The sequence below is a fragment of the Capsella rubella genome, unplaced genomic scaffold (assembly GCF_000375325.1).
Source record: "Capsella rubella cultivar Monte Gargano unplaced genomic scaffold, Caprub1_0 scaffold_8, whole genome shotgun sequence".
In the NCBI taxonomy this organism is placed as follows: domain Eukaryota; kingdom Viridiplantae; phylum Streptophyta; class Magnoliopsida; order Brassicales; family Brassicaceae; genus Capsella; species Capsella rubella.
The window spans coordinates 4,426,163-4,483,088 of NW_006238916.1; the positions used below are offsets into that span (position 1 = coordinate 4,426,163).

Below are 56,926 nucleotides of genomic sequence, written 5' to 3' on the forward strand. Positions count from 1 at the left end.
TTCTCTCTTGATATTTTTCATACCTAGCCAAATGATTTTGTATTCACTTCACATCCAAATTCATGGTTACTACTTAAAGAATGTTAAAAAGAATGGTTGATTTGAATGCTTGCCTAGGTTCTATAACTGATGACATTTTGTGTTGAGATAAGCGAGGCTAAAGTCTTCAGAGTATGGCTTATATGATTTGCATTCTAGAACTATAGACAAGGACATTGATTTTAACTACTTTAGCAACAAGTATTGGTTATGAATCCCTACCTTCAAACCTCTCTTCCTACTTTGAATTTGCTTGAGGCCAAACAGAGAATAAGTTTGGGGGAGTTGATATGTCTGGATTTACTCATTTTAGCACTAGTTTTATGCATTGTTTTTGTCATTCTAGGTCTCATTACTTGATCATTTATACATATTTGCCTTGTAGAATCTAGGCTTTGCATTGCATGCATTGTATTTTTTGTGCATAAACATGTGTTTAATTATGACAAATCGACCAAGTGTAGATGTTGAATGCATACATGGGTGACCATTATTTGAAATTACAGTGATATTTAAAATTCTGGATTATGATTCTGAACCATTCCCTTAAGAGATCTGAAATGTATTTTCTGAAATTTCCGTCCATATAGGATAAAACCAAATCTATAAGCATCTTTTAGATCATATTTTTAAATAACTAAAAGAGATGAAGGTGGAAAAAGATTAGAATCTGAATGTTTCATAACTGTCGAAGTGATATTGAATCGATTATGTGAAGTAGATGAACCACAAAGAGACGAGAGCTTAAAAACAAAACATACCCTTAATTCTTGTATTTTTTTACATCATTTATTGCTTTGGTTTGTTGTTGACAAAGTTTTCAGATTTGTTGACCCAAATAGACAATTAACCTGTTTGGTTTTATAGAATTAGATTCTTTACATTTAAGATGGAAAAGAATTACGTATACAACATATATTCACAACCAAAAACTAAAACATTATACTTTGTAATAAGAAAAAATATATTATGTTATACAATACAAAGGTTTTAATATTTTCCTTTTAATGGCCAAATAAAAACAGAAATTTTCAGGCATAATAAAAATTTCAAAGTATAATGATAATAAGTTATAGAATACCCAAAACTACTATTATCTAACAAATTCTAATTACACTAATAATCTTTTGGATGGAGAAGTATTTTTTGGACAAAGAGTATGGTACAAAAGGGGGCACGTTGGTCTATAGGGTTAGGATTTGACATTTCGGTGTGGAAAGATCCTTGGATACCTGATATTAATCCACGACCAGCTTCTGGACGAGGAAGTTTGCTTCACCCAAATCTAAAGGTTAATCACTTTATTACCCATCCTGAATGAATTTTGCATCCGGAGGATATTCGTATCATTAAAGGTATATCTATAGGTAAAACATATAAGCCAGATAGATTGATTTGGCAGTATACAAAATCAGGAAAATATACGGTTAAATCTGGGTACTGGTTAGCACAAAATTTGAGTGGAGAGGCTGAAGAGAATCCAAGTTATACTGCCTTAAAAGCGTATGCATGGCATATTCGTGCTCCCCCAAAAATCAAACATTTTATTTGGCAAGTTGCCACTGGTTCACTTCCGGTCATGGATTGCTTAGCTTCTCGGAATCGAGACAATTAAACATGCGCTTTTTGAATGTACGCATTTGAGGCGAATTTGGGATTTGTCTACAATTTCAATGCTCCAAGGAGGTTTTCCTTATAACTCGAGATTTGTGCATCTATACTTCATTTTTTGGAGTGTGATTCCTTGGTTGAGGGAGAAGGAGAAAAAATATTTATTTCCATGGATTTTGTGGTTTCTATGGAAGGATATAAATAAAAAGGTTTTCCAAGGAATTCAGTCAGAACCGGTTGACATTATAAATCAGGGGTTAAGTGAACAATTATTATGGGAAGAGCCACAAACTATTCCGACTGAAGCAATTCCACCATTAGAACCTATACCTACTCCTTCGCTAATCCTTCGATGTCGAACTGATGGTTCGTGGAAGTCAGGGAATACGTTTACAGGCTTGGGGTGGTGGTGTTTCAGAGGAGAGGAGCAAACATATCTACTAGGCGCTAATATGGGAATATCCTTCACAACTTCATTCAGAATTGGAAGCGATAATATGGGCTATGGAGAGTATTCTTATAAGAAGTATTGACTGTCATACTTTTGAATCAGATTGTGCTGAGCTTATCGCAATGGTACAAGACCCGCAAGAGTGGCCAGCATTTTCCAACCTCTTAGCCGATTTCCTTCTGTTACGTGCATTATTTCCATCGTTTTCTTTAACAAAGATTTCTCGTGACTGTAATTCAAAAGCAGATTGTCTTGCTCGTTTTTCAAGATCTCTTGATTCGAAAGTTACTTTTGTAAACAATTTTCCTCGTAGCTGAGGAGAAGCAGCTCGGAGAAGAGGATAATGAACTAGGAGAGGAGGATAAGTTTGTAGTCGAGGATGCTCTTGTCACACCAACTGGTTCAATGACTCGTTCAAGAGCTAAATTTTCTTGTTATCAAAAACCTTTTCTGTAAGGAGATCTTTTAGTTGGTGTGTATATCCAGATTTGCTTTTCTTGGTGTGTATATCCAGCAAAACTTTTAGCCTCTTTAGTGCATATATACAAAGGACCTAAGTTCGGTATCGTGAAGCTATTCCGCAAGCTTCTTGATATCCATCGACCATTCAACTTCTATTCTGCACCACAGCTTCCTAGCCAAATATATCCTTGCTCAACTTAAAAGTGCCGAATCCTAGGGAGATTCTTATCAAGTGGTATCAGAGCACGCTCTAAAGTTGAGTACTCTATCCCTTTTATCTTTGTTCATCTTTGTCTGTTCATTTTTTCTGTCGCCTAGTCATATTGTTTTAATTTTCATATATTTATGCAACAACTCAAGATTACAAAGGTGTAGCAGTAGCTTCCACATCTAGAACTGGTGATGTGAGGTGTTACAAATGTTAATAAGTGGCTTCCACATTATTTATTATGCGAATGAATGCCCCAACAAGAGAATCATGATTCTTCTAGATAATGGAGATATAGAATCTGAGGAAGAGAATCTAGATTCACCTTTGGAAGAAAATGTAGAGCTGCCGCCTAAAGAAGATTTATTGGTCGCTAGGAGATCTTTGAGCATTCAGTCTAAGACTGAAGAGCAAGAGCAAAGAGAAAATTTGTTTCACATGCGTTGTCATGTTCAAGGAAAAATTTGCAGCCTCATCATTGATGGAGGAAGCTGTACCAATGTGGTGAGTGATACTATGGTCAAGAATCTAGGATTGAATGTAAAGAAGCATCCAAAGCTTAACGATAGTGGAGAAATGAAGGTTAAAAATCAAGTGGTTGTCCCCATCGTCATCGGCAAATATGAGGATGAGATATTGTGTGATGTGTTACCAATGGAAGCTATGCATATCCTTCTAGGCAGACCATGGAAATCTGATCGCAGGGTGATGCATAATGGTTTCACCAATTGCTATTCCTTTGAGCACAAAGGTAGAAAAACTGTTTGGTCCCAATGACTCCACATGAGGTTTATCTCGACCAGATGCATCTAAAACAAAAAGAAGAACAAACTACCAAACAACCAAGTTTCTTTGCAAAGGCTAGTGAGGCTAAGCAAGCTTTGAGTTCTGATCAACCAATGCTATTATTTATATTTAAAGAAGCTCTTACGAATTTAGCTAACCTTGCACTGTTGCTGGCAGCAACTTGCTGCCGAGTGAGATGACTAACCTCTTGCAGGAATTTGAGGATGTATTTCCATAGGATAATCCGAAAGTTCTACCACCAATCCGTAGAATTAAGCACCAAATCGATTTTGTATCTGTAACTTCACTTCCAAACCAACCAGCCTATAGAACCAATCCGATGGAAACAAAAGAGCTACAAAGACAAGTGGACGAGCTCATGGAGAAAGAACATATTAGAGAGAGCATAAGTCCCTGTGCTGTTCGGGTCTTGCTTGTGCCTAAGAAAGATGGTAGTTGCCGCATGTGTGTTGATTACCGAGCCATCAACAACATAACAGTGAAGTATCGACACCCTATCCCTAGAGTAGATGATATGCTTGATGAATTGCATGGTTCTAGTATATTTTCTAAAACTGATCTTAAAAGTGGATATCATCAAATTAGGATGAAAGAAGGGGATGAATGGATGACTGCATTTAAAACTAAGCATGGGTTGTATGAGTGGTTAGTTATGCCATTTGGGTTGACAAATGCACCTAGTACATTCATGAGGTTAATGAATCATATTCTAAGAGTTTAAATTGGAATATTTGTTGTAGTTTACTTTGATGACATCTTACTTTACAGCAAAAGCTTTATTGAGCATCTAGAATCTGTTTTGAATGTCCTTAGAAAGGAATATCTTTATGCCAACCATAGAAGTGCACCTTTTGCACCGATAATCTTGTGTTTCTAGGATTTGTTGTAAGTGCAGATGGAGTTAAGGTTGACGAGGAGAAAGGTAAGACTATTAAAGATTGGCCAAGTCCTAAGCCTATGGGAGAAGTTAGAAGTTTTCATGGCCTTGCTGGATTTTATTGAAGATTTGTTAAGGAATTCAGTACTATTGGTGCACCATGCACGAAGGTTATCAAGAAGGATGTTGGATTCAAATGGGAGCAAGCTCAAGAAAACAATTTTCAGTCCCTTAGAGAAAAGCTCACTAACGCACCTGTTTTGATATTGCCTGATTTTTTTAAAAGAAATTGAGTGTGATGCCTCAGGTATAGGTATTGGAGCTGTCCTAATGCAAGATAAAAAGCCTATTGCCTATTTCAGTGAGAAACTTGGAGAAGCGACGCTGAACTATCCAACTTATGATAGTCCGAGCTCTCCAAACATGGCAACACTACTTGTGGCCTAGAATTCGTCATTCATACTGATCATGAGTCGCTTAAGCACTTGAAAGGCCAACATAAACTTAACAAAGACATGCTAGGTGGGTCGAGTTCATTGAGACATTTCCATATGTCATCAAGTACAAAAAGGTAAAGATAATATAGTTGCTCATGCATTATCTCGAAGGTACACCCTACTCTTTACTCTTGATGTTAAGCTTCTTTGATTTGAACAAATAAAAGAAATTTATGCGACTGACCTTGATTTTTAAGAAATTTATAAAGCTTGTGAGAAGTTTTCCTCAGGTTATTAGTATAGACAAGACGGATTTCTCTTTTATGAGAACCGTTTGTGTGTTTCCTTAATGCTCTCTTCGAGACTTGTTTGTCAGGGAAGCTCATGGGGGTAAACTAATAGGACATTTTGGTATCGCTAAGACTTTGGAAGTCATGAAAGACCACTTCCACTGGCCACACATGAAACATGATGTTGAAAGAATCTGTGGAAGATTTCTTACTTGTAAGAAAGCCAAATCTAAGGTTCAACCCAATGGTTTGTATACTCCTTTGCCTATTCCTATTTACCCTTGGACTGATATTTCAATTGATTTTGTGATGGGATTGCCTAGGATTAGAACTAGAAAAGATTCAATATTTGTTGTGGTTAATAAGTTTTCGATAATGGCTCATTTCATTGCTTGTCATAAAACTGATGATGCATTGCATGTAGCTGATTTGTTCTTTAAGGAGATAGTTCGTTTGCATGGGATGTCTAGATCCATAGTTTCGGATAGAGACACTAAGTCCCTTAGTTATTTTTGGAAAACTTTGTGGTCTAAATTAGGAACTAAGTTATTTTTTCTACAACATGTCATCGGCAAACTGATGGTCAAACTGAAGTTGTTAATAGAGGATTGGGTACTCTCTTGAGAACTTGGGAAGAATGCTTGCCTTATATTGAATTTGAATATAATCATGCTGTGCATTCTGCTTCTAAGTATTCTCTTTTTCAAATTGTTTATGGGTTCAACCCCATCTCACCTTTCGATCTAATCCCTTTGCCTTTGAGTGAAAGAGTCAATAATGATGGGAAAAAGAAGGACGAGCTTGTGTAACAGATTCATGAAAGTGCTAAGAATAACATAGAAGAAAAGACAAAACTCTATGCTAAGCAAGCTAACAAAAGGAGACGTGAACTGATTTTTAAAGTCGGAGACTAAGTTTGGGTTCACTTAAGAAAGGAGCGGTTTCCCAATGAAAGGAAATCCAAACTAATGCCCAGAATCGATGGTCCATTCAAGATAGTCAAACGGATAAGTGACTCGCCGACAAGGTAAGTACAATGTGAGTTACAACTTTAATATTTCAGACTTAGTACCATTTATTGCAGATGAAACAGATTTGGGGTCAAATCCTTTTCAAGAGGGAAGGGATGATATGATAATGGATAGCACTAAGGAAATGGAGCATGAACCGGAGCTGGAACTTGAAGAAGCTGAGCTCGTAGCTGAGGAGAAGCAGCTCAGAGAGGAGGATAAGGAACTAGGAAAGGAGGATAAGCTTGTAGTCGAGGATGCTCTTGACACACCAACTGGTCCAATGACTCATTCAAGAGCTAAACTGTTTAACGAAGCTGTTGTAGGATTACTTAATCAGATTCGGAGCCAACACGATCAAGACATCAAGTATGAAGGAAAACCTTGTCAAACCACATTGGTTTCAATCCAAGCTAAGTGATTCAACAATGGGAAAAGTGTCATGCTTGTACTCTTTTTCCCTTGTCAAGTTTTGTCCCATTAGGTTTTCTTGACAAGGTTTTTAATGAGGCAGCTGTTTCACTTCAGCATTGCCCATGTGTTGAATAAAAAGCCCAAGGGCTTTTATGCACTTAAGAAGCCACGACCAAGAAGAGAAAGAGGGTCCATCTATCTTTTAAATTTCAAGTTTTTAATTTATTGCTTTGTATTTTTGAGAGTTCCAAGGCTTGTTCTTTCTCTTCTTTATAAACTCCCTTGTAATCTCTTGGAGAACTTACCTTTCTTTTTATCAAAAACATTTTCTCTAAGGAGATCTTTTAGTTGGTGTGTATATCCATCTTTTCTCTTGTTGGTGTGTATATCCATCAAAACTCTTAGCCTCTTTGGTGCGTCTATCCAAAGGATATAAGTTCGTTATCATGAAGCTATTCCGCAAGCTTCTTGTGATATCCATCAACCATTCAACTTCTATTCCGTACCACGGCTTTCAAGCCAAATATATCCTTGCTCAACTTAAGAGTGTCGAATCCTAGGGAGATTCTTATCACACACTGATAAATATGCAAAACTACAAATATCAAATAAAGTTTAACTATACTGATAATAAACCAACCCGTTATATTCATACTAAAACTCTGGAATCTAACACACACTTATAAATATGCAAAACTACAAATATTAAACAAATTTTAACTATACTAATAATAAGCAAACCTGTTATCATCATACAAAAACTCCAGAGTCTAACACACTTATAAATATGCTTTACATATAAATTAAAATAAGAGATAATCATAAATATGGAAAAAAAATTTGAGGATCAACGACCTATTTCTTCCGGAAAATTAACACATCGTATTAGAATTACACAGAACTTTGACTTTGTCTTCAAACTACCCGAATCAATAGTTCTATTCCGATTTTACCCGAAATCAAAAGTTTACATCTAATTTTCTAATTTTTTGGGTTTGAACGGTTTTTACCAACCAAACTGATAACTCTATATTTTTACATTTAAAAGCATATGTTTAGAATCTTATTTCTTAGGAGTTTTAGCTTCTTTTCCTTCATATTTCACATTTAGGATTTTTAGAATAAGCATTTGCATATCTTTTGCATTTTAGAATTAAAACAAGTACACTCGGACATTTCTGCGCATTCGAAGACATGGACCCGATCGAGTGTACCGGCCCGACCAAGGTGGACACGACCGAGCGATTGGGCCCAGGGAAAGAAGCTGGACACGGACAAGCTTGAAGAGGACCCAAACGAGTCCAACATGAACCCGATCGAGCTCACCTCAAATCGACTTTGAAATTTGCCTTTTTTATTTTAGGGCTTCCACTACTTAGTATAAATAGAGACCTTGGGTCATTCAGAGAAAAAATCGAGTTTCGTTCGGGTTTTTCTCTGTAGCCACCAAACATTTCCAGAAACTTGTAATCTTAATATCTTTTGATCTATTAAGTTTTTAGTGCTGCTTCTTTATATTATCTTGCTCCTTAGTTCATTATCTATCTAGCTATGCATGATTTAGCAATTTTTGGGTTTGTGTTCTTGATGATGAATTCCAGATCTGAGTAGTTTTCTAGGGTTTTGAGGATGGGTTAGGTGATGAGGAATCTTAATCTATAGGGATGCTTAAGTATAGATTTCAATAGATCCTTTCTGGATTAGGAGAATTAATAGCTAGTTTTTGAATTAACCATATGGGACTAGATCTTAGACATTCTAGCACCCAAAAAGTGTTCAATGGAATGTCTGATCCTCTAATGCTAGAGATCTGCTTACTTACCTAAGAGATTAGATGTTAAGGAGTAGATTGACATTAATGAGCTTGATCTTTATGCCTATCTATTGTATGTTTCATCAATGAAAGGTTAGATTAGGAAGTGCCTTATATTTGATAATTTTTGCCAAGAGATTGGACTGTTTAGGTTAAGTGGTTCATTGTCTAGGATTAGATCTATTTGAGCATGTTAAGCATCCCTAAGAGATTAAGAAGATTCATTACCCCATTAGCCCATCCTTGAGACCGTTATTCATCTGATTGTTTACTTGCTTTCATTTCTGCTTTTAATATTGCTTTTGTAGTTCTTGCATGCTTAGCATATCTTTAGTAGTGTTCTTAGATCTTTAGCTTATCATTTTGTTATTTACTTCCTTGCATTAGAGTTGATGATCCAAAATTGTTATTCACTTGCTTGACTTGATTAGTTCTGTTGCATCCTGTTTGATTGCATCACACCCATTTGGATCGATTAAACCCTTTGTACTACATTGCACTGAGGTAATTGAACTCTTTCAAAAGGATAAACGATTTGGGAATGGAATAGTACCTAAAGTACTTGTCCATGTTAATTTCCCATTGTAGATAATCTCTTTCATGTCCTGTAGAAACTTTCAGGTCCAAAATACTCATAGCCATTGTTTAGAGATAACCTGTAATTTGTCTTGTGGGTTCCGTTGGGATTGGATAGCAACGGGTCTCTTTGAGCACCATGTTTTAGCTCTCCTGCTCTTAGCTTACTAGTCCTTGCATCTCTCTCAGCTAGGGGATGACGTGTACCACTCTGATGTTGTTCACAACGAATTGATGACCCTTGAATCACTTCCTGTACCACTCGTGGATTTGTACAGAAATACTTGTCTCTCTGGTTTGCTTGATGTGAGGATGTAGGCACTCGGTGTGACAAGAGGTGATGGTCGGTCTTCTCTTCATTCCTTGGAAGACGTCGATAATGGTAGTTCTTCGTTGTTGCTCTTTTATTCCCCATGTCTTCTGTCCGCTTAAGATAATCATCGTTTCCTAAAAACGACATAATTTGGGTCAATGGAGATTTTGAACCATGGCTGGAAAAATCATTACTAAATTTAATCCATGGTTTAGAATAGCCTTTATTGCTGTTGTATGAGTCAGGCGGTTTTGGTTCTGGTGCTTCATGTCCTGGTTCATCTCTTGAATCAGAAGCAAAACTATCATCTCTTTGCCACAAGACCGTTCCATAGTTGTCTTCCTCATCCGACATGACTTGATAAGGCTCTTCTCCTTGAAGTTCATCATCTGAGTAAAACTTAATAAACTCCATATTTGCTCTGGTCTTCGTGATAGAAGAATCTTGCACAAGCAAAAGAAAGATGTATCAAAAGTAAATCAACAAATAAGGAAAATACTTTAAAATAGAAATGATTTTTTTAATAAATCCGAAAAATTCAAATAACAAAAGAAAAAATTCAGTTTTTCTTTTAATAAATCCGATAGAAATAAGAAAATTAAATAAGTCAAACTTTTTTTCCGATAAAATATTGAAGAAAATAACAAGAATAAATCAAGAATTTTTTGTTTATTTGGTGTTTTTATTTACATAAAAATATAAATAATAAGAAAATAGAAAAAAAAAATTATAGGTTAAAAAGATACAACCTTGGATAGGAGCTTTTGAAGCTCTGATACTAGATGATACGAGACTGGAATCACTCCAACTTTAGATCACTTGATGATCAAGAGATTCCAAGCTTAGCTTGCGGAAGGTGGAATTCACAACCTGGACTGAAGCATTCTCTCGTGAATCAAGGGGTGGTACAAAGGATAGATCAGGTGATTGACTCGCTCAATCAGTGGGATAATCGACTCACTCGATCAATAGTAGAATGAAGGATGTTGAATACTCAACAAACTTAATCCGCAGGTGTCTAAAGCACTAAGTAAATCACTCAGAAAGTACAAAAGAACAAAATTGACAAAGACTCAAACTTTGACAAGAAGAAACTTTCTATTACTTAAAATTGATCAAGGGTAATTACAATGAACAATCTAATAAGCTTATATAGGCTCAGCTACACGTCCTAATAATGTAAAACAAGAAACAAATCGCACAAAATTGAATACATTAGCCGTTGGGCATTTATGAACCAAATCGGCAAAATAAGGCAACTAGAGAGATGCCTTGAGTCTTGAAAGCTTGGGTGCGAATCCATGACTCCTTGGAGTGTCTATGTTCATTTTAGGAAGCCTCAAGACATGCATAAGTGAATAAGCAAGGAGTTTTTGCACCTTGATCTCCTTTGGCTCCATGGATGGTAAGTAGTGACTCATCGGGTTCTTGTGTGCAAAGGTGTACTAAATGTCGTGTTGCACAAGTCTTGTGTGGTCTAGATATTCACCTGGTTTCCATATATGAATTTGGGGCACGTCAAAATCAAAACATAGGATGATTTCCTTATCTCGCTCCAAGTAGATCAACGACCTTGATTCAAAGGGTGGTTTGGACTTGGGTCTTCTCTTGTAATGTTCTCTGTGGGCTGGGACTTTGTAGTAAATCAAACGACTGTGTGGGCTCCCTTCATGGCTGCACCAAGTGTCAAAATACTTAAAGTCGTCACATCTCGCAATCTGGTGTACTTCAGCCTGTCGGGTCATTGAGCAGTTCAGCATGTTTGTCATGATAAGTCTGAATTTTATCACTTTTTGACCATGTATTCATCATCCTTTCAGCATCATTCACTTGTTGATTCGCATCATATTGATCCCTTTCTGCATGTTTTACATACTTAAGTAGGTTTTATGCATATCATGCATGTCTTGCATACATTCTGCATATTCAGAGTGTTTCAGGTACTTAGGAGACATGCAGAGCGAAGCAGAGGAGCAAACGTTACTCAACATGCGTACGATCGAGTGGGATGATAGAGTAGGCATCAGAGATACATTGCAAATACATTGACAATCGAGGGAGCAGCAGACGTATACGATCGAGTAGCAGATCGAGTGAACAGAAGGGACGCGAAGCAGAACAGCCCGTCACTCGATGCACACACTCGAGTGACATTATCGAGCAAAGTAAAGGAGTAGCAGATGATTTCACAGATCACTCGACACGCTCATTCGAGGTACACGGTCGAGTATGTAATGATGTAGAGAAGAAATTATGTGTTACTCGACACGCTCACTCGACCAACAAGGTCATTACAACTTTTAAACCGCTTTTACGTTGTCGTTTTATGTTTTAAGGTTTTCCCAAACTTTGTTATAAATATGTCTCATGTGGATTGCCCAAGGGATCGAGTTTTTATTCTTAGGTCTTTATTGTTAGCCACCAAACAATCGAGAGAATTGTAATTCAGATTTCTTTTAAGTTATTAAAATTTTGCACTTAGTTCTTGAATCATTATTGTTTATCTTCCTATCATCTTAATTATTATGCTGTTTTGAACGATTTTAGATTTATGATGTTTAACATGATTTCTGTGTCTGAGTAGTGTTAGGGTTCTTGAGGATGGGATAGATTAGGTGGAAGATGTTAGTTTGCTAGGGTGTTTATGTTAGATTCGTTTTGTTTCCCTTATGGATTAGAGTTTTATCAGCTAGTTCTTCTCTGATCAATTGGAACTAGGTCATAGACATTTCATGCTCGAAAGGTGTATGATGAAATGTCTGAACCAACTAGTGCTAGAGATTTACATGCTTAGCCCAAGCGATTGGTTGTCTAAGATGTTTATTGACATTAATGAGCTGTTTCTTAATGCATGTTTACTACATGTTTCATCAATGAGAACTGAGATTAGGAAGTGTTGTAAACTTGATAGTTTCTGCCAAGAGATTGGATTGACTAGTATTAGAAGTTCATTGTCTAGGGATTAGTATGTTTGCAGTTTGATAAACACCCAAAGTATATTAGCATACTCGACCTACATCAATAACCTCATCCTCGGGATCTTCTATCCATTTGTGTTTTCTGCTTCATTTCATTTGTCATTTGCAAGTTTGGTATTAATAGCTACTTCGTTTCTGTTTATGCATGATATTCTATGTTTTGCAACCTTACATTTATCGCATGTTTAACATGTTCGCTTAGGATCATTGAAAACCAAAAATCATTTATACTTCGCTTGACTTTATCATTTCTGATACATCTTGATTGCTACCATCTCACCTGATTGGACTGATACCTATTGTACTGCAATGACATGATAGTACTCTAGGGTAATTGATAGAAAAATCCTAGTATCAGTCAGCGAGTAGTTCAACACGTTCGTCATGGAGTAGATTAGAATGTACATCAGCTATCATCTTTGAATCATATGAATGATAAATGATTCCTTAATGACTTGGTGTTGACCCTAGACAAGGGAAAAAGAGTGCAACAGTCATATTCCAACAATAAGGTGATTTGACTTGCTAATTTTTGATCCCTCTTGAACTATTGGACTTCTTAGGGTTAATATCAAAGTGAATAATTAACCATTCACCTTGTACTTGATCAGAACTCCATTTGAGCAAAGATTCTCCAAAATTCTCCATGTATACCGGTATGGTGTGTGGACCGATTGGTTGGGTGTGCTTCCAATTTGGTCTAGTTCTGATGTCCGCATCAATGTGCAACTATGCAATGAAAGAAGAAAGACTCATGAAAGGAGAAACATGGCAAACACTAAACAGCCAGACACGTTCTAGTACACAGGAAAAGTCACACATTTTAGCTTGCTTACCTGTTGTAGATCAACAATACAGGGAAATCGTCCACCTGTAACAAAGCTACGGGATGAATCAATAAATTGAACATTTAAACCGTCTTGTTTATCGTGTCTTATATATAACAAGGCTTCAACCTTTTCCCTAATTTTTTTTTAGCCCGACAGCTTCTTCTCACCTTGACAGCAACTGTCTAATAGCATATATGAAATATGCAATAGGAAATGATCTATCTTCCTAAAGCGCGCCATTAATTGATTCTGCATAGTTACTCGTCATTATACCGAATCTATCTCCTGGAAAATGTGCTAAAGCCCATAACTTAAAATCAGCTTCTTCCAAGTAATTTGCTAAATTAGTGTTATGATTTCGAATCACTTTAAAATGATATTTAAAATCCGTGGGTCGATATGCATATGCAGCCAGTTTTAAACTGACCTATCATTGCGTCTTTCTTGTACCTTACGAGGAGATTATTTTTGAGGTGATAGAAATATACACCCTATTTGGCTGCGGGAAAAACGTTAGCTATGGACTTGGGGATTGATTGATTACGGTCAGAAATTATGGCCAAATTATTATCATCAATAATCACACCCCGCAGCTGAGTAAAGAACCATTCCCAAGAAACATCATTCTCCGATTTAACAATTCAAAAAGTTATCGGAAATACTCTCAATTGCATCCTTTCCTGCTGCTATCAACATAACACCTCTGAAATTTTCAGTTAGATGTGTTCCATCTACCAAAAGAAGATTGTTATAAGCGCTATCAACATAACATCTTCTTATTCCTTAAGTAAACTATTACTATAAGCGCTAATAAAGTGAGCATACACATTGTAAACTCACGTGCATACATATATCAGGATTCTGTAAATCATAAGTTGTCCAGTCAATTTAGGTCGGCACATCATATTGGATAAACGGAGCTAAATGTATGTCGACACGTCATCTTGAAAACCCTTAATCCTTTTGTAAACGATAACTATAAGCGCTAATAAAGAGAGCATACACATTGTAAACTCATGTGCATACAAATATCATGGTTCTGTAAATCATTAGCATATATTGGTTAATCTTATGTAATCTACAACTAAGGTTGTAAAAGTTGGTTAAATAATAATTACAAGTTTGTTAAATAATAATGAACATGAAAAACTCATTGTCTTAAGTTTGATCAACTCAAATTAAAAACAATAGGAAGCATGACAATACATATAACAACAACATCTTCATCAACCAAGTACTTTGCTGCTTCCAATCATGACCATACACACAAACAATATGAAAATCGTCATCTTCTTATTCCATGATTTGGATTTACACAAAGCATCTTCAACCTTCTCGAAGACCTCTTCCTCAATCTTCATTTGCATCTTCTTAAACTCCAACCTTTCTGTACTAAGCTCTTATGATGTTGTTCAAGTCCAATATTCTTTGTAGCCAATGTGTCAATCTCATTAAGGAAGGTTTCATCTACCCGTTTAAGCGTATGATCATCGTTCCAAAGCTGTCAAAAAAAATCTTGATTATTATATTAAAAATCAAGAAACTGGAGGATAAAAGCAAAAAAATTACCTTCAAATTCGCAGCATAAGCACAACGATAGAATCTACGATAAGGATTAGGATCATAGGTGGAAATTAGTGATATGACTACTTCCCCGCACCAACATCTCGTTGGCACACCAAACACTCTTCTTCTTGTACGGGAACTTGATACTTCGCTCGATCTTGTTAAATTGCTCATACTGTAATTCGAATTAGGGAATGCTAACACCAAAATTTGATAAAATGATTCTTCGTCGAATGAGAGCAACACTATTCACAAAATACTCCTCAACTTTAATATATTCTCATGTTATACCTAGACAAAATTATATAATGGAATTTTATCGTAACATACATTTATATTATAAAATTCTTAGTTACTAAACTAATTAATATATTAAAATATAGACAAATCAAAGACAAAGAAGCTCATTTCTCAATTCGGAACGCATTAGTGGATAATTTGTGGGAAAAATATAGTTTTTAATAATGTCATAATTTTAATAGATATTTGTTTAAAATTAACTTAAGTGGGTTAAATTTAAAATTCTTAGAGGAATTAAGAAGAAGGTAAAAGAAAATATTGAATAAAAGATATTTGAATAAATTTATTTAGAACAAGAAATAGAGCTAACCATTGGAGATGGTCACATGCAGTCAAATGAGCGCTCTTGAATAAAAATCACGTGCTATAATGTGACAACTCGACGGTAAGGGCATCATTAATGGTGAGATCTTAGGATAAGATTTTGCAAAGAAATAATCTTATATGATAAGTGATAGTTTAATAAGATCCCACTATTAATGATTGTCTAAACATATTCAAGTAAAAGTATGATGTGGTGTCTAAACGGGTAGCTCCTTTTGCTGCGACGATTTGTCCTATCGTAATGAAAATTTTAAATTTCAATAAAATTATAAAATTTCATTAGAAACAAGCTTTGAATATAAAATACGTGCTATGATGTGACAACTTGACGGTAAACTTAGTTTGGTAGTATGATGTGTTATCTAACGGGTAGCTCCTTTTCATGTGACGATTTGTCTCATCATAATGAAAGTTAAAATTCAATAATTATAAAATCAAATAATAAACGAGGTCTGCGCAACTAGATAAATGGTTTTAACGGATGTCTGCGGCAATTGAAAATTGGTTTGATGGTTATATCACACATGTGCAGGCGGATGTCTGCGGCAATTCAAAATTGGTTTAATGGTAATATCACACATGTGCAGACGTGAATTAATTATCGCAGATGTATGCGCTAATGATAATAAAATACTTGTGTGGCCACATACTTGCGTGGCCGCAACTGTTCTGTCATCTCAACTTTCATGTGTCTTGTATTTATTTCCAGTATGATACATACACATGTCCTCAATGCATAGCACCAAAGAAGAGGTTTTCAAAATATGACGTGAACACAAGAAAGGTCATAGGAGAAGGATTGCCTCCGATTGGTGTCAGTGTTGGCTTATTGGTCGGTCTTGGAGCTGTTGGAGCTTTGCTTGTCTATGGTCTTCAATGATTTTTTTTTGAAATTTTGCAATGTCAATCAAACAAGTCCCTCGTCCTCTTAATTGAGCTTTGTAAACCAAGAAAGAATGTTGATGACATCTACTTGGGAAATCAATCATCAATCATTGTAGCGTTTTCAGTTCCTCTTCTTCTTAAAAAAAACCTCACTTGATTTTAATTACATCAAAACTAATCAAATCATAAATTTATAAAATAAAATAAAAAATAAAAAAGGAAAAACAAAAACAAAAATTATTTTTGTTTTTATTTATTTTGTATATAGATAACTTTCTAACGATTCTCATAATGTTTATAAAACCATTAAAATTTATATATATATTTTCCTAAATATACAACGATCTTTGAAATTCCACCAATAACCCCAAAAATCATCAGAAAGAGTTTTACAAAACCATGACCGACGTAAACAACTTGAGAGAATACAAAAAAACTTTCCGAAGTTATGATCACTATGTAAACGGAAAAATCTCATGGAAGGCATTTGGTTATTCAGGTTTACGCAAACGTTCTACTCGTATTACCAAGTCTGAAATTGACAAGATATTTGTAGAGCTTGGAACTCGTGGTGGAGATAGAGTGTTCAGAGCTTACATGTTTTCGGGTAACCATCCAATCCGTCCATCTATCTTAGTTACACATAAACCTAAAGATGTAGTTAACGTGAAGCTCTTGCAAAAGGAGGTTGTTGTAAATGTTCCGAACGAAAAGAAAATCCATGAGAATCAACCTCAAATTCCAAAGCAGCCTCTTGAAAACATAAAGATCAATGAAGATTCGGTTGTGATAGAATATGCCGATGACAAAGAGTTTGAGTTGTGTTAGTTTTTTGGTTATTGGATTTGTTGGTTTTTGATGTTTGATTCCATTTTATTTAGGACTTTTGTATTTTAATTTTGTTAATTACTTTTGATCATGGAGCTTTGTTGTTCATCTTTTTTGTTATTATTCACTTTGCGGGAAAAAGACAAACCATTACAATCTTTTTTTTTTTGTATGAATGTTAAAATATATTCACCAAAAAAAGACTGTGTTACAAAAAACATCAATGGCCTGAACATTTTTAGCACTAAATCAATAGAAACAATTTAGAAAAAAATTATTAATTATGGGTTTGAAACCAATAACGTATAGCACCTTCATACTCTGCAGCTCTTGGCAACGTGACTAGACGGTTACGAATACTCTTGTCGATGAAACCGATCAGGGTTTGGTGAGGCATTGGTGCGTCTCCGTGACGTCTACCATTGCGTTCCCGCCAAAGATAATAAATTGTGGTTTGAAACACATACCGCAACACGAACAGGTGGAGACGTGGTGTAGAAGCGTCTGTGAGCAATGGGATGATGGTACCCCAGCTGGTGGTGTATCTATTTCCTAGTAGACCTCTCGATAGAGCTGACCAAACTTGAGAGGAGTAGGAGCAGGCAAAGAGTAGATGGTCCCTCGACTCTTGAGCACGACAGAACACACACTCCCCACCAGCTCCGACATTCCAATTGACTAGTCTATCCCCCGTTGCAAGCCTGTTGTGAATAGCAAGCCAAGTAATAAAAGTATACTTTGGAGTAGAGTTAGCGAACCACACCCCCTTATGCCAATGACATGTTGGGTGGACTTGACGAATGAGAGACCATGTATCATGCGAAGTAAATTTACCCTTGAAGGAGCCATTCCCCTGTTTCCAAAGTGGCCGATCATGCCCAGTTTTACCTTGTTGTTGAATAGAGTCCAGTTCAACCTCAATCTGGTTAAGTAGAGGAACCCGATGTCGACGTCTTCTACGAGAGTTGACGGCTTCCGCTACTGAGCTGAATTTAGAGATTCCCAAATCAATGCTTCCTCGAGCTCCTAGTTTATCAAACAGATTACCAAGAGGGCTCCAAACGTCAAACCAAAAAGAAGTGCCCAGACCCGTTGTCATCTCCTTTCGATGCAAAGGTTTTGCCTTCTCTCTATACTTATAAAATTTTCCTCCACATCCATGACCCCAAATTACTTCTCTCGTTAATAGACCAAATGGAACCATTTTTGATGAGATTTTTTCGAACCCAAGAGACCCACAGTGAACTATCAGCTGATACTAAGCGCCAAATAAGCTTTAAAATGGACACCGTATTAGTGTCCTTAAGACGCCTAATCCCCAAACCGCCTTCCTGCAATGGCTTACAAACATCTATCCAAGCTATCTTCGCCTTTTGTGTATTCAGTTCAGGTCCGGACCACAGAAAAGCAGAGAATAAACTATCAATTTCCTTGAAAAACTTACTTGGGAGACAAAAACCCGATAGCCAAAAATTAGTGATACTTGTGAGCACTGATTTAATCAATTGTAATCTTCCTGCGAAAGACAGAAAACGACTAGTCCAAGAAGTGATACACAAGCGAATTTTCTCAAGTGATGGAAGATAGTCAGCTATTGTCATGCTTCGAGTAAGTAGAGGAAGCCCTAAATTACGAACAGGAAGCGAACCAGCCTCAAATGGAAATTGTCGAAGCATGCTTCCTCGATGTTGTTGTGATAAACCAGCCATGAAGATTGTTGATTTTTCAAGACTGATTTTTAAACCAGAGCCTACTGCAAACTTATCAAAAACCGACAAAATACCTGCAATTGAGCGAGAGTTCCCATCTGAAAAAATGAGAACATCATCAACGAAACAGAGATGAGTAAGACTCATTGTTTTACGTGGGTGATAACCGATAAGTCGTTCCCGAGCAGCCTTGTCAAGCATTAAAGACAGGACATTCATACAAATGACAAAAAGGTAAGGAGATAGTGAGCACCTTTGTCTCAGACCCCTTGTACTCTGGAAAAACCCCGCCAACTCCCCATTAACCTGAACCGAGAATGAGGCTGACCCAATGCATAACTCGATCCAATGTATGAAAGCATTCGGGATATTGATTGCCTTCAAAATATTTAGCAAAAAAGGCCATTGCACAGAATCAAAATCTTTGGATATGTCAATCTTCATAGTACAACGACTGCTTATTGACTCTTTATGATAGTCCTTGACTAACTCGGAAGCAAGAAGCCCACCCTAGATGTCTCGGCGTCCGACGACCAAGGGTACCAGTTCGGCCTCATTTCCGGCCGAACGACCACGATTTGTCTTGTTTACTTAGCTTTGGCTTGCAGCATTGCTTGGTAAACCCATGTTGGCAGCGGAATGGTTTTACCTTGACCCATCTCTTGTGCCTTAGCCATACAACCAACCAACCCCATTGGCTTAGTACACAACAGAGACGGGGACTTATAGCCCACCGATTCACGGTGATAATCCATCATTCCCTCCTTCGACTTATCGGACTTGGTATGGAATGATTACATTGATCAATTCAATCCCCAAATCGAACCATCAATCATCTAGTGACCCAATCATCTGTCATTCTTTCCTTAAGGTCGAACCATCGACCATCTGCCCACCAGTCCAATCTATGATCAGACCGTCTATCATTTCCTCACATCATCGATAGAGAGGTAGCGTGCGTATCAGTTCGGTCGAGTCTCTTGTACTCGCCGAGCCGGAAACCCTTTTCTACTTAGGTGTTGATGGAGAAATGATCCCCCCAAATGTGTGGGCGTCCATCCTTTATATAGGACGCCAATGGGTGTTCCATGAAAGGACACGCCCATTCCTTGCACCTTTTTGGAAAGTTGCATCCGTTCAGAGAGTTGGACCCCTTTCGATCACAACCCCACATGCTACCGAGCTACCTCAGTCAACCAGCTCGAGTGTCAGCTGCCCAGTCCATCCAGCTGGGTCAGTACTCAATAAGTTCACCGAGCTCGGTTGAGCTGTCGGCCAGCTCACGCAGCTGAACTAGCTAGTCCTCCAGCTAGTGTAACTCACCTCAGCTGACTTAGCTAGCTTATCGTGCTTCCTAGCTTGTTTAACTTGTCTTCTAGCTGTTTGAGCTAATAGTTTTGCTACTTAAGCTCATCAGGCTATCATTTTCCTTAAAAAAAATTGCCCCCCTTTCATAATTTGGGACGCGGGCGTTACAAAGCCTCCTTGAAAAAATCAGATGTGTAACCATCCGGACCAGGATCTTTACTCCCCGGCATCTTGAAAAGAACTTGACGGATCTCCTCTGCAGACACTTCTCGCAACAGCCCGTCTTGAACTGTGCTAGAACAGCGAAACTCCATCAGCTGCTCGATTTGTGCAACTGTAAATGCATCAAAATCAGCAGGTTTGTGTGTAAGAAACTCTTCAAAAAACCAGACTGCCTCAGTTTTAATATCATCTTGAGTTTTAACCACAGAGCCATCAGGACGCTTTATCTCTCGGATTGCATTGTGAGCCTGCCTTGATTTAATAGCATTGTAAAAATACTTGTTATTTTAATCCCTAACGTGAAGCCAATGTAACTTTGATCTCTGCTTGAGGAACCCCTCCTCGATTGCAGAGACATGATCCCATCGTTGAAATGCTATAGCTTCCTCATCCATTGATGCTACTGTGGGATTTCCAAGATTATTTTGTTGTCGCTCACATAAATTCTTATGAGCTTCCTCCACCCATTCAGATAACTTACTTAGCTTCCTACGGCTCAAAGTACAAAGAATCGGTTTAAGGGCTTTAAGCTTTTTTGCAAAGAGATACATAGCCGATGTAGAATGATACAAAGCACTTGTATTGTCCCAAAAAGCCTGAACCGTCGGCAGGAAATCTGGTAGAGATGCGATGACATTTGAAAATTTGAATGGCCCTCTCGGTTTACTAACTGCAGTATCAACTGTGAAGCGGCACCTTAGATGATCTAAACAACCTCCTGACTCGAAAACACTATAACTATCTGCAAAAGCTTTATTCCACTCCTCATTAACCAACACCCGGTCCAGTTTCTTGCATATTAAACCCTCTTCTCGCTTATTACACCAAGTAAACAAAGGACCACGATAACTCATGTCCTCTAATGTACAGTAACGGACCAGCTCTTGAAAGTCTCTCATCCCTCCTAAGACTGGTGATGACTCATGATTCGAGTGCTCCGATCCATCAAGAGTCTCATTAAAATCACCTACAATTAACCAAGGCTTGTTACGGACCAATGGTGAGTCATAGTGATTTTTAATATCCTCCCACAACTCCTTTCTTTCTTCTGCTAGACTAGCTGCATACACAAAAGAAATTAAAAACTCCTCCACAACCCCAGGTTATAGAATTGAACAAGTGATAATTTGTCCACTCTTAAAAACTGGGGTTACTCGCACATCTTCCTTCCAAACAACCCAAATCCTTCCTAGACGATTAAATTCATAATTATTCATAAATGACCAGCCTCGAAACACCAAAGAAATGATCCGCGTGGCCTTGGCTTCCTGGACACGTGTTTCAAGTAAGCACACAAACTGCAGGGACTCTGCTCTAATCCACTCCCTAACCACATAATGTTTTTTATCCTTGTTGAAACCACGTATATTCCAGGAAAACCCCGACATTATTGTTTTTTGTTTGTTGTCCTTTTACTCGAGTTGCTAGGAGGAACCTCCTTAGCTTGTTGAGAAAAGGACGCTGTAGCAGCCCTACGCGCAGCCTTAGTTTGTCGAGGCAGTGGAACCCGAAGTGCGGAAGATTTCTCCAAGAGAGTAGACTTCTTGGTAACATCAGTGTCATTATCAGCATCCTCTTCAATTTGTTCCAGATCATGACTAGAGGACCGCATGGTCTCATTATCAGCTGATACTTCTGGCTCTGTGTGTGTAAGTTCTGCATCATCTTCCAAAACAGAAAATCGAGAGGCCTGTATTTTGTCTTGCACTGTTGCACGGGGACTTCTGCCTTTCTCATTACTCTTATAGCCCTTCCCAGGAGATACCAAAGACCAACCTTCCTAATCTGCTGGGACCGGATGCGAATTATCACCAATGATCTCCTGACCATCACCGTGAGAAGAAGCTACTGACTGATCTTCATTAAAAGCTCCGTTGAGTGTTTGTTGATCATTAACATTTTCATGAGCTATCTCACCTTCCTCAAGAACTACTTCTGTGACCTTCTTTGGGGAACCTTTTTTGGTTAGGCAGACATCATCAGCATGTCCCCACTTATTACAGCAAGAACAACGCGGAGGCAACCACGGATAAAAAAACTCCACTGTTACATCCTCCTCCTTATTCAATTTGAAACGAAACGTATTTGGCAAGGTTTTGGTTAGATTTACTTCCACAAAAACCTTAGCCTCCTCAAAGTTACTACATAGCTCAGTTTCCGGATGAAGTCGAATGGGAATACCTATCGGACTTGTCAGAAAACCAAGACCTTCCCATGAATACATCGAATTAGGAATATTTTTCAGAGTGACCCATAAAGGCATCGAGGTGACCTCTGGTTGAGCATCTTCAGGAATAGGGGACCACTTTGCTAAAATCATAGGCAAGCCCGCTATGTTCCACATGCCCCATCGTAAAACTCTTAGCCTTGTTGCTGCATCACGGATTCAAAACTTAACTGAGGTAGCAGAATTCTCAAAGACATCTATTCTGACCGATTTGTCACCGAGTGGCCAGATCTTGTTAACAATAACATGTATTTTAGCGACATGAGGAGCAGCTGAGGGAAAACGACCCACCAAAAAATCCTCCCACAATGGAACTAAGTCCTGAAGCACTGCCTCTGGAACTGCAATTGTTGGAACACCATCTATCACACTTACTTCGAAATCGTGTCTCTTAAGCGTTGGGCGCTTATTTACCACTGATGCATATGACTGTTGCTTATTCTGTGTAAGAGAAGTATCTCTCGGTGGGGAGACGGAGGAAGCCGGCTCCGTCATGAAAGCACACCGATGGTGGCCGTCACGACGCCCTAACGTGAAAGAAACTCTTGAAAAACCTAGTATCGCCTTTCCTGTCGCCCTTTCCTTTTTTTCGTAATAGTTTTTTCAAAAGGAGATGAATATTACTTACCAAGGAGAATTCAAAAAAGGAGGTAAAGACGTAAAGTGAACGAGCCAGGGATCCCCCCTCACTGCCAATTGCAACTATTTGATCAATAATGTTTATTTATCATAAAAATTATCAACACAACCGGAAAAATCTCTAGTTAGGAAAATATTTTCGTTAATAAAAAATCAAGTTGAAACTTTTCCCCCGCGCTGTAGTGCGGGTCCGATTCTAGGTTCATACTGAAAGAACACATTAAGTCGAGGTCATTTGGAAAATTAAATCATAGTTCATTTTTTTATAATATAGAACATTAAAATCATGCCAATACTATATCTCTACTAAACAACCAAATATTTGTAAGAAAAAGTTAATGATTATCACATTAACTTTCCAAATTAGAGATACCAAATATCTGTGGGTCGAGTCCAACTCACTGTGTTATATATGATTAGGATGGGTACACATTAAACCAATACATAAACGGGTCTCATGCGTAGGTTTCCCATCAATGGGTTAAAAAATTTAATTTTTGTTTGTCTATTATGAATAGGTTACCTTACCGGTAAAGGTCAAAATATTTTTGACCCATCACAAGACGACTCTAATGAGACAAGTAAACCCGGTTTAGCAGCTCTATTACAAATGCAACGATCAAATAACTATATATACAACTTATAACTATTTTAATTACCAAAAACTATAAATTAGAAATGTAATTTTTAAATGTAAAAAAAACCATATTAATCAGAGTTTATTAAACATAAAATAAAAGATTTTTTATTTTTTGAATGAATGTAAAATTAGATTCAACCAAAAAAGAGACCTTGTTCTTAAAATATATGCAACTTTAGATTGAAATAATTGCTTATAAATCTAGCATTTAGAGAAAACAGAAAGCTTAGTATCTCGAAGCCAACCAAGAGCTGAAGACGTCTCCTTTGAGTGAGCTGCAGCGGTTGCGTATATGTCGATCAATGAGTTAAATGAGCTGGTCCGTAGGCTGAGGATTTTCTTCGTGTCGTCTGCTGTTTCTTTCCAGCCAGAGCGAGTGAATTGTGGTCTGCAAAAGCATACCTTATAACATAGCGAACATTTGGAGTAAGTTGGGTCCCTGAGATGAGAGAGACGACATCCCAGAAAAGTGGAGTGTACTGAGCTTGCAATAGGCGAGATGTGAGATCGTGCCATACTTGTGATGAGTAGGGACATGAGAAGAATAAGTGCTCACGGGTTTCCCACGGGTCATTGTAGAGAGCACAACCGGCTGATATCCCTGAGTTCCAAGCGCCCATTCGATCCCCTATTGTAAGGCGGTTTAGAGTCGCCAGCCAAGAGATAAATGAGTACTTGGGGGTGGAGTTTGAAAACCAAATTCCTTTAGCCCATTGAATTGTTAAACCATTGTTGCGAATCTGAAGCCAAGTATCTTTTGTCGAGAAATGTGGCATGAACTTGTCACATGTACTACGCCATAGAGCCACGTCGGGAACCGCACGTAACCCATGACGGAACTTGTCCAACTCATCTTCAATCTGATTTAAAAGCCCAACACGGTGATGTCGACGACGCTGTCAAAGAGCATCAACAATAGTTGCAGAACAGGTGATTCCAAAGTCTATAAATCCCCTATCCCCTAGCGAGTCATGTAAAATGCCAAGGGAGCACCAATTATCAAACCAGAAAGAGGTAGTAAGTCCGCTGCGCACGTCCATACGACAAAACTCCTTGGCTTGATATCGATATTTAAGCAGTTTCCTCCACATCTAAGAACCCAAAGTTGTAGTATTTGGAACCGACCAAAAAGATTCATTCCGAAGTAACTCACGTTTGACCCAATCAACCCAAAGAGAATTTGCTGAGACAAGACGCCAAATGAGTTTGAAACAACTTACTTTGTTTGCCTCGACAAGAGACTTCAGGCCTAAACCACCCTCGTTTTTGGGTCGACACACATCTCGCCAAGCCACCTTTGCCTTTTCAGAGCTTAACTCAGGCCCAGACCAAAGGAAAGCTGAGCATATAGCTTCTATTTCTTTGATACAAGCACTCGGTAAACGTAATGCAGAGATCCAGAAGTTAGTCAAGCTGAAAATCACTTAGTTTAGGAGTTGCAGCCTACCAGCATAAGAGAGGAAGCGGTTTTTCCAAGAACTGATGAGCAAAGCATAAGTGAGTTAGCTTCAGATTCTTACACTTTGGATGGTAGCCAAATTGGTTATCCACAACCGCTTTATCTAGCATTTGTGACAAAACATTCATACTCATGACAAACAAGTAAGGCGAGAAAGAACAGCCCTGACGTAACCCCCACGTGCTTCTGAAAAACCCGGATAATTTACCATTTACTTGGACTGAAAAAGAAGCAGTAGATATACAGAGGTTGATCCAATGAATGAACTTTTCAGGAAAATTCAAAGCCCTGAAGATGTTGAGAATAAATGGCCATTGTACTGTGTCGAAAGCCTTAGAGATATCAAGCTTCATCGCTCATCGAGGAGAGATGTCGTCTTTGTGGTAATCTTTTACTAGCTCAGTGGCGAGAAGTAAGTTCTCCATAAGCAATCTATCTTGAATAAAAGCCGACTGGTTTGGAGCAACAAAATCAGAGAAAATTCTCTTTAGGCGATTAGCAATAATCTTGGAGATGGCTTTGTACAAGACGTTACAGCAAGAAATTGGCCGATAGTCCTTCATTGCTCTTGCATCTACTTTCTTTGGGATCAGAGCCAAAATAGTGGTGTTGAGACCTTTTGGGAGGAAACCATAGGTGAAAAAATATTTGACTGCTAGTATGAGCTCAGGCCCGAGTATATCCCAAGTTTCCTTGAAAAACTCCGTAGTATAACCATCTGTACCGGGAGCCTTATTCATCGGCATAGAGAAGATGACTTTTTTGATTTCCGCCTCAGAGACCTCAGCAATGAGCCGGTTTTGGTCATGGTCAGAACAGCGGAAAGGGATTAGAGCTCCTAGATATTCAACCGAGGCACTTGAGAAGTCAGATTGGGACGAGGTGAGAAGATCCGAGAAGAAGCGTATAGCCTCTGCCTTGATGTCGTCTGAACGTGTGAGAGTTACCCCCGCCGGATTAAGCACCTCATGAATTGAATTAAGAGCTTGTCTCTCTTTTACACCATTGTGGAAGAACTTATTGATTCGATCACCTACCTTGATCCAATGCAGTTTAGACCTCTGTTTCAGAAACTTCTCTTCTAGGCCTGCAACTTTTTCCCATCTTTCATATGCTTGAGTTTCTGCTCTGAGGTCTGGGGAATTTGAATTCGAGAGAGTGCGCAATTGTAACAGACAAAGATCGTTAGAAGTTTACAAAAGTTTTTATTAAAGGATTTACCACGGTTATGAACGGTTTAAAGAGATTTACAAGTTCTTATAAATGTTATAAAATGATTTACAAAAGTTTTCAAAGGTTTACTAAAGTTTTAAAAGGTTTTGGATGACTTTCAAAAGTTTTACAAGGGTTTTTAAAGGATTTTTTTAAAGATTTTAAAAATATTTCCAAGGTTTTTTAAAATATTTTAAAAGGAATTTCGGAAAATTTTGGGTGAAAAATTTAGGCGGAAATTTTTTAGTTGGAAACTTTTTTGCGGGAAAATTTGGCAAGAAATTTTTCGGAAGGAATATTCCTTTATCATGAGTTATATTAAAAGAGGGTAATTTAGTCATTTTGTACATAGAAAAGGGTATTTTTGAAAATAAACACCAATAGAGGGTATTTGTACAAAAGGGTAACCTAAAAAGGTTATTTGTGCAAATCCTCCATATTTTAAAAAGATTAATATTTTAAAAATTGGAATTTTAAAATAAAATAAAAAATAATAAGTTTTGCTATGCGGTGTAACCCATGGAAGAACCTCAAGAGAGCTCAAGACATAAAAGGTTATTTGTCATTTTTAGAATCGACAATAGCAAAAGCTAACGGATATAGATGATAATCCCCATCTTGAGCTGTAGCTACAAGCAAAGTTCCCTTGAATTTTGCCTTCGGGAAGGTACTATCAACAACAATCACTCTACGCATCAAAGCAAAACCTCTGAGTGACTGGCCATACGCTACAAACACGTACTTGAATTTATTACTCAAAAGATCAACGTCAAGATACAAAACAGATCCGGGATTTTTTTTCCTTGGTCATAAACAGCCACTTTGCAATGTTCTGATAACTGTCTTCATGAGTACCTCTAACCAAAAGTTCAGCTGACTCTTTTACTCTCCAAGCGTTTTTGTAGTTTATGTGAACACCGTAAGGCATTCTAACATTTTCTAAAATCTGTTTTGGCTTCAGTCCAGCCTTCTTCTCACCGTAATGACTACAAAGGAAAGAACCCAACAACTTTGCAGTAGCTTGACGGTGATTTGCATGCCTACATGTTGTATCATAGTTATGTTCATGAATGTAGTGCTTCACCACAAAAAAAAAATCAGAAGATTTCACCTTCGCTGCACGAAGTCTCCAGCTGCAAGTATTATCTAGACACCCCAAAATGTATCTAGTTTTTGTCTGACCATAATGACATGTACTCAAAATTACACTCAATCGCCAACTTTCTCATCCTCATCACTAAAGGCTCTTTATTAATGAAATGTTTTCCCACAAACATCATACCTATAAAATGTAGTTTACATTAATTTCTATTAGAGTTTAGTTTGAAAAGATTTCATGTGTCAAAAATGTATGATGTTTTTGTTTTTTTGGTGTATAGTCACTTGAGTGTAATGAGTATAGACTAAATTGCGTTTTTTTTGAAACAATAAACGATTAATATAAACGAAGGAAAAAAGAAAACGAAGATTTACAGTTTTAAAAAAAAAAAAATAATTATCCTGGATTAAAGCTTAGTTACTCTATAACTAGGTAAAGATTTCCTAATAGCCTTCCAACTTGGATATACAAAGGAAGACATTGTATTGTGTTAGTATATGTTTAAAGAATGGGCAGTTTTTAATAAATGGACGAAGGAGAAAATAATTGGTAACTAGTGTAACACGGAAGTCGATGTTCACTTTTAAACTGCATGTGACTCACTTGTTCATAGAGAAAGAAAAAAAAAAAAAAGTTTCTTTCTCTTTCTGTACATGGAAAGGGGAGAGAATATAAATGGGTATGAAATACTAAAAAGGGAACTTTACTTTGGTTTAAAAGAAAGAGATTTTAAAATAATCGGTAAGGTAAAAAATAAAAATAAAAATAAAAAGATTTGTACGCATGAGATCCGGGAAGTTTACCTAATCTTTTAATACTAGTATTAGGAAAATAGAATATGGGTGCGTTAATTACTCCGTAACCTAATAATCCTACCTACCGCACCCATCTTCTTTATAAACGTCCAAACGTCATTATTCTTCTTCCTCCTCGGTTTTTCTTATCAAACTTATTCTTCTTTTGTTTTGTGTGATGTATATCTTCTCTAGCTCCTAAAACGTTTTCTTTTTGTTTTATCAAGTCGTGTTCCTTATTTCTGTATCTATTTCTTACGTTTGAAGTTGGCTTTCATATCAACTTACTTAGCTTCTATGGCGAATCTCAGATCCGGTGAGCCAGCGGTTGGTTGGTGTAAGCTTATATGGCCAACCCCAGATCTGGTGGTCCGATTGGTTGGCTAGGCCAAGTTTTTTTTAGATTGTTTATATAAACTCCTTTTTGCCTTTAACATTTTGTATTTTCGCTCTTAAATCTTCTTCATATTATCTAGCATACACTAACGTTAGGCTAGTCTGCTTAAATTAGGTTTCGAATTAGATCTTTTTTGTTCGATTGATTGGCTTAAATCAATGGTCAACCCCGGATCTGATGATCCAAGATTGGTTTGTTTTATGCTTTAGCCATCATATATAATCAATCATATATAATCAATAGGTTTTTTTAAACTATGTTTTTTACTAGGTTTCGAATTTGATCTTTTGGTCCGATGTTTTGGTTCTCACTTAAACTAGGTTTCGATTTTGATCTTTTGGTCCGATTGATTGGTTTAACTCCATGGTCAACCCCGGATCTGATGATCCATGATTGGTTGACTTATATGCATTAGCCATCATATATAATCAAAAGGGTTTCCAGCTAAGTTTCTGAGTCCCCTTTTTTTTTTTTTTCTGTTTTTTTTTTTTGTTTGTTAAAAACCAACAATTTAGATTGTGTATACCGTTTGCTAGGTTTGGGAATTTGATCTTTTGGTCCGATTGATTGGTTTACCCATCCACGATTGGTTAAGCCAACCGATGTAACTGTTTGCTTGTTTCTTTTTTTTTTTTTTCTTGAATTGTTTCATAACACAAATCTAAGCGTAACAATTGCGTTTAAACCTTTGCTTAATCTTCTAATTAGTTCATTTTGTCCGGATGATTGGTTTGTCAATCCCATAATCCACGATTTATTAAGCCAACTAATATAATCGAAAGGTTTTTGTTTTTGTTACTATATATAAACCCTTCAAGTTCAGGTTAACTAAACCCTGAAACCCTATTCATCGCTCTCTGCATAAGCCAATGGCCGATTCTGATTCTCCAGATTTCCCCGCTTCTGATCCTCCAAATCAAGATCCCCTCGCATCTATTGGGACTATCGATCTGAAAGATGGTAAGATCTTACTCTCTCTTTTTTGTATTTTGTTTTTGTAGATTGTGAGATCTGAAATTCTTGTATTTCCTCTTACAGTCCAGAGGAATATTTCTCCCGTGATTTTTAAAAAGCTTCAAGACATCCGGATCAAAAATTTCAATGATCTGTCGCTTCTACTAATGTTTGAGGTGAGCTTTTTCTTTGAATCCGGTTGGAAATTTCTTCGAAACCTGTTATTTTTTCTGTTGATTTAGAAATCTGTTGTTTTCTGTTGATTTAGAAAACCTAGGAACTTGATTTTGAAATCTGTTGATTTAGAATTTCTAGAATGAGCTGCTGTTGCTAGTTCCAACCGGTTGTCATCATTTGTTTCTAATTTACAGGGTCTTGGTTCCGTTGTGTTGTCTGGTTTTACTTCAAAGGAGCGCACATCATTGATGGATAAAGTCCTACTCCTTTTTAACACTTATGAAAGTAAAGCGTACACATTTGCTTCTGAGGTCATTAAAAGTGCTCCGGGTGTGCTAAATGAAAATTACCCCCATGCATACAGTTTCAGCTGCAAGGTTGTAGGTAGGTTTTTTTCTTTCTTTGAGGTCGTACGTTTCGCAAGACATGCCTTTAAGGATTCTCCACGTTTTGTTGTTTCCATCGCCGCTTACTCTCATCTTATTAAGAGTTATCAAGAGACCCATTTGAAGCGCTGCTACAAGCTGATAACTCAAATCAGAAAAGTGGAGAGAGACAGAGAATCAATCACGCCATTTCTCACTCGCATTCAGACTTACTTACCTAATGTCACTAATACACTCAATCAGATCAGTAACACCATAATAACAAAGGCTGCGTGAACTACTTGTCAGTCCACTATTGATGGTGTGGAAAGTAGGTTGGGTTCTTTACTTGCGGAGCTTCGACAATCACTTCAAGAAAGAAGTGTACCTACTGTTGTGGTGAGTTCAGATTATCAGCAACAGAAGCTTATGCTTGAAAACATTTTGAACGAGATGGCTAAAGCTAAACAAGTTGGGCAAGTTTCTGATCTACTGATAAAAAGATTTCCAGACGGTGCCATGGCGAATTCTTTCGCTTTGAAAGTTACTCAGTTACTGTCAGCTGAAGGTTCACCTGTCAGTCAACTGAATTCCAGTATTCAGAAGGTATTCATTTTTTGTAATTCTTGTTGTTTCTGTTTATGTTATGTTTATATTCCTGTCTGTTTATTTATGTTTCTTTTGCAGCTTCTTAAGAAGTCCAATTTGATGCCTCCTTCCCTTAAAACAAAAGGTGATGTCACACGTACTGGCCAATCCATAGCAGCTGCAGAAGGTGATGTTAAGCCTACTGGCCAATCCATATCAGCTCCTTTCACATTTGTTGTCACAGAAAATATCAGTGTTGCAATGACACGAAATGGTGTGGTCAAGCTCTTTGACTTAGATGGGAGTCTGTCACTTCAAATTCTTAGCCAAGATGGATCTGTCCATAAAGTCAAGGTACGGTACTCTAATTGTTCTCTCTTAACTTTTACAATATTTTTCAACACATCACTTTCGTCTTTGTATGAACTTATCTATTTTTTACTTTTCTCTTCAGATTGAAACAAGTGGAAATTGCAAAATTCTATTCAAGACTCATCCCAGCATTGACCGAAAAATCTTTAATGATGAGAACCTTCTAGTGCTGAAGAAACCTGGCCAACCATTTCACACTGGTAAGGGTGGAGATGGTGTTTGTCTTCTCAAGTGGAGAATGCAAAGAGCAGAAGGGTCAAAGGCTGTGGAGGTGCCACTAACAAGTAAGGTTTTGGGGTGTCTTGTCTTTAAATATATATGTTTGTCCCATTGATGCAAATTTTTTTGGACTGGTGCAGTCAGCTGCTGGCCTTCTGTCTCTGGAAATAAGATGCATGTCAGCCTCGAGTATGAAGCCTCAGAAATGTTTGATCTGACCAATGTTATCATCTCCGTACCACTTCCTGCTCTGAGAGAGGCACAACCAAGCGTTACACAATGCGATGGGGAGTGGAGGTTTGAAATTTAATTAGTCTTTTTCAAGGTAGTTAACTTTTACATGAAACTCATTTCTTTAATTAAGAACGGTCCATATCTATAATATCAGGTACAGCCCAGAAACATCAGTTATCGAATGGACTATATCTTGTATTAAACCATCTTCCATGGGTTTGATGGATTTGGTGATTCCAAGTATGGAAAATTCAACATCGGATATATTTTATCCCATTGAGGTAAAATTTGCGTCAACCACCTCGTATAGTGGCTTGAAGGTATGAGTCTTGGTCTATTTTTTGGTTTATATCAGAATTAAGGTAGAAATTACAAAAGAGTTGGTTTATGCTTCAGGTGACTCCTCTAAGCAGTGATGGTGGTCTGAGTTCAAGGTTTGTGCAGAGTACGCAGCTAATTGCCCAGAGTTATCAAGTTGTTTGAGACAGCTTTATCAGCCATTTTCTTGCTTACACTTTTATCAACTTGTTCTTTTTATCAGCTTGCTCTTACACTTGCTTTATCAACTCTTTTTATCATCAACTCTTGCTCAGCTTGCTTACAAGTGTAAGCAACTCTTGCTATTATGCATATTTAATATCATCAACTCTTGCTTTGACAATATACATATTTTCTGGGATTTTGCTTGCTTTTATCTTCTTTATTAAACAAATTTAAAAACAGTTTGCGAGTACACGCACACCAAATCAATCTTGCATTTGCAAATTCTTTCAGTAGGAACCATATTCGAAACAACTCCTAATAGCCTCCAATACAATTACAAATAACAATGGGGCAAAGATTAATCCACCAATGACAAAACTATATAATCCAACAAACCAATCTTTGTATTTCTAACTATATTGTTTTCTCACAACTGAACGACCAGAGATCATCACCTTGGTGGTTGTTGTGTTTGGCCATCATCCTCTTCTTCCCAGTATGTCTCCACAACCTTCAAAGCCTTCTCGTAGATTTCCTTGCTTTCGTTGCGTTGCCGGTTCGTAGCCCTTTGGCATCTTCAGTCAGTTGACAATATGAATTGATGTCTCCGGTGTTCTTCTCCACCTCTCCAGCCATCGAAATCTTTTCCAATCCATTTTGACACGCTGATCCTTACATCTGGACATTCCAGGAGATCACGTAAAAGCTTTTCTGCAACTACAACAATAGAAATTGTGACTTGTGATGATCAATAAGCATGTTAAAAGTGAAACTTGAACTTGAAGTCTGAAATACATGACCACCTTGTCCATGAGGTTGTAGTATTTCCACTAACCCTTGTTCTTCATCTTCCTCTTCAAGCCAGTATGTTTCCAGAATCTTCACAGCCTTCTCGTAGATCTCATTGTTGTCATGGTGCTACAGGTTCTCAATCTTTTTTACCCCTTCCTCATCTTCAATCATTTCACAATAAGAATTCACGTCTCCTCCTGTGTTCTTCTTCCCCATCTCTCCAGCCATCAAAATATTTTCCAGTCCATCTAGAAACAAATACACTAGGATCATTGTTATATCTGAACACACCAGGATGTCACACAAAGGCTTTATGCAACCCTGCTTCACCAAGTATCTGAATCATGACACCAATATAGAGTGTTAATTGATGATCAAATAAGCATCTTAAACTGAAAAAAGAGACAAGACAAAGGATGTACTTGATTTGATTAGGAGAACAACATATGATGGAATTTGAAATTGCCCATATAGCTTCGTTCTTTATTTCAAACTCAGCTTTTTGAGCCAGTTTGAACAAGGTTGGAATCAATTTTGCATCAATAACTGACTCATAGGAAAGAAAAGACAAACAGAAATTAGTGATAGCAACAGAAGGGTAAATTTGTATAAGTCTGCAACTACAACAATCAGAAACTGATGGAACTGATAAAGCAACAAAAACTTCTCACCTGAATTTGTTCTTCAAAGCCTGCAGTCATGTTTGAAATCGCCCAAGCTTCCCTCTTAACGCCTATTGTATGGCTTTGAAGAAGCAGGTTGGCAAGAACGGGTACAGCACCACAGTTGATCACACACTGAGGAATAAGTACAAAGATTTATTTCAGAGCTCAAGCAAAGACATCTTCCACTTCGTAGTTTCATTACAAACTTTAATCTCAACATTGTACTCAAGCAACTTATAGTAAAGTGTTCTCCAGGCTCTGCATTCTATTATTGGATAATAAACCAAGCTTTTGATATTCCTATAGTAATATATCATCGAAGATATAGGATAATAAAACAAGTTTTTGATAAAGCCTATTACTTTAAGAAACTATTAATTCACACGGTGGATAACAAAAGTGTTCTTGAAAGTTCCATAAATGGAATATGAATTACAAACCTGGGTCTGCTGTTGATTTCCAGAAACTATATTCCCAATGGTACGAAGGGAAGGAACACGTACAATTAAAGAAAAGGGTCTGCAAAAGAAAAAATGTCAGCCTTCATTATCTAAACCTGTAGTAACACCAGGTTAAATTTGTATTTTGGAGAACTACTAACTGGATTAGTTCAAGTAGTCTTGGGACAACACCAACCTCGATCACACTTTGGATATGTTCATTTGAACCATCAGACAGATTCGCAAGTTCCCAGCAAGCATATACCAAGACATTTTCATCATTCGAATGAACAAGTCGTTCAAGTGCAGGGAGAGCAGGTTTCACCTGTTAATCATATATTTCATAAGTTAAGTACTATTGCACGTACACAAACTAAGCAAACAGAGCCAGGAGATACAGAGAGAGGGAGAGAGAAGTAAGAATACGAGGTCAAAGGATGGCGAAGGCTTGCCACGAAAGAAGTTTGATAAAGTCCAAGTGGCATTTCTAAGTATCGACAGCTTAGCATTCTTATTCAGCTGATGCAACAGTGGAATCAATGCCCCAGAGTTAAGAACAAAGTCACGGCATTTAACGAATCACCAGCAACATTACCCAGTCCCCATATAGCCTGAAAATTAAGTGTAACATCAAACGTATTTCAGAATTCGAACTCAAATAGATCATAAGCATTCATATTCACAAAAGCTCTAACTATACCTGCTCACGGACATCATCATCAGGGGAAGCAAGAAGCTGAACAAAGAGTGGAACAGCGCCAAGATCAATCAACACTTTGGTATGCTCAGATGTCCCAGAAGTAATGTTTGTTAAAGCCCAAGCCGCCTCAAACTACAAAAGATCACTGATTTCAGAACCAAAGATTACACTAATCATCAAAAGATATGAGCTTTTCTGCAAACCTGAAGCTTAGGGTAATCATCCTTCTTAAGAAACTCAACAAAACGTGGCAAAACCCAAAGCTTATTAAGCTTAGCTTATTAAGCTTTATGGGTTGAAGTTGAAGTTGATCTTCGCTCAGCTTATTAAGCTTTATGGTCGCCTTCATCTCTCTGATGGAGCCTTGCCGTATACCCTGAAGAAGAACCTTTTTATGTCCTTTACAAAACTGCATCACTAACTTCTTAAAATCAAAAGTTATTGGCCCCAATGTCTCCAACCACTGAACGCCTAACACTATATCACACCCATGCAAGGGCATGACCATAAGATCAGCTTGAAATTGTGTGCCCCTAAAATCCCATTGAAACTTATCTATGGCAGCATCAACCCTCAACATTCTCCCATCTGTTACTGACACTTGAGCATTTGCAGATTTTAAAACACAATTAAACTTCTCAGCTACCTTAGGATCCATGAAGTTGTGTGTAGAATCCTTGGCAATGAGTATAGACAATACTTGCTTCCCATAAGAACCCTTCACTCTCATCGTTCTGTAATCAAAGACTCCTGAAATTGCAGTAACAGATATATGAGCTATAACTTTTGTTTCCATCAATTCAACCTTCTCCACATGTATGCCTTTCAATTCCCCACCATCATCTTCAACTTTGAATTGTGATTTTTTGTGCTTGAGATAGTATACTGGAGTGTACTTCTCATCACCAAAATGACACATTTCTTTAGCCCTTCGCTTACTCCTCTCTGCAGTGGGAAAGACTTTGTGAGGCTGCACTTTAATACCTGCCACAGTAGTAAGAAGAACTTTTTTCGGATCAGGCTTTGGTTTAGATGATAAAATCCCTTTAAACTGACTGCTACTTCCACTCATTTTAGAATCAGACATATTGCTACACTGTTCTTCGTAGAATGAGCCTTGTCATATAATCTCCCTAACATCAAACATTGGCGGATTGAACGAGGTTGAAACATTCTAACATTTACTTGAGTATCACTTCTCAGCCCTGTTAAGTAAACATCAACCAAGAAATCTTCAGATAATTTCACTTTGATGCTAATCAACTCAAATTGAGCATGATACTCTCTAATTCCTTCTCTTTCCTGCAACTGTTTCAGCTCTGCAATCACATCATCCTCCAACTTATAATATTTCCCTGGCAACAACATTTTGTAAATTCCCCAATGATACGTAATCATCCTTCTTAAGAAACTCAACAAAACGTGGCAAAACTCCAGATTGTATCACGTGATCGATAGGTGGACGTCTATCTGAACAAACAAACGAGAATACAAGAAACCATTCGAGTAAATAAATGATAAAGGTCGTACCTTTTCAAATCGATATCAAGAAAAGTTAAAGAGTTTACCCAATGATAGAACCATCCTGAACCGGGTCGTAGACTCAAGCCGCAACGAAGGATCATCCGAGAAAACCCCAGCGATCATATTCGAAACCTCCAACTACACAACCCATCACCGCCACCATAAATCGAATTAACCCCCAAATCAATTTAAAAACCTAAACTTTCACTAATCCAAAACCAGAGATCGAGTGCTTATACCAAACTCTCAAAAGGGTCATCGGAATCAGAAGTCAAATCTTTAGAACCGTCGCGGCGTCTCTTCATCAAGCTTTCCTTGCGTTTGTTCTTGCGAATCCCGACTAAAAAGTCTTCTCTTCTTCTGCGCCCTTCTTCCGCATCAACAGATACCTTGTAACGGCTTCGATGAATCTCTGTTTTCGCGCTCGGTCGCAGCGACATGTGTCTCTCTCGCTCGCTTCTCTCTCTCTCTCTCTAATTTAGTCTAAACCGAACTAAACCGTGAAGATGGTTAGTGTATTTATCGACATTGAAAAGAAAAAACCTTTGATCATATTGGAAGCAGAGTAAACTGTAAAAGTGTTTTCTCCGGCGGAACTCGTATGCAAGTGAGCTTTTTCCCGCCTTGGCAAGGTAAAAAATCGCTTCTTTATCCTCACAGTTCAAAAATGTCTCGTTTACTGAAAACTTTTCTAGGGTTTTGCTGTGTCCATCTAATGAAAAACACATTCTCTTTCAAAAAGCATTCGCCATATCAGTCTTCCATGAAACTGAGCTTTTAGAGTTTATGAATTTCACTAATATAGTTTTGTGTTTTTAGTTTCCTGTAGAAATTTTTTACCTTTACCATTCTTCCATGGCGTATTATTATGGTTATCTTATGAAATTGGGCTTTAGGGTGTTCTCGATTCCTTTAGAAAGCATTCTCCTTTATCGCTTTTTTTGAACTTTTTCTGCAGGTTTTGTAGTGCTCTAGTAATGGATACCAGAAAGATTCCAGTGTTGTGTTATTGGAATGGGTTTATAAAAGATGGTCATGATGGTCCATTCTCTGAAGGATCCAGTTCCGAGAGTTATTAGAGTTGAAAGCAACACTGATTTCCCCAAATTGTTAAATCATCTGCATCGTGTTACCGGATTTGAAAAGGGGAAGTTTCAGATTGGATTGATTTGCAGGTATCCTTCTATCGTTCAGCAATCTATGGTGAAGTTTGTGCGTATGCCTATTGTTGATGATTGTAGTTTAGAGACTATGCTTGAGGTTCCAAGTTATCATCCTTCTATTAGCAACGTGGAGTTGTATTTAGAGGCCAAACAGGTTCTTAATGAAGGTATCAGCGCTATTTCTAGTTCCTTGGCTAATCAGGCTACACGGAATCGTTCTCGGCAAGAGGATGGTAGTATCGATACAGATGTAAATGTGAGTGTGAAATATATAACACTCTAAGAACACCTCAGGAGGATAACTATAACAGGTGGGTGGAAGAAGAGGAATGTACGGATTGCGGTAAGTGTAACTGTGGCGATGGTGGTAATAGTGGGACTGCACAGAAGGATTCAAATACGAAAATTCCAGGTTTAACAAAAAGCCTTGTAGATAATGTCTCAGAGCAGATGATTTTCTCTAGTTCATGGCTTGATGAACGTGAGTTGCATCTTGGGATGGTTTTCCGAGATAAAAACGAGTTGGGTAAAGCAGTGAAGTTGTACTCTAATCGAAGACAGCGGATTTACACTAAGTACGAGTTTTCAGGTATTTATGATTATAAGTGCATGAATAACTGTGTATGGATTCTAAGTGCAGCAATAGCTTTAAGATAACAAAATATATAGGTCCACACAGTTGTAAGCCAGCAAATGTGAGCTCAGATTTTCTAGCAGGTGAGCTCAAAGGTCTAATGATGGCTCAGCCCTCACTCTCAATTGCAGAGCTAAACTTGTGGGTGAAAGAAGAATTTGGCTACACAGTCTCACGTACCAATATGTGGGATGCTAAAAAGAAAGTAATCACTGCAATCTTGGGAGATTCAGACAAGAGTTTTAACGTATTGCTTAAGCTCATCTAACAAGATGGTCTTGGAATGGCAATATGATTTTTTTTTTTAATCCCAACGATGCATTCTTTTCGCTCTGTGTTTTGGGCGTTTCGGCAGTCAATTGAAGGTTTTGCACACCTCAGACCTTTGATCATAGTGGATACAATAGACTTGAATGGTAAATACCCTGCAAAAATGTTGGTTGCAGGGGCCTTTGATGCTGAAAACAGGCTGTTTCCACTTGCATTTGCAACTACTACCCTAGAGAGTTTATCAGCTGATACCTGGCGTTGGCTCTTTGCTTGCATCAGAAATAAAATAACGCAACAGGAAGGCCTTTGTCTAATAACAAGTCTGAATCCTGAAATAGTTGCAGTTGTTAACGAACCTGTGTGTCAGTGGGCGCAACATCGGTTCTGTCTTAGGCATATGTGCTTCAAATTTTATGATGTTTTCCATAACAAGCTCATGACAGATCTGCGAGGGACATATCAAGTTTTGATTACTACTTGAAGAAAATCTAAAAGATGGACCCAGATGTTAGGAAATGGTTAGAAAGAATGCCTCCACGTCTATGGGCTCTGGCTTATGATGATGGCGGGATTAGATACGGGATCATGACTGCAAACACAATCTTTATGACTTATGGTTTCATAAACAAAGCTCTTGATTTTCCAATCTCAACCTGCATCTTGCTAAACTTTGATGACCTGGCAGAGCTTTTAAAATCTCGACATGGTCTTTCAGCGGAATCACTGAACAGAAGAGACCTATACGCTAAACATGTCATGAAAAATCTTGAAGAGTACAAGGTAGCTTCTCAAACACATGATGTACTGCCATTATACCAGACCGGAGAGAGTTTTCAGGTGACGGAAGTGATGCAAGTTGAAAAGAAGGGATTTGTTGTTCATTTTATAAACCGGGTTTGCACGTGTGGGATATGGCAACTTTGCAAGTATCCATGTTCTCATGTGTTAGCAGCATGCAGGAGGATGAACAGTGACCTTTTGCAGTATGGAAATGATTGTTACAATACAGAGATTTCTCTTCGAGTTTATGCAGCTGATTTTAATCCGCTTCCGGGAGTCTCTAATTGGCCAGAAGCTTCTGAAGTTCCAAGACTGCTTCCTCCTGGACTCGTCCGCCATCAGTTTTCTGGCCAGTGACAACAGAGCCATCACACAACGACACAGCTACAAGCAAGTCGGTAATAGGCAAAAAAACGATCCAATGGTAAGAAGAAAGAGGCCTGTGGATCAGACTGAATTTGAACCAACCGAACTAAACAATAAAAGAGGGTTATGTTCTCTATCTGATTTTACCTTGACTTTAGTTTGGTCTGCTTTGAGTTTAGGGGACACTATCGGATTTATGAGAAGCGGCTTCGAACCATATAGAAACGATTTTACTATGGAAAATATGCAACCAGTTTAATGTAGGATTTGGGAGGGTGTATAAAACTGGTTTGGTTCAGACTCAGAGTTGTTCATTTACTTTTGTATTGCTTATGTGAGATATACTCAAAATAGTCTTTCTCATAGGATTGTGTGGCCTAGACTCCAAATTTAATAGAGAAGCAGTCTTAAACATCATGCAGTTATGATCATCACACTTTACGCTTTAATTCGATGTGCAAGTATTAGTTTCTTTGATCTTTTTGTCTGCTGAATTAACATTGTTACCTAGTATATCTTATCTACTATATAGTGTACATTATACTATATATTTAAGTTGCTTTAAAGAAACAAGCTATTCCAGAGATGTCGACTCATATCTAATGGTCGCAGGAGCTTCTCGAGCTACCCTAGCCATCCGATTAGTCGGCGATCTTGGAGGAGATGCATATAGAACTGATGCCTCGAGGATTTCTCTATGTGTATTTTCAAGATCCTTAGAGATTCTATGGGCTTGTAGAGCGGTTAGGTGAAGTCCTGTGGCTAGAAAGACGGTTAGAAGTGAAAACACTCCGACCGCTGAAAACAAGCCTTGCCGGATTACTAGAAAACTAGGTTTTGGCTTAGACCAGTTCTTTAGATGTCTTGATTCCACGCTTAGTGCCACCAACAACATAACCTCTCCAACACCAAAGTGAATCTTTATATAGACAATTAACAGTCAGATCATTCCACAATGTTTAAGCTTACCATCCAGAGGTTATAGTTAGGACTTTTTGTTGTTATTTTCAACATGACATAAAATGCTGCTTGAAACGTGAGCCTCTTGGCAGGAACAGAGTCAGGATCCCACTCAACCGAAAGTAGTGGCGGCGATGTGGTGGCTACGATAAGTAAGTACATTTGCAAGCCTACCATCGCAACGGCGAGTCCTACAAACGCAATTGCACCGCACAGTGATGGTGTTTTCCCGCTACTGTTGTACACGCACGTTTTGCTTCCCCATATAGACTACATACAAAATGGGAATCATTGACAACATATTTTCGCCCGACCATAAAGTTGTGAGCTACAATTTTTCTACTGTTACAATCTAATATACATAGATTACTGACGTATCTTGAAAATATGATCAAAACATATGAGAAATCTTTATATACGTCCATAATAAGATACCTGAGATCTTGTGGCTTCGGCATAGAGGCAAAAAACAAAGCAGGAGTCAGGAGAGGCCAAAGATGATGGTCAAAACGACAACGAAGATACCAGTTTTGCTTCTGAGATCGGTGGTTTTGGGGTTTGGAACAAGATCTTGATGGGTCACAGCTCTTACTCTTGTTATCGACATGTCTCTCATCAATGCCTGGTAGATATGAATTAATGCTACATGTTTTTGAAAGTTAATATACTTTGATTTGTTTTACTCATATATGATAGTATAGAAAGTTGGAAGAAAAGAATAAAGTTAATATATTTGATGAATATATTATAAAAAGCCTTGGAGATAATGTCTCAGAGAAGATGGTTTTCTCTAGTTCATGGCTTGATGAACGTGAGTTGCATCTTGGGATGGTTTTCGGAGATAAAAATGAGTTGGATAAGAGAGAATTATTTAGATAGATTATATTTTAGGTGTATTGACCATAACCTACCAAATCTTTTTCTTTATTTTTAGATGTTTGTCATATTTTTTTAATTACCAGCATGTCCTTTTTACACGTTATAGGAAAAAATTAATTACGAAAAATGTCATCGCCACATAGGACAAAAAGGCGCGTGTCTCCAATAACTCAGCCATAACATACGTTACGGCTGAGTTATGCTACGTTACAGCTGAGTTCTGGAAAATGGCGGAGTTTCGGGCCAACGGCTGACTTACGATCATAACTCAGCCAATAATTACGGCTGACTTATAAAAATCTGGTTGAGTTATGAGAAAACGGCTGAGTTACGCGAATAACTCAGCCGCAGTTACGGCTGAGTTATATTCCGATGGTTGAGTTATCAGAAATTTGGCTGAGTTATGTCTTCGACACGGCTGACTTAACTTTCTCCGATGGGCTGAGTTATCGACAACGGCTGAGTTATCAAATGTCGTTATGGCTGACTTATGTTTCAGAGACATAACTCAGTCGTAATTGGCTGACTTAACGTAAAACTCAACCATGTTATGGCTGACTTATTGACGAAAGATTTATTAATAATATAGATTCCAGTTACGGCTGACTTATTTCACGTTACAACTGACTTATTGACGTTACGACTGAATTTGGCAGCTTTAAAAACATTATAGTAATTACTTAAATATTTTTCATGTTATGACTGATTTATTTTGGCTGAGTTACAAATTTGTTTGGTAACTGACTTGCGACTTCAAATGTATAATTCCACGTCATCATTCCATGTCATCATAAACGAGGGAAATACGAAAGGTCGCCCTCTTCAAACCCTGGTTTTTTTCTTTCTTTTCTTACACTCTGTTCTTTTCACCTGAGTTCTTCACCTATGTTCTTCATTTTCGTACATGGATCATCCAGTTCAATTAATTGTTGTTTCTCGTAATTGGGGAAAGACACCGAAATATGTATTTAACACCGACGATAGAGGGTTGTAGAGTTGTGCAGGTAGATGCAGAAATACCGCATGAGAAGCTAGTGAAATTGGTTTTTGATGACTACGGATTGGATGAGTTAAGCCATAAGGCAACAATGACCTACATGCTCTCGTACAAGGCTATGAAAAATATGTCGCATGATACTCCCCCAGTATATGTCTCGAATGATCAACAGTTGCAGTGTTATCTAAACCTATTGAGAAACGATCAGCTACAACTTTGTGTTGAGTTTTCGAAGACGAAGGACAGATCGAATGGAAGGACAAGACGGCCACGTAGTTCGGCTTCAGCCGTAGAAAATCTAGAAGACGATAGAGGATTTGATGGTTTCTGTTATGATTATAGTGAAAACCTAGAAGATGAAGTCATTGACGATGAAGCAGAGTACGAAGAAGAAGAGGAGGAAGAAGAAGATGATAAATTTTCAATCCGATTTGACGTTTTTGACGACTCTAATGGTGCGTCATCTGATGATGATAACTTTACTGTATACGGCGACCATCAAGAGAACGATGAAGATTTACCGGTTCCTACTCAAAACAAAGCTCTTACCTTTGGCAAAGTGGGATCGATTGGGAACTCAGAGTCTTTAAGAGTGGATATGTCTAAGCTAAACCTCGTCGTAGGACAACGATACGCGAGCAAAGACGAGTTGGAGAAACGACTGAAACTTCTTGCGGTGAGAGATAGATTTGATTTTTTTCAATACCAACATCAAATACGACTGTAGTGAATATTACGTGCTGGGTTGAAGGATGTCTTTGGAATGTTCGTGCATCTACACAAGGATATGAGCCTGGTTTTATTGTTCGTATATACAATTCGATACACACATGTTCTGTGACGGAGAGGTCTAATCGATCCAAACAAGCAACACCTGATGTTTTGTGAGTTCTTACTGGGACTTTCTTGGTGACATTGGTCCGTTAGTTAAACCTAAAAGTGTTGGAATTATCATCAGTATGCATTTTAGTATAAAGGTAATTACTATGTTACGGCTGATATATATTTACACTACAGAAGAGTTATATCTATTACGGCTGATTTATCTTTACTTGACGGCTGAGTTATTATTACGTTACGGCTGGATTATATTTATTTCGGCTGATTTATATTTGAGTCACGGCTGAGTTTTCTTTCCTTTACGGCTGGGTTTTCATTCTTTTACGGCTGAGTTATCATTATGTTACGGCTGAGTTTCGTTCCTTTAAGACTGACTTTTCATTTATGTTTCGGCTGATTTTAAATACATTAGCTGACTTATATCTAGTTACGGCTCACTTATTAATATGTTTGTGCCAACAGATGGATTATTGGAAGTCATACAAGACAGTAATGTTTGCAAGGCAGATCGATATGGGAACTCCTGAGGGAAGTTTTGGAGAATTGCCTTCCGACCTATACAATAACGCGTCTTCAAATTGATGAGTGTGACAGTTTCAAGTATGTCTTCCTTGCTTTTGGTGCGAGTGTTGCTGGGTTTGCTTACATGCGGAAAGTTGTTGTTGTGGATGGTATGTTTCTCCACTGTAGTTACAAATGGACGCTTCTAACAGCCCTAGCTCGGGATGGAAATTTCCAAATTTTCCCAATAGCTTTCGGTGTTGTTGACACTGAAAATGATGATTCTTGGCGTTGGTTTTTTACGCAACTCAAAGTTGCTATTCCTGACGACATGAATCATGCAATCATCTCGGACTGACATAAGTCAATAGGGAAAGCAATTGGTGAAGTGTATTTGTTGGCTTCTCGTGGAATTTGCACTTATCATTTGTACAAGAACAATATTGGTGAAGTTCAAAGGGAAACATTTGTTCCCACTTGTGAAAAAGCGGCTAGGTGTTTTCGGATGGTTGATTTTACACAGGCATTCAATGAGATTGAAGCGCTTCATCCTGAACTACATGAATATCAAAGAGTTGGGGTGCAAATGTGGGCGCGTGTACATTTCCCGGGTGAAAGGTACAACCTAATGACTTCGAATATTGTAGAATCTATGAACAAAGCACTATCAAATGGTAGAAGTATTCCCATGATTCGACTGTTAGAGTCCATACAGAATATGATGACTAGATGGTTTGGTGAACGAAGAGAGGATGCGAAATCACAGCTAACAACGCTTTCACGAGGTGTTGAAAAACTGTTAGAGGTAACTCAGCCGTAAACGTTACATAAGTTAGCCATAACATGCTTATAACTCAGTCGTTATTTATATAACTCAGTCATAACATGTTTACATTATTTATATAACTCAGCCATAACTTTTATGTTTTGCTCTTCCTCTAATAGGGCCGTGTAACTGTATCAAGACTTATGGAAGTACAACCGATTTATGCTTTATGTGTATAAGTACAATATGGAACATCTTTGCATGTTGTAAATTTGGATGCAAAAAGATGCACACACCGTCGTCTCGACCACGAGAAAATACCATGCGTCCATGCAATCGCAGCTGCAGAGCATATGGGTGTGTCTCGTATTTCCCTTGCCAATCCTACCTTCCGGAGCAATTATTTGGTTAACGCGTACGCTGATTCAATCATGACTTCGGATACTGCACTCCCTGTTCCTGAAATTGTAAACTAACCAATCGTGCGTGCCTCCGATCGTTGCAAACCAGCCAGTAAGGCCGAAGAAAATCAGGATTAAATCAGCTGTGGAAATTGCACTTCAGAATATCCATATTATAATTATATAATTGCTAATTAAAATTTAACTCAGAATTCAGCCGTAAATTTTCGTTTAACTTTGCCGTAACATAACTCATAACTCAGCCGTAACGTTTTGCGTAACATATCAGAACTCAGCCTAACCCATTTTTCATTAAACATGACAAAGAACTCTTAAAATTGCTGGTTAAACAACACAAATTACAACATAATCAGTCTAAACATGATGAAACATGATGCAAACAACAATTACAATCTCTCCCACAACCATACAATTGCGATTCCTATTTCAGAGAGTAGACAAATTGTCTTAAAAGCTGTCTTACCCATATCATCCTCAAGCTTCTTCATCAATTTTTCCTCAAGCTTCTTTCCCAGTTCTTCCTCAAGCTTGTCAAACATTTCTTATTGGAGATGTAAATTTTTAGTAACATTATGCCTTAAGTCCGTCACATCTTCTATTCTTTTTACCTTTTCGTCAACCCTCTTAATTTCTTCAACCGATGCCTCATCAATCCATTTGAGGAAATGCAATTCATTCGGCCTCTACTTAAAAAAAAAAATAATCACATCGATACCCATATGTTAGCAATAAACAATGAAATGAAAATTATTACCTTTAATGCAATCGAACATCTATAGAAGGTAAGGTAAGGGTTTTCCTTTGTCTTCGATATGTGTGTGATGATATCGTTACCACACCAACATTCGCAATTTGTCGGAAGATCTGTAGGGTAAGCACCATGTGCTGAACGATATGACCTCGAGGAGTAGTTGCTCATTATTAAAAATTGAGAACTGAAACCCAAAAATCGAAGATAAACCCAGAAATCGGAGGCAAACCGAGAAATCGATAAGAACCCTAAATCCCCAATCCGATTTCTCGATTATGTCTATAAGGAAGAAGAAAGAAAGAAACGACGTCGTCTGGATTTAATTCGGCCAACCCTTAAATTTAATTTACGATAAGTCAGCCAAACCTCAAAATCTGTCTGTGGCTTAATTCGGCCAAACCTCAAATTTGTATCTCAAAAACATAACTCAGTCGTTACATAACTATAACTCAATCATTACAAAACCACAAATGAGGCATAACTAGAAATATTCCATGATGTTCGAGATTCCAATAATTTACATATTATCATAATAAGTCTACGAAAACATAATATTACTAAAAATGGTTGTAATAATCTGCTGCCTCCTCCAAATGTCTGCTGCCATCTTCAGCCGTATACCATGCATATTTGAATCACATAGGCCATCAAAACTTACACCAAGTGCTAGGCATTCCACATATTTGAGAGAGTACACGCCACAGTCCCCGGGGTAGGTTTTGAGGGACCTTGGATATACTCTTCCTTCTGAAGGAAAACATCCCCTTACTATGTGGACAGATTGCGGCAGGGACTAATGTGTTTAGCATTATTGGAATTATTTGCGCAAGCGGCTTAACAGCGTTCATGATTTTAGCTTCACTTTCAGGTGTTACGTGTCCCACAATGCTATCATAGACATCAATATGGCTCCTAATCAGATCAGCTTCTAACGTAATCCAGTGATAACCTCCGGTTTTAATAACAATATACAGTTTATCCACATCTTCTATCCACTTCGTACATGTGGGCTGATGTACCGGCATTTTCCCGTTAATAATCCGCTCATAGGGTCCACCATCGATTTTAAACCTTTTTAGTCTTTCCTTGAATGTGGAATGATACTCCTGTAGAAAACCACGGAGTAAAGCAGAAAACCACGGATCTATAAACGCAATATGTTTGCTGTGGAATGGGCAGGGGTCTTGCAGGAACTGTTTCCTGAGGAGTCTCATATACGCACCCAAATGCTGTAAAAAAATCCATTAGTAAGGTTAAATATAACCCAGCTATAAATGAACTATAACTCAGCCATAACTCAGATATAACTCAGCCATAACATAACTATAACTCAGCCATAACATAAATATAACTCAGCCATGACGTAACTACAACTCAGCCATCAAGAATACTATAACTCAGCCATAACAGAATAGTGTAAAACTTACATCGTCCCACAACCATCCATACTTAGTCTCTGTAGCTGGCCAATCCTTTCTTTCAGTGATAAGTCTCTTATATAATTCAATATCAGGGACTGACTTGCCATATGGGGTAGCCCTAACAAAAAAAACACACTTTAATATACATAAAAAAAAGGTAAAGAAGAAGTAATCAACATGATCATAAGTATGAAGGACATACTTGTGTGGAATTAAGTAATCCAATACTCTCTCCAATCTGGCCGGATCAACAGGGGCGAAAGGATCATATATTGCAACTGAAGGTACACAATTCTTCCTCATGCACGTCAGTCCGTTATCTCCAATAATAGGAAAAACATGAGGATTTCGCTGTGAATCCAATGCACTCCCCATCTTGAGCAAACTTCACATTTGTTGTCCTTAAAGCGTTAATCCTGTCATTCATAATCTTTTCTTCTTCATGATCATTAGATTCAGGTAAGACTTCGAAAGTCTCGAAAGGATTATTGTCTGTGACATCCTCTACATCACTGTCAGCCGCTTTATTGTCCCCTTTGTTGTCCTCTTTCTTTTCCTCAACCTTCTTACCCTCTTTCTTTTCTTCCTTTGGGATTCTTAGCCTCACAGAAGGAATCTTATCAACACCTTCTTCAACTTCTTCCACTAGATCAGGGACATTTACTTTGACTTGCTTCAGATCTTTAGGCTTTCTATCTCAGGCTCCTTCTAGAATTCTTTGCTCCCATTGTTGTTGATCCATCCTCAGCCTGCTGACAAAACCATCCGAAGCCTAAGAATTTATCAGTATCCTTCCAGGAACCATCAATAAAGCACATGTAACCTGTAAAGTACGAAGATAATCTATGTCCCCGTAATTGTATCTGAGGAATGTCCAATGAAGGGCGCTTGTGGATCTCCACCTCTTCGACTTGGGCCTCTTGCCAGGCCTTTGCCTCTTCTTTCGCAATCCGAACCACGTCCACCGGACACTCAATCCCATTACTGGACATTTTTTCATTTCTTGCCTTCCATATATACCATAGTACCACGGATAGAAACCAATCGAACCATCCTCTAAGGGCAGATCAAATAAATAAGCCATATTAGCATATACCGATTCTGTTGGAAAACTATGCGGACCCACTGGGATATTCGCCAATGCCCACGCCTGTCGAGATGGCGGGCATTCAAACATCATGTGATTAACTGTCTCCGCTAGATCACCACACCTTGAGCACTCAGAATCACAACGTACACCTCGAGCCCTTAAATTTGCTGAGACCGAAATACATCCTGTCAGAATCTGCGATAAGAAGTGTTGGATTATAGGTGGGCACCGTAATTTCCAAACACTTCCGAAGAGCGGGTTTATGTTTGGTCCTTCAACCGTAAGAGTAGAAACATTTGTGTCAGGCATCCGGACCACCTGATATCCAGATCTAACCATGTATTTCCCATTTTTTTTGTAAAATGCCATCTTGGAACATCCTGTGCCGGCCGATTACCAATAGGTAGAGCACAGATCAATGAAACATCCTCAGGATCAAAATGCAAAGCAAGCGTATCCAAACACCAAGAATTGGTTTGACGATCAATCAAATGTCGAATTTGAAGAGAGGGATCCATAAGCGACCCACTACTTAAGGCTGGTCTCGGGAATTGAGCAGGGACCCAGGGATCTGTCCAGACGGACACAGACTCACCTGAACCTACTCGTAAAATAAGTCCTTTATTAACCAGAGATCTAGCAGAGGTAATACTCCTCCACCCATGTGAGGGAGAGTATGATTTTAGTGGTTCCATCGGGTTTGAATTCCGATAGTACCGACTCTTAAAAACCCTTGCGAAAAGAGAATCCGGAGCGTCCATTAGTCGCCATAATTGTTTAGCTAACAAAGTCGTATTAAAATCATAAACATCTGTAAAACCGAGTCCACCCGACTGTTTACTAGAACACAATTTCTCCCATGCTCGCCAATGCATACCTCCTGATGTTCGTGCTCCACCAGAAATTCGCTACTACGCTGGTAAGCTTTGATGTTATTGTCTTGGGTAACCGAAAACACGACATCACATACGTAGGTAAAGTCGATGCCACCGACTTAATCAATACTTCTTTCCCTCCCTTGGAAAGCAGCTTAGCTGACCAACCATTAATATGGTTATTTAATCTATCCTGTACAAAGGAAAAAAATTTTGTTTTTGCACCTCCCAAACTCTCCGGTAACCCTAAATAAGACCCCATTCCACCCAGATTTGATATCTTGAGGATATTCTGTAATTCCACCCGAATAGCCTCATCAACTTTATGACCAAACTGGACAGATGATTTTGCGAAATTGATTTTCTGACCAGAAACCGCCTCATACTTCTTTAAAATTGCCAAGATAACCATGCATTGTTTCTTATTTGCCTGACAGAAGAACAGACTATCATCCGCAAACAATAAATGTGAAATAGCCGGACCCTTATTCGCCACCTTTATTCCAGTAAGTAACTTATCCTGTTCCGCCTTTCGAATCTTCGCAATTAATACCTCAGTACACATGATAAACAAGTATGGGGATAAAGGGTCCCCCTGCCGTAACCCTCTTTCCGGGATGGGCGATCCTCTAGGATCCCCATTAAGCAAGACACTATATTCTACTGTAGAAACACAAAATAAGATCCATTTTTCCGCAAATCCCATTTTACGCAACAAGCGTTCAATAAACACCCATTCTACTCGATCATATGCCTTACTCATATCCGTTTTGACAGCCATAAATTTACTTTTTCATGACGCATTAGTACGTAGTCCATGAAACATTTCCTGAGCAATCAAAATATTATCCGATATCAACCGTCCTGCAACAAATGCAGACTGTGTTTCCGAGATGATACATGGGAGGATCGGTTTAAGTCTTCCACAAAGAACTTTTGAAATAACCTTGTAACCCACATTGCATAAACTAATTGGTCGTAACTCCGTCATCTTGGTTGGACGCTCCACCTTTGGAATAAGGCAGATATTCGTCTTGTTTAACCGCTTATCAAAAACACCTTCTGCGAAAAAAGAGTTTACAAGTACTAGCAAATCCTTCTTGATCACATCCCATGCTAGTTGAAAAAATAATGCTGTCATACCATCCAGCCCTGGAGCTTTATCCGGATGCATCAGGAATAAAGCATCATGAATCTCCTTCTCAGAAGCCACTGCTGTTAGCCTGTCATTTACCTCAGATGAGATAACCAACTGTACATCCGTTAAAGCATCCTCAATATCTTGGGGATTACTCAAAGTAAACAAATCCCGAAAGTAGTTCCCCGCGATATCACTAATTTCCTTATCTTCATTCTTCCACACGTTGTCCGCGTCAAACAATCCAACAATTCTATTACGCGCCCTCCGCATTTTTGCTTGTGCATGAAAAAATTTAGAATTGCGTTCCCCAACCTTCATCCAACGGTTTCTACTTTTTTGATACCAATACAGCTCCTCATCTTTATACGCATTACGTAACCGAGTAGACAAATCGTAAATCTCCGACGGTAAACTCGCATCATCAGCCTGGGCCACTTCTAACTTTCGTTTTAGTTCATCAATAATATCCCTTCCAAAAGGAACCAGTAATTTACGCCACCTGGATATAGCATGTCGACAATTAACCATTTTCTCCACAAAAACCCCTGATTCCATCTCCGTATATCCTCCCTAACCTGAAGCAATTGCTTCCATCAACCCTTCCTTCCCAAGCCACCTTTTATCAAACATAAATTGCCGTTTTTTACTAAACTTGCTCTGCGACACCAAAGCTAAGACCGGTTTATGATCGGAACCAACCATAGGTAAATATTCTGTAACATTATCTGAAAAAACTCCATGCCAATCAGCATTACCAAGAGCCCTGTCCAACCGACACCAAATTGGTTTCTTGTCCCGCCAACCTCGCCAAGATAACCAATCTCCAAAATGTGGAAATTCAAGAAAACCACAATTCCTAATCATGGCGTGGCTTACCCCTCCTCTTTTCGTGATTTCCCGTAATCTCATTAAAGCCCCCAATAATAAACCACGGTGTAGACCTATTTAAGCCAAACCTTATTAACCGCTCCCAAACTAAGTCGCGATTCTTGGGGACCGGATCACCATAAATAAACGTTAAGTGTACTATTTTCCCGTTAACAACCGTTTCAATGTCAATCAATCTATTGGACTTAAATAAAACCAAAACATGAGAATTATTATTATTATGAAAAAGAGCCAAACCACCACTACAACCAATTGGATCAACCGTGATTAAATTTTAATAACCAAAATGAAATTGAAATTGTTCTACAAAAGAAGAAAGCTGTTTCGTTTCCGAAAGAAATAAAAAAATCCGGCCTATGTTTATTCCATAAATCCCGAAGATAACCGATAGCCGCCTTATTCCCTAGACCTTGGCAATTCCAGCTCAATTTGATTTATCATGACCTATATTATTATCTTATTATATAAACCTTGGTTTTTAAAGTCAGCCATTAACAAGATCGTGACATGTGTCAATTATAAACGATAAGATGTTGACACGTGTCGATTCTAATTTTGTTAATATTTAGATAAAATAGAAATATTGTAGATTCTAATTTTGTTGATATTTAGATAAAATAGAAATATTGTTAACCCTAACGAGAAACGAAATATATAAAATAAATATTATAAAGAATTATATATTAGAAAAATATTAATAAAATTAACAAATAACCTAATTTCAGTTATGTCAATTTGGTTTATTAATAAGATAGGGATTTAAAATTAATAGTTAACAAGAATATATATGTCGATTTTACCTTGGTTTTCAAAGTCAGCCATTTGATCGTGACATGTGTTAATTATAAAGGATAAGATGTTGACACGTATCGATTCTAATTTTGGTAATATTTAGATAAAATAGAAATATTATTAACCCTATCGAAAAAGGAAATATATAAAATAAATATTATAAAGAATTATATATTAGAAAAATATTAATAAAATTAAAAAAATAACCTAATTTTAGTTATGTTAATTTGGTTTGTTAATAAGATAGTGTTTTAAAATTTATAATTAACAAGATTATATGTCGGTTTTTGTTTACAGAAGAGGATTAAGGTTTAAACTTTAAGTTTACAATTAAAACAGGTTATTTATTGGTTTGGGTATATAAATGATAAATGAGAGTTATGGTTTATCTTTGTAAATTAAATTATGGTTTAAGTTTAAGAATTAATCGAGATTATATGTCGAAAACTTGGTTTTAAAATTTACTAACTCACGTGATCATGATAAGTGTCAAGTAAAACATAAGATGTCGCAACATGTTATATCTAATTTTGTTAATATTAAGAAAAAATAGAATTTTAAAACAAAATGAAAACATAAAATATATAAAATAATTATAAAAAAATTAAAGAAATTGAGAAATACCCCTTTTGGTGTACCCTTTTCAAAAATACCCTTTATCTATCCATTTTTAAAAATATCCCTGTTTAAATATGAAAAATTATAAAGTTTTATGGTTTATAAGGTACTTCTATATAATAACTACTGTACTTGGAAATTTGATACAAATATTTTATAATGTTTAAAAGGTTTTAAATCTTTTTTACAAGTTTTATAAGGGTTTTAAAAGGGTTTATAAGGTTTTTAAAAGGTAATTATAAGTTATTTTACGCTATTTATAAAAGATGTATAAACAATTATGCATATATAAAGGTAATTTGTGTGTATATTTATCAAGTTTACACACATATTGGGATAAATTTTAACATTTTTAATGGTTTTTTGATAAATTTTGAAATTGGGGTATTTAAAAAGTGGTACTGGAAAAAAGGTATTTTTGATAAATTAAAAAGTAAACAAATTTGATATTTATTAAAAAAAGTATGTGTAAGCTTAGATATATACACAAATTATATTTATATGTGTGTAAATTTATATATATATTTCATAAATACCTTTTAAAAATTATTTAAAAATCATACAAAAACTTTGTAAACCTTATAAAAGTCTTATAAATGCCGTTTAGAACCTTTTAAAACTTTATAAATATTTGTATTGAGTCTCCTAGAAGTAATGATGATTTAGATGTACCTTATAAATTATAACTTTACATATTTGAAAAGGGTTATTTTTAAAAATGGATAGAAAATTGGTGTATTTATCGGTTTGGGTTTAGAAAAGATGAGTGAGATTTAGGTTTTACAATTAAACAAGGTTATTTATCAGTTTGGGTTCATAAAGGAGAATTAGGATTTATATTTTACAAATAAAATAGAATTTGAGTTTAACTAAATAAATATTTTTATTCATGATTTTTATTTTATAATGTGTTATATTTGTTTAATTTTTAATTTATGTATGAATGTATAATGCCATTGAGCAATTTTATTGTCTAAAACATAAGGGTGAAAGTTAAGAAATAACAATTTTTTAAAAATGGTATAATCATGTTTTAGAGGATAATTACTAAATTAAGATTTTTTAAAATATTTTAGCAATATTATGAATAATGGTTAATAGCTCCCAAATGTTTTGGTGGTTGTCAGTTTGACATTACTAGATTTTTATAATTAACGTTTAATAACGAATTTTAAGAGAAATATATATATATATATATATATATACACGTTTATATAAAGATAATTTTAAATAAAGATAACCCGTCCATCGGACGAGTACTAAACTAGTTTTTTATATCAATGATGAATAGTTAGACTAAAAAAAATGTGATTTGGTGATGTATTAAATTCCAGAGAGTTATTGAGCCTATGTCAAGAAGCAAGATGAGCCGATCGAGACAAAAAAAAAACCCTAATATTTTCATATAAATAAAACCTAATATTCCTCTTCATTTATTTTGGTGTTCGCCGCTTGTGGATACATTATTGAACAAGATTTTAACCCGCGACACATCGTGGGATAAACATTTTCTTTATAATTCATATTTTTAAAAATTTATAGGTTTTGTTGGAGTTTATTTAATAATTATCAAGATTGTATAATATCAAATTTTACTAAATCAGTTTTATTATAAATGTTTTATATGTAAAATGACTTGTATTGAACTGTGAGATTAATAATATTACAATTCACGTTGTTACTAACGTTGTTTTAGAATCCAGGAGGGTATTTTAGAAGATTATTGAACTACTGTTTTAGAAGATTTTAGGGTATTTTTAAAATCACTTGTTATTCAATTAATGATTTTATACTAAACCCGCTTTTGAAATAATAATAAAAAAACCAATTAATGATTTTAAAAAATCCTACGTTATTCACTTGGAATTTATTTAAAATCATTTAAAATACTTTAAAATCTCTTGTTATTCAATAATCTATCTATACTATTAAAAGGGAATTATTTTGTATAAATTGAGCATAGTGTATAGAAACACTAAGGGGGTGTATTCAATCTTGTATTTTGTGTGATATGAGTTTAATTAAGTTTTTATATGATTTTGATGGTTTTGGATGACTTTAAGTAAGTTGATATGATTTATTGTAAAATCCTTTCAAATATCATCTAAAACCATAAGATTTGGATTTATGAATTTCTAACTAAAAGAATCCTCCAAAATCCTGCAGAATCCTTTAAAAATTTAAAAACCAAATCCTCAAAACATTTCCAATAATAGTGGATTTTAAACTAGATTTTCAAATCACTAGTTCAATAACATTGGATTTCAGAAGATTTTAAATTTATTTAATTTGTTTTTTTTTGACATTAGAAGATTTTAAATTAGATTTTGAAAATCACTAGTTCAATAACAATAGATTTCCGAAGATTTTTTAAAATTCATGACTCAATAACATGGGATTTGTTGGTTTTCCACAAATCACTTAAAATGTTAGATTGAATACACCCCCCTAAGAGATCCTCCATTGTTCCAATTGATTGCAAAATCTCAGGTTCCATTAACATTTTATTTTCAGTCCCCACAAGCTGAATATAACTCAATTATACTAACGAGATTCAAACAACCAAAGCTTGAGATACACAAATGCAACTGTAGCATATCTCTTATTTCGTTAAACACTAAATCATTGTGAAATCACCTTACAAATTTGGATCTGCAACGTTTATTCCACCAAGCTGGTTCATTCTCCATCAAACCAAAATCTATTTTCGATTGAACATAGTCGTTTTACTACACCCAACACTAATCAAATAAAAATGATTAAGCATAATCGATTCAAAACTCTAAACTATAATGAAAGCCAAACCGATTACGGAGAACCAATTCACTACTACGAGCACTAATCAAAAATTAATTGATTCACTACTCAGAAAACTTATCAAAGAAAAACAATTAAGAAGAATCCATTCACTACTCCAAACACTAATCAAAGCAGAATCGATTCACTACTCAAAAGAAGAGGGAGAGGAACGACACGAACAACCCGAGACGAACGTTGGCGTAGACAATCGGAGACAAACGACGGCGGAGATAATAAACGACGGCAGAGATAATCGACGGCGTTAGAGAGAGAGACGTTAGGATTCGCCATAGATGATGGAGACTCTGACTTCGACAATGATGGAGAATTTTGCCGGTGATTATAAACGTCGGTGAAGATGAAGAGTGAATCGTTGAAACTACACACATCTTTTGGGTTTGTATTTAAGGGTATAGTAGTCTTTTGTTTTAATAGTTAATTATATTAATATTAAATTAAGGAGTGTGTGGTATATGTGAAAGTAAAACTTAAATGATGCTATCTTAGGATATTTCTCTATTTTTAATTTATATATATAATAAAAATTCATAATTATTTTTACATATATTACAATTTAAAATTTTCAAGGCGGACATATATTACTCGACTGACAAAAAAATGTATGTACAACGTCCTACATCGGCTAAATTATTTTTGACAATAGTTCAGATTATTATAAATAAGACCAACATGCTTCGAACTACGAATGAGTAGTACGCTTGATTATCATGCATCCAAATTTTAAAATTTTATTTTATATTATATGGTTCTAAGTTTGAGCAAATTAAATATTTTTAAAAGCTTCAAAATATTATAATAGTTAAACTTTTATAAGTTTTAAAACTTTTAAGATTTTTTAAAATTTTCAAAATATTTTAAATTTTTATCTTAAAATTTTTTCAATATTTATAATATTTTAAACTTTTAAAAGATTCATATATTATAAATATTAAACTTTTAAAAGGTTCTAATATTAGAAATAATAATTGATAATTTTGCAACAGGTCAGAACGTATATTAAAATCATTGATAATTTTGCAACATGTCAGAACATAATACACACCACTTAAGTTTTACAACCAAATACTTTGTAATACCAAATCTTACAATTACATAAATATCATTTCAAATTATTTGGAAAACTTATTCACTTTTACTGAACACTTATTTATTAAGAAATATATTAGTATAAGTACTTACCAAAACTTAAACTAACTATATAGATTAACGAAACAGAATAATTACCCCCCCCCCCCCTCACTGCCAATTGCAACTATTTGATCAATAATTTTTATTTATCATAAAAATTATCAACACAACCGGAAAAATCTCTTGTTAGGAAAATGTTTTCGTTAATAAAAAATCAAGTTGAAACTTTTCCCCCGCGCTATACTATTAAAAGGGAATCATTTTGTATAAAGTGAGCATAGTGTATACAAACACTAAGAGATCCTCCATTGTTCCAATTGATTGCAAAATCTCAGGTTCCATTACCATTTTATTTTCACTCCCCACAAGTTGAATATAACTCAACTATACTAACGAGATTCAAACAACCAAAGCTTGAGATACACAAATGCAACTGTACCATATCTCTTAGTTCGTTAAACACTAAATTCAATGTGATATCACCTTACAAATTTGGATCTGCAACGTTTATTCCACCAAGCTGGTTCATTCTCCATCAAACCAAAATCTATTTTCGATTGAACATAGTCGTTTTACTACACCCAAC

The 56,926-nt window shown here is 36.8% G+C and overlaps 4 protein-coding genes and 4 pseudogenes across 4 annotated transcripts; 4 read left to right on the forward strand and 4 right to left on the reverse strand.

The window, feature by feature from the left end:
* Positions 1-16,590: 16,590 nt before the first annotated feature.
* LOC17876427 lies at positions 16,591-17,019 on the forward strand. Its single transcript, XM_006279706.1, has one exon. The coding sequence runs from the start codon at positions 16,591-16,593 to the stop codon at positions 17,017-17,019; it is 429 nt and encodes a 142-aa protein (XP_006279768.1).
* Positions 17,020-17,296: 277 nt separating this feature from the next.
* On the reverse strand, positions 17,297-21,870 carry LOC111828972 (annotated as a pseudogene).
* Positions 21,871-24,071: 2,201 nt separating this feature from the next.
* LOC111828973 lies at positions 24,072-27,670 on the reverse strand (annotated as a pseudogene).
* A 796-nt stretch (positions 27,671-28,466) lies between these two features.
* On the forward strand, positions 28,467-32,299 carry LOC17874681 (coatomer subunit delta). Its single transcript, XM_006282116.2, has 9 exons — positions 28,467-29,685; positions 29,764-29,855; positions 30,051-30,240; positions 30,345-30,827; positions 30,909-31,163; positions 31,264-31,465; positions 31,541-31,697; positions 31,789-31,954; positions 32,031-32,299. Exons 4-9 carry the CDS (start codon positions 30,651-30,653, stop codon positions 32,115-32,117), a joined length of 1,044 nt encoding a protein of 347 aa, XP_006282178.2. The 5' UTR covers positions 28,467-29,685; positions 29,764-29,855; positions 30,051-30,240; positions 30,345-30,650; the 3' UTR covers positions 32,118-32,299.
* Positions 32,300-32,380: 81 nt separating this feature from the next.
* On the reverse strand, positions 32,381-36,775 carry LOC17875518 (annotated as a pseudogene).
* A 4-nt stretch (positions 36,776-36,779) lies between these two features.
* On the forward strand, positions 36,780-39,868 carry LOC111829087. The gene is made up of 2 exons (XM_023777812.1): positions 36,780-36,870; positions 37,197-39,868. The coding sequence occupies exon 2, from the start codon at positions 38,801-38,803 to the stop codon at positions 39,440-39,442; it is 642 nt and encodes a 213-aa protein (XP_023633580.1). The 5' UTR covers positions 36,780-36,870; positions 37,197-38,800; the 3' UTR covers positions 39,443-39,868.
* LOC17875399 lies at positions 37,268-38,303 on the forward strand. Its single transcript, XM_023777571.1, has 3 exons — positions 37,268-37,623; positions 37,713-37,990; positions 38,071-38,303. The coding sequence occupies exons 1-3, from the start codon at positions 37,268-37,270 to the stop codon at positions 38,301-38,303; spliced, it is 867 nt and encodes a 288-aa protein (XP_023633339.1).
* Positions 39,869-39,989: 121 nt separating the features above from the next.
* Positions 39,990-41,018, reverse strand: LOC17877160 (annotated as a pseudogene).
* Positions 41,019-56,926: the final 15,908 nt, after the last annotated feature.

What these genes read in the sequence shown, in the direction of transcription:
- LOC17876427 (XM_006279706.1), top strand. Translation starts at nt 16,591, where the DNA reads ATGACCGACGTAAACAACTTGAGAGAATACAAAAAAACTTTCCGAAGT.
- LOC17874681 (XM_006282116.2), top strand. Translation starts at nt 30,651, where the DNA reads ATGCTTGAAAACATTTTGAACGAGATGGCTAAAGCTAAACAAGTTGGG. An exon ending in TGTGGAGGTGCCACTAACAA is followed by an intron (nt 31,466 to 31,540) that starts GTAAGGTTTTGG and finishes GGACTGGTGCAG; the next exon opens with TCAGCTGCTGGCCTTCTGTC. An exon ending in CCTCGTATAGTGGCTTGAAG is followed by an intron (nt 31,955 to 32,030) that starts GTATGAGTCTTG and finishes TTTATGCTTCAG; the next exon opens with GTGACTCCTCTAAGCAGTGA.
- LOC17875399 (XM_023777571.1), top strand. Translation starts at nt 37,268, where the DNA reads ATGGTCATGATGGTCCATTCTCTGAAGGATCCAGTTCCGAGAGTTATT. An exon ending in GCTACACGGAATCGTTCTCG is followed by an intron (nt 37,624 to 37,712) that starts GCAAGAGGATGG and finishes TAACTATAACAG; the next exon opens with GTGGGTGGAAGAAGAGGAAT. An exon ending in CACTAAGTACGAGTTTTCAG is followed by an intron (nt 37,991 to 38,070) that starts GTATTTATGATT and finishes CAAAATATATAG; the next exon opens with GTCCACACAGTTGTAAGCCA.
- LOC111829087 (XM_023777812.1), top strand. Translation starts at nt 38,801, where the DNA reads ATGGACCCAGATGTTAGGAAATGGTTAGAAAGAATGCCTCCACGTCTA.